This window comes from Lacerta agilis, chromosome 3 (genome assembly GCF_009819535.1).
Source record: "Lacerta agilis isolate rLacAgi1 chromosome 3, rLacAgi1.pri, whole genome shotgun sequence".
NCBI classification, from domain to species: domain Eukaryota; kingdom Metazoa; phylum Chordata; class Lepidosauria; order Squamata; family Lacertidae; genus Lacerta; species Lacerta agilis.
Window position 1 is genome coordinate 89,157,515 of NC_046314.1, and position 50,846 is coordinate 89,208,360.

The 50,846-nt window shown below is 41.6% G+C and overlaps 2 protein-coding genes across 3 annotated transcripts in view; both read right to left on the reverse strand.

The window, feature by feature from the left end:
- Window positions 1-269: 269 nt before the first annotated feature.
- On the reverse strand, window positions 270-27,328 carry DEGS1 (delta 4-desaturase, sphingolipid 1). Of its 2 annotated transcripts, XM_033144691.1 has the most exons (4): window positions 27,171-27,328; window positions 6,092-6,137; window positions 1,805-2,547; window positions 270-511 (listed from the first exon to the last, which is right to left on the reverse strand). In XM_033144691.1, exons 1-4 carry the CDS (start codon window positions 27,204-27,206, stop codon window positions 365-367), a joined length of 972 nt encoding a protein of 323 aa, XP_033000582.1. In that variant the 5' UTR covers window positions 27,207-27,328; the 3' UTR covers window positions 270-364. The 2 variants fall into 2 exon arrangements, with proteins under 2 accessions (XP_033000582.1, XP_033000581.1); XM_033144690.1 differs by lacking the exons at window positions 270-511; window positions 1,805-2,547; window positions 6,092-6,137 and adding exons at window positions 9,749-10,906; window positions 12,527-13,269 and having other exon boundaries at window positions 27,125-27,321.
- Window positions 27,329-42,659: 15,331 nt separating this feature from the next.
- FBXO28 (F-box protein 28) overlaps window positions 42,660-50,846 on the reverse strand; it is a 23,285-nt gene continuing 15,098 nt past the window's right edge. The window contains exons 3-5 of the mRNA XM_033144692.1: window positions 48,226-48,364; window positions 47,648-47,843; window positions 42,660-44,908 (exon numbers count right to left, since the gene is read on the reverse strand). Coding sequence (XP_033000583.1) covers window positions 44,514-44,908; window positions 47,648-47,843; window positions 48,226-48,364 — 730 coding nt within the window. The 3' untranslated portion in view covers window positions 42,660-44,513. The remainder of the gene's footprint in view (window positions 44,909-47,647; window positions 47,844-48,225; window positions 48,365-50,846) is intronic.

A 50,846-nucleotide genomic window follows, 5' to 3' on the forward strand; every position in this document is an offset into this window, starting at 1 on the left:
TTTCCAAAGAAGCATCAATTTAATGGCAGGGCATAGCTCTTATGTACAGATGCAGAAAAGAGGGAATGCATATCTGTTTTCTGGAAAATGAGCCTGCTGCAGGAGATCATATCCATGTCTATTTTGAAATTACACAAACACTAGCCTTATTCACTGGATATATACTTTACAGCAATAGCTACTAAAACACATTATGAAACAGTTATATGGCAAAAGAACATGAGAACGTTCCAGAGATCCTGTTCTAGATTGTCCTCATATAGTTCAAACCAGGTGAAGATACAAAGCAAATCCATCTTGATCAAACAAAACCTTCCACGAGCTACCAGGCTGTTCTTGGTGTTTACGGAAGTGGGTTTCTTTTTCACTCCAGTATCACTTCACCTTTTAAATGCCTTTTCACTCGCGAATAGGGGCTGATAGTGTCATCCATCACAAAGTCATAAAGCACTTTTGCCCAGGAGTTATACTGTGGCAGATGATCGTAGTATTCAGAGGCCATTTTCTTCAGCTATAATAAAGAAAGAAATTAAAGTTTGTCAGCAGAAATTAATTAATTAATTAATTAATTATACCCTGGCTGGGTTTCCACAGACATTCTAGGCGGCTTCCAACAAAATTTTAAAATACAATAGTCCTTCAGATATTAAAAGCGTCCCTAAACATTAAATAGCCAGTGTTGTGGCGAGAAATTTCATCTCAGTTAGAATTAGGAACTAATTGTATGCATGTCTAGGCACAGAACTACACCATCTGCTCCCTTATATCCTGGCCTGATCACTGAAATCTTCAATGCTTCCCCGTAGCTCAGATGCACAGCCCCTAACTATTATTAGCCATGCATTTAGTGTGGTGGGCCTAAACCTGGGAATTCCACCCCAATTGAGTTTAGACAGGCACTCTTGTTCCAGCAGGAATTTTAGGATAGTGTTTGCTTCTATGGTACAGGTAGGTAGCCGTGTTGGTCTGCCATAGTTGAAACAAAATCAAAATAAATAAAATAAAAATACTGGAAGGAATTTTTTTATTTTGCTTTTATGGTAGTTAGTATTTTTTTGTTCCATTTTTTTGGCCGTATTTATAAAGATTTTTGGAGCTTCACTGAATCTTGTTTAGTTACCTACTTTTATCTTCCCCCATATCTGAAAGCAGCCCTGTTTAGGGAAGCTTTTAATGTGTGATATTTTAATGTATCTGATTTTTGTTGGAAGGTGCCCAGAGTGGCTGGGGAAATCCAGCCAGATGGGCAGGGTACAAATAATAAATATTATTATTTATTAATTATTTAGCTTTTGTCACATGCAGCCCGAAAGCTTCCTCTACAAGATGGCCTGTTTAGACTTTGCTCAAGAGTTGGTTTTTTCAAGAGTGGTTTTTAAACATTTTTGAAATCGGTTTTATTTTTCTTGCTTTCTCAATCCAAGTTTTCTTTTAACATGACACATGGGGCCCTACAACTTTAAACAGCTGGAAGCTGAGCATACCTTTTTTTAATTCTTAGCATAGTAAGGGAGGGCAACAAATGCAAACCACCTTGGTATTAGTAAAAGAATTCAATTATTCAGGCTGGTTTAGTAAAAAGCTATTTTACTGTAAAAAGTAAATCTAGAAATCAAAACTGAACGCTCTGAGAGGTTCTTGAAAATGTTTGTTTATATTGTCCTTTTTTTACTGGAAGAAACATGCATTGTATTTGAAGTGGATAAGGAAGTTCCTGTACTGAGTTTTTGGCTTTACAAAGCCCATTAAAATCCCATCTGAAACAAACAAACAAAAAAGTAAATGGACACTATAATGTACTCACCAGTGGAAGGTTTTTTCCAGGAACATTAGGGAAGTCATGGTGTTCATTATGGTAGCCAACGTTGAATGTAAGCTTATTAAGCGGACCATAGTAGGAATATGTTTCATGTCCCTTTAAAAACATGTAATGTTCAGCTATGAAGTGACCTGAAATAGGGTGTAAGCCTAGCCCAAGCACAGCTCCTGTTATCAGGTAGACAAGTGCTTTTACTCCAAAGACATAGTATACCATAACATCAAAGAGAAATTGAATTGACAAATTCATGATTTCAAGTCGAGAGATTGGTTTGGGATTAATAAAAAGAGGCCGGATAACAAAGAGGAGGTGCTGAAAAATAACCCAAAGGAACTTTCGAAAACGAGTACAGAAAAACCATCCTTCAATGGGAAGAGGAATGTCCACATCAACTCCTTCACCGCCAAGGTAACGATGGTGATCCATGTGATATCTCTTGAAGGACACAGAGTATGGGATGCCAAATACGAGATTGGCAAACATTCCAAACCATCGATTCCACAGAGGTTTACAATTGCCAAAGGCACTGTTGTGGGCAATCTCATGAATAGCCAGAGTCATGGAATGATCAAGACAACTGCCAAACACATATGACCAAAATATAACCCATTTCCACTCCAAATCTTTAACTAGATAAAGAGCAACTAGCTGTGCAAGCACCATCAGTGTAACTATCCAGATCAAGTTGTAGTCTGGTTTCATCAAGGTTTTTATTTCTGGGTGTTTAGCTGTTAGGAGAAAAAGAGAGAGAAAGTTTCAAATAACTGCTGTCAATAGACAAATGCTCTTTGAAGATTATGCCACAATCTATATTTGGATTCTACTTTCTATACATGCCCATATACGTGTTAAAGGTTTACATGCATGCATACATACATACATACATACAGGATGCTTTAGAGCAACACTGCAGTCAAGTGTAAAATCCACATGAATTAAGTACAGGCACACCACCACCACCGCCATAATGGTTCAGGCCCAGTTTGGGATGGAATCATCCTTAGTTCCCCTGACAGAGAGACATATTTGGGAGATAGACTGTGACCCTGTTGATCTCTCACTGACTATTGATACAATCAACCATGTTGTTCTCTTGGATCATCTTCATGAGCTGGGGCACAATTTCACATTGGCTCCACTCATTGCAGAGCAGGATTCAGAGAACGGCATTAGGAAATTATATGTGTGTCCACCACAAGCCATTGTGTCACAGGACAGCTTTTGTCCCCAGTACTATTTAAGATCTACATTAAGCTATTAGGAGTGGTCATTAAGAGTATGTTGATGACATGCAGTTCTATTTCTCAGTTACATCCAAATCAGAAGAGGTTTTGATATTTCTGGATGGTGGTGGGCTGAGTGATAAACCAACTGAAATTGAATTTGTGGGTAAGTTGCTTCCAGGTATAGGATCTTGAGAAATTAGCAGTTCTGGAGAGAGTTACACATCCTCTGAAAGAAGAGGTAGATAGTTTGGGATGCTCTTAGATTCATCTGTCAGTGGAGACTCAGGTAGCCTCTATGACATGAAGCAGTTACGCTAATTATGCCCTTTCCTGGAAAAGGACAGTTTGATTACCACTCATAACTGGATTACTGTAACATGCTCTGTGCGAGGCTCTTTTTGAGACAGGTCTAGAAGGCAGTAAATAGTCAGTTAAATTACATGCTGACATCTACTTCACTAAGGAGCTATATGCAAGAACAGGTATTTTTAAAATATAGTTTTGGGACTGTAACCAAGGAACATGGAGGAACTGAACATGGAAGAAAGGGTTAATTTCCTTCATGAGCATAAATCACCCCATAAGCCAAGAGGTACATGGTCAGACAAGCCAGTTGCTATGGCTATGGCCTAATATAAATGATTAAGGCATGTCAGCTTATTAGTCAGTCAGTGAATCTGTCTGTGAGTCAGAGTCTGTGTTGCATCTTGAATAGCTGGAGCAGCAGAAATACTTCTTACTTGTATCTGCAAAGCGTGCGAACTGTATGTATATATCAACATCCAGAACTGTATTACTGAGGTCTTATTGTTTGTAGTAGTGAACTACTGGTATTTGGGCCTTATGTTGCCAGTGGTGACTGGAACTGTGTGTGGGCAATTCCCACTAACATGACTTTGTGCTAAAAATTATTTACTTCTGTCCATTGAGATTTTAATAATTCTGATCAAGAGTAGTAGCACTGAAATCCATGCTATCTATTCCCATGATTTCAGTAAGCTTCAATTCCAGCAAGTTGCCTTTGACTAAGAACATGAACAAATATGGCATCAGATATGCCGACTTCCCACAGACTTAACTTTTACATGAAAGTCAGCATGGTCGACTAAGCAGACACAGAAAACCATGCCAATCCCAAGGTGATCTGCTTTAATATAGTTTGAGGTCATTCAATTCTTAACTTTTCTCTGGGCCAGATTCAATTAAACAGTTCCAGCAGTGTGATCCAGTAACTAGTCATACTAATGCTATAAGACTCTCCCTCTCCTACCCCTTTGCCTCCCCCAAATTGGCTCTGGAGGTCACAAGAACCACAGGAGGAAAAAAGGGGAGATAGCACATTTTGCTTGCCTGATGGAACTAACAGAGCAATCTCAGTGCTACTTTGAATTCCGCCCATGGGGTGGATCTAAATTTCATGAAGAATAGACCCATTGAAATTAATGGGCCTTATTCATGTTCGTTAATAGGTCCACTCTTAGTAAAAAGTAGGTGACTACCACCCTGTGTCTAGCAAGAAGTAGAAGGCAACCTAGAGATTCTCTATTCAGCTCTAGAAAAATAAAGTCAAGATGCTGTAGAAGACTCAAATTCACATGCTGTATAGAATAAACTGAGTTTGTATACTCAGTTGCTTATTACCGGTAGGTTTGTACATCAGGATTCTGAATTTATTTTGAGGATAAAATGGAAAGAGACATGTAATTGAGAACGGCATTTGTCAGCATAAAACTTGATCATTATCCCCTACTGATGCTTCTCAGCAGCCACAAGGACTAGAAGCATGCTATATGCTATATGGTAATTTATGGACCTAATAACTGTAGGTATCTACAGCCTACCTGTAACTAGAAGCATGCTGTTTAACTAAAAGCCCAGGGCCACTCCACTCTTTTAGCACCTCATCTGCTCACTAAGAGTATCTTAGCATGTGAAAGAAAGAAGCCTCTAGGATCAACTTGAAAGCTGAGCTTCCAAACACAGCTACAGGGTCTCCCACACTTCCACTCCACCAAGAAACTGGTGGTGGCTGGGCAACTTCAACCACTCAGCCAATTCCTGTCGCTCATAAGATAAAATGACACCTTGCATTGCAGGGGCTTGGACTAGATGATCCTTGGCAACCCCTTCCAACTCTCCAATCTACACCTGTGGCAGATTGTTGGCAAACCATTTTGAAGTGTGCCCAACACACTGGCCTACACCCGTCCCTCGCTTCAGAAAGAGATCCTACTAGAAAGCCAGTTGCTGACCAAGGAACTAAGAGCCAAAGGAACCAACTCCTAAGGACTGAGGCAGTGCCGGATTTACCGATAAGCTAAACAAGTTTAGGGCCCCACTCTCTTGGGGGCCTGCCAAAAATGCAAAGGGAAAAAAGGATGTAGATTTCCAAAATATAAGATAAAAAACAAATAAAATAAAACCTAAATACAGCAACAGTGTTTTGTGTTGTGTAGGCTCCTATTTGTTATGTGCAAATGGCTTTAGATACCTACAGTTATTAGGTCCATAAATTACCATATAGCATATATTCAACACAAAAAACAGTGACAATTTGTTGTTGACAAAAAGGACAGCTGGACATATAAAGGACCCCATTACCTTCAGTAGCTTAGGGCCACATCAAACCTAAATCCAGCCCTGGGCTGAGGTGAGGTCCCTTTGCCCCCCCCCCCATAAAATATTTGAGAGTCCATCCCCCCAAGTTGATGGACACTGCAATTCAAATAGTGTGCCCTATGTGGGCAGGGCTCTCCCCCTCCCCCCCCAAAAAATATTTTATTCAAGTTTGCACTCTTACTAAGAGCCCCACTGTATGACACAGTAAAAGCAAACGTCGCCCCATCCACCCTCAGCAGGGAGGGGATGTTACTTCAGCCATTTTGTCCAGGGTACACTGGCAGCGCTAATGTGTGCACATTCCTGGTCAGGGAGAGAAGGGGACTCGAGAGCGCCTTCGCCAACCGAGGCATCGAGTGGGGCGAGACCCCCAAAGGCCAGCGGGGAGAGCGCAAGGAGCAGTGAGGGCCTGAAGGCGCGCGCTTACTCAGGATCTCCTTGCGCCGGTCCGCGTGCGGCTGGTCCGTATAAACCCACTCGAAATCCTCTCGAGCCACAGCGTTCCCCATGGCTCTTTTCTCGCCGGCGGCGGCGTCGACCTTCCAAGCCAGCGCCGTTTCCAACACACTCGCTCCCGCCGCTGCTCGCCAGGTATGAGAGGATGGTTTCCCGCCCACCGCCCCCACGTCCCAAAAACCATTGGCTACAGGGAACGGTGACGTCACAGAAGCCTATTAGCAGCCCTGCCTGGAGGCAATGGGAGTTTTAAGATGTGCCCCCGCTTCTTGCCCTCGTCGCCTTGCCTTTCATTTTTCTGCCTCCCAGGCAAAAAGTTGGGGTGGCTTCATTTCAAGAGTTGACATTTTTGAGGTGAATAATATTAGGTGTCTTTTCTTATGCTTTTTATTAAATTTTACAGTTTTATATTCAAAACAAATCATCATTACCACACAAAGCATATATGAATCCCAGTCCCCCCCTCCCCCGACTTCCCTCACACTATTAGGTGTCTTTTCAATTATTAGGTGTTAAATTGCGTTAGCCGGTATTCACAATTATTATGCATTATCAAGAATTGTCATTAACACGATACTGTACAAATTGTAATTACCGTAGTTATATTATTTTTTTAACGGCAACGTAGAGTTGAAGCGGCATGGAGAGGGTTCGGTTCAGTCAGAAAAGTGGGAGCACATGATGAGAGGCGTGGCTGAGTTTCAGAGGACAGTGACCCTTGCTTTTATTTCTTCCCTGCCTCAGTTTTCATACTTCCATAACAAGCCTTCACCACACTTAAGAACTGCTCCTCACATTTCCATTTGCATGGCTGCCTCATTTTTGCTGCTTCAGCACTACTCAACTAATGTTGCATGCACAAAAAAGTAAACATTTCGTACAAGAGAGACACAAAACTTTTGATTCCTGAATATGCTAAAGGTATCCAATATTAGAAGTGCTGGGGAAGGCAGCAGTATTTTTTATTTTAATTTTAATCACAGGTTTTTATGACACGAAAGCTCATACCAAGAACAAACTTAGTTGGTCTCTAAGGTGCTACTGGAAGGATTTTTTTTAATTTTTTTTTACTATGGCAGACCAACACGGCTACCTACCTGTAACATGTTTTTATGAGTATTTCTTTTATACACAAGCTTGGGACCTTCTCTTGTCATATGGCTTTGAAGATGAGCTCTGAAGGAAGTGTGTCCTTGGGACCGACTTATCTTGCAACTGCAGCATTGTGTTATCAGAAACCTTGAATCGGTGCAATTCATCTAGCCCAATTCTGCACATGCTTACTTGCACGTAAGTTCCACTGAAAGCAATGGGGCTTCCAAGTAAGCGTGCACAAAATCAGAGCCCCTGGTCAGTGAACTTTGTGAGGATTTTTGAAGAATATATTCCTATATTGCAACAAAGGAGATTGATATTGAGTACCAGAATGCACTTGCTATCCTTTTTCCTGTGCCAGAGGTGCTGGGGCAGCATGAAGGCGGGAAGGACACAGAAAGGGCAAAGTGCATTGAGGGTATGAGCAGAGGTGGATTCAGTAGGCACAGAGCCTGGGGGCGGGGTTAGCCATAGTATTTCCTTTACTGTCCTAATACAGGTAGGTCCATGTTGGTCTGTCAGTCAAAACAAAATATAAAATTAAAAAATTAAAAAAATCCTTCCAGTAGCACCTTAGAGACCAACTAAGTTTGTTCTTGTCCTAATACCTCTCTCACCATTCAACTTGACTATCCCTATTCTTCTCGACCTCCCCTGCCACTCACACACACACGCACACACATTCCTCTATTTGCTTTTTCCAAGTTCTGCTAATTCTTCATGGCCTTTCTAAATTCTATTGAAATTTAAGCCCATTAGCTGTTCCATACATCTTTCATTTTCACTAACTGCAGATGTAAGCATAAAGCTCCGGATTGAGAGTAAAAGCCCATGACTAGGTTTCCATATGCATTAAGCATTTACTTTTCTATCTTGACATAACTTGTACTACTCATACCCTGCTGGTAAAACTTGGCTCTGTCGCCTGTGTAAAATGCATTCAGCAAAAAAGAGGTGGTAATAGGTAACAGGTGTGACCTGCATCAAAATTCTGCAGTGTATACTCATAGCTAGTTCATCAACCATGCCTTCTTTCAGGATATGAAAAAGAAGTATTAGGGAAACTTCTGGCTTGTGGGCATTATCACACCTAAAGGGCCTCCCCATTTGACTTCTCCCCATTTGCAGGGGGGGGAAACAGTAAGGAAGCAGCTAGAGGGACTGACTCATTATTTCAATTTTCTCTATACTAACGCATAGAGCATGGGATTAATCTGAAGAACATTAACCTGTATTCTTAATGCAGGGTGGCAAATATGAAGTAGCAGGCATTGCTGAAACTTGGTGGGGCGAGACTCATGGGGAGGACCCAAGCAAACTGTTCACGTCCAACAACTTTATATAGTAAACCACTCGTGGATGGGTAATATATAAATTTAATTAATTAATAACTACTACTACTACTACTACTGAGTGGTCAGGTTGACTTTTAATACCTAGAACAGATAATTAAGCAGTTGGTCTGTGGGCACTTAGAAAAGGATTCTGTGGTTACTAAGAGTCAGCATGTGTTTCTCCAAAACAAGTCACGTGTGCAGAATGTATCCAGGCACTCTGTTGAAATCCAGTTTCTGCTTGAAATATATCACGCGCTCCAACTTCCTCTTTGATCCAGCTGGCTTTCAAGTGCTCCTGCAGATGAGGAATAGCCAGTTGCAATTGCAGCTTGTAGTACCATCTGGAAGGTACAGCATTATGTTTCTCTGGTAGGCTGCAAGAGTAGGTGCTTGATGAAGTTGATAGTTGGGAAAACAGAGTCCCATTAGATCCATGGGTTGACATCTGTTAACTGCTTTAGATTTGCATTGTACATTATGACTGAAACAAGTGCTCCACAATTTACTCCTGGTCAACAGTGTAGTTCTCACATTAACAGAAGTAGTAGTAACCTAATTTAGACTGCACCTCTTTAGACTCCAGATGAGGATTCATATTATTCCAACAAAAGCAAGAGTAGCATTCTGGCCTGGATCTCTCTCTGCCATTCTATTTTTCTATATTTAGGAATCTGGGGAATGCGGGAGCAGCAAGGAGCTCGTTTGCAGTCTGAAGCACAAATGAGCCACAGGTTTACTGACTTGCTTCCTTTTTCTGGGAAATGTGCCAAACTAAGGAGAAATAGTGACAACTAAAGGGAAAATAGCTGTTTCCTCTGCGGGGATAATTTTGAAGAAGCTTGCAGGTTTGCTTAAAAAATTGCACGTTCCTTACCTTGCAGGTTTTACAAGTATGACTAAAACAAAGGGAGGCTAGGTAATCTTGGATGCAAGAGCTGAAGCAAGACTCAAGTGAAGCTACCGCAGGCTCTGTATTTTAATCCACCAGCAATGAATGACCTTGACAATGAAAAGATCCTTACTGCAGTGCACCAAGTTTATTGCTGCATGTGAAGCAATAAGTTGCATAAATGTGCTGCCTATATAATTGACATAGCTTTAAAAACATTGCATAATCACGAGAAAATCCTCTGCTTCCCAGAGACTAGGAAGCATACGGTTTGCTTTCCTCAAGAACATTCCACACATTTGTTAAATAAATTCACTAATATCATCTTTATTCAAGTGCCCAAGAGTTTAAAAAACAAAACAAAAACAACAGCTTTCATATACTCCTTTGTAGGAAGTATCGGTACTTGCATTCTCACAGTCAATGTTTTATACCTTTTATAAACTTGCTACCTGCTGTCAACAATCAACACTCCAGTTCTTCCCCCAGCTAAGAGAGCACAAGAAGATTACCAGGACACACGTAGGCTCTACTATTCTGTTTCTAAACTTCAGGAGATCTAGTCTGTTTGCAAAGAAGCATCAGTTTGAAGGCAGGGCATAGCTCTTATGTACAGATGCAGAAAAGAGGGAATGCAGAGCTATACTCGGGAAAATGGGCCTGCTGCAGGAAATGATAATTTAGCTTAATGAATGTAGGGCATAGGCAGTCAAAAGTTGGTATTCATATCTCTGTCTATTTTGAAGTTACATAAACACTAGCATGATTTAATGGGTATATACTTTATAGCAGCAATTGTAAACCCATCAGTTAGGTTAGCACTTGGATTGGCCAAGACATACCTCAATTTAGGAGGAGTTGCAGCCAGCCATTTTTTTTAAGCATCTACGCTAACTAAAACAATTCTGCAATTTAATTTGGAAATTAATGTTTTGTCAGCAAAACATTGAGGAGCCAAAGTTGTGGCAGGAAGTACAAAATAACCAAGAAGCGCATACACCACTGGTACATTAATGGCCTGAAGAACAATCCAATGTTCGAGTGAGTAGCAACTGAAACACATTACGTAACATTAATACTAGCATTGTGCATACAGCAAGTTATATTTTAAACTTTAATTATACAAAATAAAGCAAATAGCTTGGAATGTTCTATTTCCAGCAATATTTTAATTCAGAGATCTTGTTCTAGATTGTAACCCATATATATTCATAGTCCAGACTAGGTCAAGATACAAAGCAAATACATCCTGATCAAACGAAACCTTTGTACCAGCTTCCATGAGTCTATGTCCTTGGAGGTGGCAGAGGATTTTTTTTCACTCCAATTTCACTTCACCTTTTAAATGCCTTTTCATGCGCGAATAAGGGCTGATAGTATCATCCATCACAAAATCATAAAGCACCTTTACCCAGGAGTTATACTGTGGCAGATGATCATAGTATTCAGGGGCCATTTTCTTCAGCTGCAATTAAAAAAAAATGTTATTTAGAAAAAAAGTTTTGCCAGCTGGACAACCTCATTTTACCATACCAAGCACATGAGTCTACCCACAGAACTACACTGCCTGATCCCTTATATCCTTGCTTGACCTCTGCAATCTTTGGAGGTCCCTTGTAGCTCAGATGCACAGCTTGTAACTACTGGAAGCCGTGCATTCAGCATGATAGGTGCAAAGCTGTGGAACTCCACGCCAACTGAGATTAGACAGGTAGTCTTTCCTGCTGAACTGCCAGCCCACAACTAAGACTTCCTTGTTCCATCACACATTTACTGTAGTATTAGGTTTTACGATACCTTCTATTCTTTCATTGCCCCATTTTCTATGGCTTGTTTTTATGCACACCACTTAGAAACATAAATGATTAATATAAACTAGATTAAAACGTATTACAAATTTTAAATGAACATTCCTCTTCAACTTTAAAAGGTCTAAAGCAGGGATTGGAAGCCTTCCAGGTTTACTACAGTTCCCATCATCCCTAGTCATTGGTCATGCCTGCAGAGGCAGAATGGAAATTGCAACCTCACAAAATACAGGGGGTCAGCAGTTTTCCACTCTTGATCCAATCGCTTGACAGCGCTTTTTATGCCTAAAGCACAACAAAGACAAATCAACTCTCTACTGAAAATGACTAATATACCCAATACAGGAGGGGTTTAAAAAAAAAACTTTGAAATAAACTTGCACAGACAGAATGCAGCTTTAGTGTGCTGGTCATACATGCAATATCCAACATTCATTCACTGCATAACTTCCTAGTCAGGTAGCAGGTACAAAAAGTATCTTTCCTTTGAAGAGGAGCAGGTTAAACAAACACTAAGGCCATTTTGTAGAAGTACAGTGGTACCTCGGGTTAAGAACTTAATTCATTCTGAAGGTCCGTTCTTAACCTGAAACTGTTCTTAACCTGAGGTACCACTTTAGCTAATGGGGCCTCCCACTGCCGCCGCATGATTTCTGTTCTCATCCTGAAGCAAAGTTCTTAACCCGAGGTACTATTTCTAGGTTAGTGGAGTCTGTAACCTGCGGAACCACTGTAACAGGATATGCTTCAAGGTCAGCTATGGGGCTGTGCAAAGGAGTCAACATTAATAGTCTATCCAGCTATATCTGAGTTTTAAGCGTTAGGAGCAATGGCCACATCTCTGCAGCTTAACAACCTCCCTAAATGTCCTAGTATCTGAATATATACCATTGGTCTGAAGTAATATGATATTCTAGTTGACACAAGGTATTGTGTTTAGCCTATTGCCGTGACTCTAAATACTGGTCTGAAAATATACTTTGGATCAAGTGATAAACCACTTTAACCAACATTCACAGCCTTAATATATTTGCCTACTTACATCAGTAAATCACCACATTGTGGTGGAATACCAGCAATCCATTCATTTAAAACGGAGTTGCTTAACAACTAGTTTACCCCACATAGGAGCAAATTTAAAATTTGCAGACGTAGAGTGCACCTACATCAGCAAATCACGACACAGAAGTGGAATAATATCGATCCATTCAATTATAAGGGAGTTGCTTCACTCCAGGAAAGTAGCTAGTTGTAAATGGACACTATAATGTACTCACCAGTGGAAGGTTTTTTCCAGGAACGTTAGGGAAGTCATGGTGTTCATTATGGTAGCCAACGTTGAATGTAAGCTTATTAAGCGGACCATAGTAGGAATATGTTTCATGTCCCTTTAAAAACATGTAATGTTCAGCTATGAAGTGTCCTGAAATAGGGTGTAAGCCTAGCCCAAGCAAAGCTCCTGCTATCAGGTAGACAAGTGCTTTTACTCCAAAGACATAGTATACCATAACATCAAAGAGAAATTGAATGGACAAATTCATGATTTCAAGTCGAGAGATTGGTTTGGGATTAATAAAAAGAGGCCGGATAGCATAGAATAGGGGCTGGAGAATAATCCAAAAGAATTTTCGAAAACGGGTACAGAAAAACCATCCTTCAATGGGAAGAGGAATGTCCGCATCAACTCCTTCACCACCAAGGTAACGATGGTGATCCATGTGATATCTCTTGAAGGATACAGAGTATGGGATGCCAAGTGCGAGATTGGCAAACATTCCAAACCATCGATTCCACAGAGGTTTACAATTGCCAAAGGCACTGTTGTGGGCAATCTCATGAATAGCCAGAGTCATGGAATGATCAAGACAACTGCCAAACACATATGACCAAAATATAACCCATTTCCACTCCAAATCTTTAACTAGATAAACAGCAAGTAGCTGTGCAAGAACCATCAGCATAACTATCCAGATCAAGTTGTAGTCCGGTTTCATCAAAGTTTTTATTTCTGGATGTTGACCTGTTGAGGGAAAAAGAGAAAGTTTCAATAACTGCTGTCAATAGACAAATACTCTTTGAAGATCATGCCACAATCAAGTTTTATATTTGGATTCTATACATATTAAAAGTTTGAATACATATGGGACTTCCAGCGAGCCACAGCCATTGGAAAGAAGTGCAAGATAGACCTCAGATACTTTGTATAAAGCACTGGGGCTGAGACTAATTATATAACTACTATCCTTTATGTTTCGGAGATAAGAGGGAATTTTTTCCCCTGTCCTGGCTTGAGAACTGTTTGTTAGCGACAAGAACTTTAGTTCACAACACTCAACCATTTTAGATTGGCAAGACACTGCTAACCACAGCTCGTTAAAACTATTATTTTTTTGGAGCAGACTGTAAGGAGTTTCAGTGGTTGCTCATGAGAAATCAGGCAAACGCAGAACTTCTAAACACTAATTTCTTTATTGTGCAGATATTTACAGTGGAGCTAAAATAAAGACATCCAGCTCATCCCTCTGCAGAGTCCGGTAATGTCCGTTTCCGGTTTTTTGCCCAACATAAAAGGCGCGGGATCCTGAACCCCCGCCTCCCCCCTCTACGTCCTTCCTCCCTGCTAAAACGGGGCGACGGAAAGGGTCCCTCTCCCCCTCTTCCCGCTTGGCGCAGAGGCTCTCCATCCCTGCCACAGCCCCTGCTCCCACTTCCTGCCTCCATCTCCCCCTCCCCCTCCCCACTGGAAGAGTGATCGCTTCCTCCACTGGGGGAAGATGATAAGCTGCTCAGCGGAGACGGGGGTTCACGATACTGAAAAAGCCCCGGCACCGCTTCCAGCTCCAGCGAGGGCGGTTTCCTGACACAGACTATCATAGTTTAGATTTACGATTGCCCAGAACATTTATTTTATTTAATTTTTTTTGAAGGGGAGGGAGAAGGCTGTAAACTCCCCCTTCTCATCAGCACCAGGAGCTTCTGCTCTCTTCTGCAACTTGCTATTTTTTTTTCTTTATTTCATTTGGGGTTTGGTATGTTTCTCCCCCCTCTCCCCCTGCTCTTCCTCTCTGGATTTTAAGAAGATGGATTTATTTCCTTGTGGGCCTGGCAATTTATTTTTGGGGTATGTGTGATTTTCACCTCCCTCTTTTGTCGGAGGTATAAGGCATTTGTGGATTAAGCCAACAAGTGGCTGAAGTTTACAAAGGGTATCCCTGGGACTACAGTATTTTGCCAATTTGCTTTATATATTTTTTTCATGTGTTGGAAATGCCTGGAATTTCTTTAGTATCTTGACTTGGAGGAGGTTTGGATTTTAATCTGATCTGTGGAATTTGTTGGTCTTCTTACCCTGTGGAATTACAACTATTTTCCCTTAAGTCGAAGAAATCGAAAGTAACTATTGGGAGAACTGATGCCACCGGGTGGTTTATAACTGAATTGCATTTGATAAATTGATCATTGGATATTTTGACCCCTGGTGGTCTGAAATATATTATTCTATCTTAATTTGTTTAAATTGGTGTAAAGCAGCTACAATGGCGGAGGGGAAAGGTGTGGCCACGCCAGGGGAGAGACGTCCATCTAGACAGGGAGAAGGGAAAGAGGGGAAGGAAATTAAAGATGATAACTTGATGGCGGAAATAAAGGAGTTTAAGCAGAATGAACAATACATGGAGAAAAATTATTAGAGATTCTAAAGACATTTGATTTTTTAAAAATTGAAGGAGTAGTAGGAGAATTAACAGGCAAAGTTAAAGACTTGTCAGTAAGATCTAAGACATTGGAAGATTAAATGAAAAGAACTCAGAAGGAATTGAAAGAGACAAAGAGGGAGATGGAACGGGTTAAAGGAGAGGGTATCAGAGCTAAATAAAACAAGATATGTTGGACAATATGGCTTTATTGGAGATGCAGCAGAAATAATTGAATTTGAAATTTAGAAGGATCCCGGAGGAAGCAAATGAAAATATAAGGGCCAAATTGATTAAGGAATTAGCGATTTGGCCAGATTTAAAGGAGGAAGAGGTGGGATATATAATTGTGAATGCATTTAGAATGAAGGTCAAATCAGCAAAAGCAAAGAAATTTCCAGGGAATTGTTTGGTTATGTTTAATTTGATGGATATAAGGAATGCAATCTTGAGAATAAACCAGGGTGGATAAAAATTAATGATTTTTTTTAAAAAAAATAAAAAAATTGGATTTTTTTGATTTAAATCGGATATTTTTTTTAAATAAAATGCTTTTTGGGGGGAAATATATTACCATCCAAAGGTTATTCAATCATGAAATAAATATTAGTTTTTTAATTATGTAGAATAAAGCTGTATATGTTTAATTTTTTGGTAAATAAATTCCATTAATCCATTCACAATGTCATTTATGCTCTTCCAGAGGTTTTTGTAAGATTATTGGGCAGTTTCTCTGCCTACAAGATATTATCACAGATGCTTGGTTTACTTTTGCAGTTCTCAAAACTGAATTTGACTCAGCAGAGATCACATGCCTCTTCTTCACAGCAAAAATGTTATAACATGAACAGAGTTGAGAAAAAGACCTTAATCCCATTGTTCTACAAACCTATGAATACAGAATCAACCCCTTCAGTGTTAAGTTTCAAGAAGTTCTGTGAACAGAATAGAAACAATATTTTTCTCATTGTTTGGAGTGGAATGGATCTAATAAATCTATTTAAATTGTTATTATTAAGGTAATGATTATTTTTCTCCTTCCTAAGTACAACAGAAAAGTTGTCCAAATATGAATGATTAACCTATTAAACTGGGGATAAAAAGAAACTAATATGAAAAGTTGTTATTCTAAAAATCTTCATCTACTTGCATATTAGATTTATCCCAGCAAGAATTTGTCTTTATGTAGAAAACTGATTTAAATCAGTTTGATTTAAATCAAATCCACCCTGGAATAAACTATTTTTAAAAAATTATGTATTGGTGGGAAAGTGATTATAATATTTAAAGAAATTCCTACAAGATTTTGGGGAAAAGGAGATGTCTATAAACAATTGGTTGGACTTTTGAAGAAAAATGGGATCCTACATAGATGGGAATTTCCAGAAGGAATTTCTTTTTATTATAAAGACAAAATATTCAAGTTAAGGACTTCCGGCGGCGACGCCATCGCCGGGTGGTCGAAGGCTGCTTCGGGTCCGAAGCGCCTTGTCCATCCCGGGGGTTAGGAGCCGCGCTACCGCAGCGCGCGGCTCCGGTTGGGGTGCGGGAAGAGCGTCCCGCACCCTGGGCTCCCCGGCTGCGCCCGCGGAGGCTCTGAACCCTTCCCTTGCCCCCCCTGTAAAGGGGGAGTGGGGGTGAAGGGCAAACGGAGCCGGGCTTCGGGGACATGCCCCAACCGGGATGCAAATGCGGCGACAGAGCCCGCGGTGAGCGTCCAAGTTCTACCTGTGAAGAATGGAGCTAAAAGAACCCGGTGGTCGTGAGTAAAGAATTTGATTAGAAATCGTGCTTTTGGAACGATCCGGGGGGAAGGAGAATGGCAGCCTGCCCTCCCTCCCTTCGAGCTCAAGAATCTAACCAGTTTGACCGATTGCTGCTACAGAACTGGTTACAATGTATTTAAAATTGACACAGGAGACTGGCAAACTTTTCTTTTGGGAAGTTAACTAGAGGAAAATATCTCCTTTTAAAGTTGCGGTATTTGCGCTCCAGTTCAGGAAAATGGCGACGAACAAAGAGGGGAGTAGAAATATGATACCCACTTCCTCCTCCTCTGCCAGTATGCTGGGTTTCGTCCTTGAACTGGCACTGAACTCTGGACTAACGGACGAACAGAGACTCACTGCATTGAAGGTGGAACTGCTTTATAGAAAAGTCAAAGTCTTGTGTGGGGGTCTGAAATGGAACCAATTGCCCACAGAGGAGGCTTACAAAACTTTTGATACTTTGGAAGAAAGCCTTGCCAAAGAGTTGAGAGGATGGATGCAAAGATGGAGTGAAATGAATGAGCTACTTCGGAGAAGAAATTCGCTTTTTGGGGGTGGCAGCCCCAAGGCGACGTTAAGATTTCGTATATCCAGTCCCCGAGGTGTGAGCTCGGGGGCCAGGGACAGAGAATTAAGGTATTTACAAGAAGAAAAGGAATGTTACAAAGAACCGAAGAAGCTGAGAGATGATGAGATGGACACCTCTGAACTCGCGGCAAGGAGAGGTTTGGACTGTGCCTGGATCTGTGGACGCTTGGAGAGGGAAGAGATATGGAAGTTCAGTGCTGATGCCATTAGGAGAAGAATAATGGACAGAGGGGGTGTGGGGTGAAGCATTAAGTAAAACTTTATGCAGCCTGATATGGTAAATTGAAATTGGAGGGTGAATACTGTCAACAACTTTTTGTTATATTTCTTATTTGAACATGAAAGGAGATATTTCAAGTTTTTATGTTACTAGCAGCAACCTTAAGGATAGAAGAGATAGATTAGATGTGAATGATTTGAGAAGATTTATGAGGTGGAGTATAAGCAAAGTGAATTTAAGTGGATTAAGTTTATGGATTTAGAAGATTAAATGGTGAGGTATTATTATGATGATGCATTTTTAGCAACTGTTGAAGATATAATTGAATGTAATTATACAATTGTAGTTAATGTTTTTTTTTGTAGGAGAAATGGTTATAAAATAGATTAAGGATACAAACTCGAAGGTGAAAAGGCAGGGGAAGTCAAAAGTCAAGATATGGAATTAGAAATTTTTTTTTTTTCTAGAAAGATGCAATAAGAAAGCTTGACATTGTTTGTATTTGTTTTATTTGTTCTGCATTTGTTTATTGTAGGTGTGGGTGTGGGTATATGTTTGTTATAGAAAAATGCCAATAAATTCTTATAAAAAAAAAAAAAAAAATATTCAAGTTAAGCAATCCCCAGGTACTTGAGAAATTCACTAGAAGATATGACAAGGAATTGGGAAAAGTTGAGAAGGCAAGACCTGGTTTGGACCAGAAGGAAAAGGAGAAGAAAAGAGAGGAGGAGGAGGAGGAGGAGGAGGAGGAGGAGGAGGAAGAAGAAGAAGATAATAATAAAGAACCCCAATCTTGAACTTTATTTTTATTTATAGACTTAATTAGCACTGGAAATGCCATTGAAACTTTTATCTTGGAACATGAACGGACCCAAAAACAAAATTAAAAGGAATACATTTTAACATATTTTGACAAAACGGAATTTGGATATAATTTGTTTACAAAAAACACATTGCGAGGAAACACAAACAGGTACTGATTAATAAAAGATTGGGGAGAGACTTTATAACTTCAGATGTAAATAAAAAACGTGGTTTTGTTTTGTATATAAAGGAGAAATACGATCCAAAACTGATTTTCAAAGACGAGGAAGGAAGAGTGTTGATAGTCCAAATGATGCTGCAAGGCGAAAATTGGTTATTGTGGGAGTTTATGCACCTAACAATAAAAAGGGAGACTTTTACAAGAACTTGACGAGAGACTACTTGACTTTATGGACCAGAAAATAATTTTATAATTTTATTGGGAGATCTCAATGGCGTTGTCATGCCGGAATTAGATAGATCAATAAAAAGGAAAGACATAAAAGAAGGCAAGTTACCGAAAACATTTTTTGATTTTGTGGATAATTCTGGATTAACAGACGTTTGGAGGCTTAAAAATCTTACAACAAAACAGTTTACATTCTTCTCAGAACCAAATCAAAGTTCGGGAAGAATAGTTTATATATGGCCTTCCAAGGAGTTAATTCCAAGAGTATCCAAAATTGAGATTCTCCCAAGGACATTAGCGAATCATAATTCGTTATATATGGTGTTAAAAGGAAAAGAACAATCATCCTTTAGATAGAGAATGAACGTAAGTCTGTTCGATGACCAAAAAAATAGTGGAAAAAGCAAAAGAGACAATAACAGGTTACTTCAAGTGGAACTTAAACAAAGGAACTGGCATTGAGACTGTATGGGATGCAAGTAAAGCAGTAAAGAGAGGCTTTCTGATACAAAAGAAGAGTTTTCAAAAAAAGAGAAAGAGGAAATTCTGACCCACCTCATGGAGAATGACAGATTGTTAACAATAAAGCCTAAAGATGAACTAATAAAACAAAATATTATGATGTTGCAAAGTGAGTTTTCCATGATGGTGAATCAAGAAGTGGAGTGGAAGATAAAATTAATAAAAAAAATTGAATCAGCTAATAAAACTGGCAAATTATTAGCATGGCAATTAAAGACGTCGAAGTCAAAATACAATTAATAAAATAAGAGAAGCAGATATGGTGATTGAGGATCCAAAAGAAATCAGAAAGACCTTTCAGAAATTTTATAAAGACTTGTATAGGAAAGAGAAGGAAGATATAAAGAAAATAGAGAGATATATACAAAGACACAAACAATTGCAAAAATCTAAAGACACTAGCAGGATTGAAATAAATCCTACAATGTGAACAAGGTTAAAGAGCTAAATTGCGAGATTGGACTTGAAAGCAGAAAACCAACTGAAGGGAAGGGGGGAAGTTGCATGCTCGGCAGAGCAGAAAGATTTGTGTGTTTGTTATTGTACCGTCAAATATATTGTTTAAGGAGGAAAATAAAAATATTTTTTAAAAAAAGTTTGAATACAGGATGCTTTAGTACAACTCTGCAGTCTACTGTAAAATGCACATGAATGAAGTACAGGCACAACAACAGCATCACTGCCATAATGGTTCAGGCCGAGTTTGGGGGTGGAATCAGCCTTAGTTGTCCTGACAGAGGTCCGTATTTGAGAGATGGACAGGGGGAGTGCAACCCTGCTGATCTCTCAGTGGCTTTTGATACAATCGACCATGCAGAGCTGTCAAGTATCCCATATTGGCCAGGAATCTCCCGTTTCTAAACGCGTTTCCCGCTGCTCCCCCGGATGACTGAAAAACCCGTATATATCCCAGGTTTTCAGCCCGAGGGGGCGTTTAAATAAAGCAGCAGTAAGTGAGTGAGTGAGTGAGTGAGTGAGAAAGGGGGAGGTGCAGTGCGGCTCGATGGCCGGAGGGTGGTGCTGCAGAGGCCATCTAATGTATGTATTTATTTATTTCCCCTTTGCCGCCTCTCCTCCCCCCCTCATGCCCCACCACCAATCCCCACCTCGCATAGTTTCCTCCAAGCTAGCTCCCATGGCGGGGTAGGGGCCGGCTTCCTCCTGCTGATCCTTCTGCACCTCGCTCACCCCCTTCCCCGCCACCCACCCGCTGCAGCCCTCCTCACCGGTAAATAATCACTGTCTGGTTGCCCTGCTGAGCCCTCCCTCCGCCGTGCCTGCCTGCCAACCTCAGCATCTCCCTCCACCTCGCCTCCCGCCTGCATGGAGAGGGAGAATGGCGGAGAGAGAGAAAGGGCCACATCCCCGACCGGATCCTCCCCTTTCTTGGGGCTGCACCTCGCCCAATTTCAGGTACAGGAGCTCCCCCCGCCCCCATCTCAACCGCCCTTTGCAATGGGAGATGCTTCGCCGCCAGGGGAGGTTGGGGGGCAATAGGCACTGCTCTTCCCTACTCTGCCACACCACCACCCCTTGCCCACCACCTGCGTTTCAGTTCAAGGGCCCCTCAACACCCCCCCGGCCCCAATGGCCCTTCTCCCTCCCCTTCTGTGTGGGGTGGTTGCCCAAAGAGCGAGGCTCTCGTCATTCTCAGTTGTATCCACAAGCTATTTCATCCTAAGGATCTGGGTAAACATCCTTCCTATCCACAGACCACAGCACCTAAGGTGAATTGGGTGTGTGTGTTCAGTAGGTGAGAGAGATAATAGAGAACATGGGAGATCCTCTCCCATCTACCCCACTTAGTGCCCATCCATAAAGAGGCAGCGGACAGAGATTTGAGGGGGGGTATTTCTCCTCAAGACTGTGACATGGCAAGTCGTGGACCAGCAGGTGGGTGCCAATAGCACGTCTCCCTCCCACTGCTCCTTCTTCTGGAACAGGTGGGCTGTACCTGCCTATGGCTAGTGCGTGACTCTTGGAAGAGAGAAAGGGAGCGAAGCTGCCTTTGGAATACCAGCTGCTCAAGCAGATAGGAGGACTTGTTTTTTTCCCTGCTGGGGAACAGCCTGCTGGCTTCCTCTTTCCACTTCCCTGAATATGATTGATAATGAGATCTTCACAGATTCCACCTCTGTAAGCTACAGATTGCACCATCTCCCCCTGGCACTGTCTCCTTCCCACAGCATGACACAACATGCACTCCCCACAGTATACACACAACCACAACTAAAGCTTCTCACGCTGTTCTCGACATTCCATTTGCACAAATTTCCCCCATGCTGTTCCATATAAAGCTTCCCTACTCCTGAAAGATCAATACTTCCATCCCACACAAATCTCCTTAGAAAAAAAATGTTCTCTTAAATATGGACACCTACAAACAGGGGCGTAGCAAGGTAAATTGGTACCCGGGGGGGGGAATTGTTCCCCCCCCCAGGCATCGGAAGGTCAGGTGGTACCCGGTGTGGAAAATTTCTTGTCAACCCCCCCCATTGATTCCCCCCCCCCCCCCCGCAAAAATTGTTTTACATTATTTCATATTTTCTTACAAAGGAATAATAACAAGTAATAATAATAAAAACTTTTATTTATATCCCACCCACCCCCCGGCCGAAGTCGGGCTCAGGGTGGCTAACATCAGATACATAACATTGGTATAAAATCAAACAATAATTAAATTACCTCCTAAAAACATCTCAAAATCAAATTAAAGTCTAATTAGATGGCTTTCCACAGGGTTAGGGTTGGGAACAGTAAAGTATTCTCTGAACTAAAATTTCAGCCTTTATGACATAGGAAAACAGCCAAGTGAATAGCTATTTTGGTGGAGGAGGGTCAAGATATTAACCGATATGCATGAAATTTCATATATAGCTATATAATCCCTTGTATAGTAAGATAAGACCTTCAGAGCAGGTATTTTTAAAAAAAAAAAATCAAAAAAAAAATTTCAAAAAAATTGTTCCTTGGTAATTTGTCACCCCCTCCATTATGGAACCCGGGTCGGCCCGCCCCCTCGCCCCCCCTTGCTACGCCCCTGCCTACAAAACTGCCATTCTCCCACTGTATCAGAAGCATCCAACGCAGAAGGTTTGGTGAAGATTTATAGCTGGCTGATGAGATGGTTTAGGTGTCTGAGACCATTTTGTGTTTGAATTGTGAGGTGAAATACTATGCCTATAAGGTATGAGCAACAACGGAAAAGGCAGTTGGGGAAACCTTGAACCACCTGTCTATGATTACATAGACTGGTTATGATACCTCCTTGGCATCTACAGCCCTGCTCTTGAAGGTGTTCGTTGCAGCTAGGTAATTGGTCAATTCCTCCATATTTGTTAATACAATTGTTTGTATCTGGCTTTGTATTGGTTTTATATTTTAAGGATATGTGGGGCTAGGTTTCATTGCCATTATGAGCTGGTTTCTAATAATTAGATCCATTTCCTGATTGGTATGCATTGCAGAGTGAAATGCTTTCTGACCTGGAAGGGAAGCCAAATTTTGTGATAAATACTTCATGTTGCAAGATTTCATAGTGTCTTTTGACTTGAACTGCTTGCGAGAAAATGTTTGATCAGGGGCTCATAATGGAGGGAAATGAACTGTGATGTAACTGTTTTTTGTGCATAACTTTTGTGTGTCTGTTTTATTGAAATGTTAGAGCTAGAAGTGACCAGAAAAATATAATGTTGTCCTTGGGACAGGATTCTTCTTGTATAAACCATCCCCTCTCTTGCTGTAAATAGCAAGAGGTAAGCAAGCTTCCTTTATATTAAAATCATGCATCTGGCAGTAATGATGCTAGTGGATGAAGTATGTAGCAGCATAGGGATTTCATATTTCTTATTTATTACTGTCGCGGTCACTCTCTCAGACCTGAGCAGCACCCCCGGACGTCTAACGATCTATTGGTAACTGCCCCAACGACATATGGTATATCCGCTGCCACCAGCCAGTATTCACTCTGGCAATGAATAACTCACTTCACATTCGGATTGTGGTAAAAATAAAACATAAGTTTCTTTATTGTAAATGGTTTCAGATGGCGTAATGGTTTCAGATGACGGTAAAACGTTTAATATAACTGTATGGTTATTCAGATAAGTATATTTCAACTCTCTACCTAGTATTCCAATAACTATCCCTAGTGCCTCCTGTTAATTATTCAACCTGCTCTAGCTCTGCTCATTAGCTCTATCTCCCTCTCTCTATCCCCCTCTAACTCTGACTCAACTGCCTAACTTCCAACCTCTAACTGCCTTTTCTATCCTCTTTAACTGCCATCCTCCCACACTCTCCCATTGTTCAATCTCCTCCCTGCCATGTTAACCCTTGGAGAACCTTTAGGGGTGAAACGCCACAATTACTTTGAGGTTTCCAAAGACAAGTATGTAAGGACAGCTTTTTACAAGTGGTCATAAACTTTGTTCTTACGTATAGTCAAATCCCACATATGAATGTGGGGAAAGATGATGGTGTGTAGCCTGGTGTAAATTAATTTGTAGCCTGGGGGATTACCACAGCATGGACTGTCCCCCGGACAGGTGAGGGTGCTGATCCCTTATTTTCAAATCCAAAACTTGACAGCTATGCGACCATGTTGTTCTCTTGGATCATCTTCATGAGCTGGGGCACAATTTCACATTGGCTCCACTCATTGCAGAGCAGGATTCAGAGAATGGCATTAGGAGATTATATGTGTGTCCACCGCAAGCAGTTGTGTCACAGGACAGTATTTTGTCCCCAATACTATTTAGTATCTACATGAAGTTATTGGGAGTGGTCTTTATGAGTATGTTGAAGACATCAGTTGCTGTGGCAAGAGTCAGGTCAACAACTCCCACTAGCATAGGGCTTTTCTCTCCTCTCCTCCCTCCAAACTGTTTGGGGAGGGGGATTCAGGAGAGCCCACAGAACAGCACACAGGGGGAGGAGTAGGGAGATTGTTTCATCATGCAAGCAAAAAAGAGGCTTACACTAACAAGAGCAATCTCCTCAGCACCAATTTAAATTCCACACTCTAGGTGGCACTCAAACTAAGTTTCCTGAATAGTAGACCCATTGAAGTTGATGGACCTAGCTTAGTTGTGTTCATTAATTTTAATAGGTCCACTGTGTGTAAAATGTAGTTGCATACCACCCTCTGTGTCTAACAAAAGTGATACAAGCAACCCAGAGGCTACCCACCCTGCACAAGAAAAAAATACTGATTCTGTAGAAGACTTGAATTCACATAGTACAGGGGTGGCCAACTCCCAAAAGAATACGATCTACTCACAGAGTTAAAAACTGACAGTGATCTACCCTTTTGGGGGGTTCAGGTCAAAGTTGTTGAGTTTTTTCTGGGGGGAGGTAAAATGTTGAGCTTTTTTAAGGGGAGTCACAGTTGTTCAGCTTCTTTGAGGGGAGCCAATGATCTACCAGTGATCTACCGCAGACGTCCAGTGATCTACCAGTAGATCACAATCTACCTGTTGGACATGCCTGACATAGTAGAACTGGGTGGTCCAAAGTGGCTTTTATGGCAGGCCTCAGCAACATTTTACTCCCCCCCCCACTTTCCCAAAACCAGGTAAGCAAGGTGCAGGGCTTTGGGAAGGAGACATAAGGGCTCTTGCAGGGTCCTAGAGCCCTCCTGTCCCACCTCCTTCCCAAAGCCTAGTTAGCACTTTTTAACCTTTGGGGAAGAGGTGGGAGGGCCCCAGGACCCTGCCAGAGCCTTGTGCCTCATTCCCAAAACCCAGTGCCTCCCTTAGCCAGCTTTGCGAAGGCAGTGTGAGGACATCCTCTGCACAGGACAAGGCAGTGGTTCCATGTCAAAGTACAGTGGTACCCCGCTAGACGAATGCCTCGCTAGACGAAAAACTCGCTAGACGAAAGCATTCGTCTAGCGGGAGGCTGCCCCGCTAGACGAAAAAGTCTATGGGGCTGCCTCGCAAGACGAAAAAATTTCGTCTTTTTTTTTTTTCGTTTTGCGGAGCGCGGCTCCCATTGCCGCTCCGCAAGACGAAAACCCCGCTAGACGAAAATTTTCGCGGGACGAATTATTTTCGTCTAGCGGGGCACCACTGTACTCCTTGGTATGAAAAATTGGACTGCCCTGCTACTAAAATAAGCTGTAGTTTATATTTGCATACACAGTTGCATAATAGGTTTGTACACGGGCAGGCAGGTGGCCCATGGCAAGCAATTTCTATCTGCGTTATTGTGTTGGGCACAAGGGCAAGTTCGGCCACGAGTTTCTCAAGTTCGTTCCGCCCTCACAAGAAACTGAGATATGCAAACAACAGCAATTATAAAAATGCCATGATCAGAAAAGAGGCCTAAGCACACAAGTGTGATGGGGTGTGTGTGAACGAATTGCTATGCCCCACAAATAACCCAGAGATGCATTTTAGCATGTGAAAGAAACCTTTATGATCAACCTAAAACCCGAGCTTCCAAATACAGCTAGAGGGTCTCCCACACATTCCCTCCACCAAGAAACTGAGATGGTTGAGCAACTTCACTCACTTGGCTAAATCCAGCTACAGAATGCCAGTGGCAAAAGTAACCTTTTGCAATGTTGGCAGGCCATTTTAAATTGTGCCTGCAAACTAGACTACAGCCATCCATTCCTTCAGAGAGACAGCCTACTGAAAAGCTAGTAGCTGATCAAGGAATTAAATCCACACTCTATTATACAGTAAAAGCAGATTTTGTCCTTTCCACCCCCTTCAGTGTGGGGGTATATTTTAGCCATTTTGTCTAGGGAATATTTGGAGCACATCACTGAGGGCAGCACTAACAGCAAAGTATGAACAAAATATAAAATCAAAAGGTAGCACCTTAGAGACCAACTAATTTTTGTTCTTGGAATGAGCTTTTGTGTCCCTTTCTTTCATCTTCTCTCACAACCCACAGAATGTTTGGACATTCCAAGTTACCCTCACATTTGCCAAGCCAATATCTAGGTCTAGTAGGCCTACCCAGTCCTACACATCGAAAACTCATCTTAGAATGTACCCTGGAAACAGGAAACAGATGAGAGCTCCAAAAGTAAGAATCAAAGATGGGGAGCTGGGGAGTGTTCTCTGCCGGTAAGAAATTTGAAAACCACAATCATCAGCATTTACAGTATTCCTATTTATATACCTCCTTTTATCTAAAGATCCCATCAGACTTCATGTTGGCAAAAACCATGCGAGCATCATTTCAAACCCAGTTTGGCTACCACAAAGCACCAGCTGGCATGGCAAAGTCCTCAGTTAACCAGTCTGCGGGAAGCCCCAACCAAGGTCGCTTTGAACCACCGCCCCGCATATTATGGGGAGACAGATTTCGAAATTGAAGAAAGAAAAAGCGGCGTGCCAGAGGCAGGGAAAGGAAAGCGGGAACGTGCTGCAGCGGGTGGCCGGGCAAGGCCTTCGGATGTGACGCACTGCGTATCTCCAGATGTTGGGAGCTCTCTCCCCCCCTCCAGCCCTGCGAACTACTCTCCCCATCACCCAAGACTCAAAGGAGGGAGCGCCGTCGGCGGGGTGGGGGCAAGAGACGTCGATGCGGGGGGCCAAGGGCGGAGGCCAGGAGCGAGACCGGGAGGTGTCTGCCCGCCACGCCCGGCCTCCTCGAGAGGCTGAGCCATAGCTGTCAACTTTTCCCTTTTCTTGCGAGGAATCCTATTCGGAATAAGGGAATTTCCCTTAAAAAAAAAGGGAAAAATTGACAGCTATGTCGAGAGCCAAGACACGGAGTGGGGAGGAGGAGGACTCGAGCGCCTTCGCCAAAAAAAGGCATCGCAGCAAAACGGAAGAGAGAGAGGAAGACGAGACCAAAAGGGGACCGGGGAGCGGCAGGCGGCGGCGGCGGCGGCAAAAGTGCGCACTTACTTAGGATCTCCTTGCGCCGGTCCGCGTGCGGCTGGTCCGTATAAACCCACTCGAAATCCTCCCGAGCCACGGTGTTCCCCATGGCTCTTCTGCGGACCCAGCCCCGTCGCCTCTCCTCGGCCTGCTACGTCAGACCCGTCCAGGGACCTCCACCCAGAGCCGCTTCCAGCAATCCGCTGCTCGGCCGGGGCTGCTGCTGCTTCTCATCTAGAAGAAGAGGAGGAGGAGCTCCCACCCCTCTCGCCGCTACCACGTCCTTAGCACAAGCTCATTGGCTCCAGTTGGGCGGCGACGTCACGGAAGCAGATTAGCAGCCGCGCCTGGAGGAGGAGGAGGAGGAGGCGGGGCTCGGGGGGGGGAGTTAGAATTCAGATTTTCGAATGTGGGCTTTGCCCTCCCTCTTTGTGCGCGTTTCTCTCTCCCCGCTAAAACGCTGTGGCGCCGGCTTCGTTCAAGGGAAGCACCTTTATGTTATTGACGCTAGCCTTCATTATAATAACGACGCGACACCGTGAATTGCCACTAACATTTATTGTAATTTATGATACTTGCGTTACGGTAATAGTACGTTATTAACTTGGTGGGGTGAAGTAGGGCTGACGCGGAGGAGGGAGGCTGTCGTTTCTGTCAGGAAAGTCGGCTAGTTCCCTGAAGGTTGGGAGCGAGAGACAAGAGGGCCCGGCTGAGTTTCAGAAGGCAGCCCAGCCACGTCTGCTTTGTCCTCTTTCCTGCTTGCCTCGGTTTCCAAACTTTCACCACCAGAAAACTCCACACTTTTGAGAACTGCTCCTCAACTTTTATCTCGGCCGCTGCAATGGCGCCCCTAAGGGTTTCGCACAGCTAAGCTTGTGTGACCTTCTCTTTGCTCTGGCTTCGAAAATGAGCCGCGAAGGGGAACTGCCCCCGGGATGGACTTCTTGTCTCGCAGCTGCAGTATCAGAAGCCGATGCTGGGGTCATTTAATCTCTATCCCAATTCTGGGCATGCCTACCTTACAAGTAAGTGTGCACCATTTTTTCAGTATTTAGGGGTCCAAATCGCCAAGAAACTTAACGAACTTGTTTTTTATCTTGTATTTTTGTCTCGTGAAATACCCATGGGATCTGCAGATGAAGGGCAGTATGTGTGTGTGTGTATATATATATGTATATATACATACACACACACACACACACACACACACACACATATACACACACACGGTAAATAAACAAAAAGTTTGATTTTTGATTATGTAGCCCGATGTGAAAGACAGAACCTGGGTATCATGGATAGGCTGATTGACGGCCATCAAAATGAGAGCAATACCAAAACTTCTGTTTTTATTTCAGGTATTAGCTGTATGGATACTAGAAGGGCAGTTACAGATGTGGCAGGCTCAAATCCATGCATGTATTTTTGGCACTAAAATTCTGCAAGTTTAGAAGACATTGTTGTACAGGCTTCCTGGAGAAGGGAGGATGTGAGGTACCTCATTTAGAACAGTGTTTTGCAGCTAATAAAATTAAGTACATGATCCCCTTTTATTGAGTCCGATACCAGAAACAGTGGGTGAATCCGATACTAGAAACAATGGGTCCGAGCATGGGCTTAGCCAAGGTGGGACAGGGAGGGGCCTCAATCAGTAAAAATACATAGCTGAGGTTGGTTCTGCCCACCTAACAAAAATCCTGGCCACGCCCGTGGGTCTGAGTCTGAGCTTTTAGAACATGTGCCCAATTAAGGTTCATCCCTTTTGGAAACAGACTCCACTCTTTAGAGTGGATTCATAACCCTTTTACTAAGACTATTTCATGGCTAGAAGTCCAGGGTGGGTGTATTAAGGCCAGATCAATCTCCCCTACTGCCCCTAGCATGCCATGCTTTGTTCTTAGGAAGAATTCCTGTACAGGATGTTAAAGCCTGACACTCAAAAGGCATTTATTGCTTACAGGACTTTTCTGTCAAACAGAATAATGACTATGGAAGATTTGAGAAACAAGTTAGAACCTATAATATGCACTTGGATACTGCAGGCTCAACTTTAATATTTTCTTTTATCTCTGACGCTCTTAGAGGCTGCTGCACATCAACTTACAGTATTTGAAAAGGAGATAGTGAGTTACTCAGGAAGATGGTTGGTTTCTAAGATTTATAGGTGGCTCTTTGAATCTGATAAGAAGTAAAATGATTTGCTACATATACTGTGGGGGAAAGGGCTAGTTAGACAAATAGAAATAAATGACTGGAATGCTTTGTGGTTAAAGCCATTGTATAAAACAACATCTGCTACTACTAGGGAGCTGTAGGTGAAAATACTACATAATTTGTACTTGACACCAAGGAAGGTAAAGGTAAAGGGACCCCTGACAGTTTCAGTCTAGTCACAAACGACTCAGGTGTTGCGGCGCTCATCTTGCTTTACAGACCGAGGGGGCCGCCGTTTGTCCGCTTCCGCAGACAGTTTTTCCGAGTCATGTGGCCAGCATGACTAAGCCGCTTCTGGTGAAGCCAGAACAGCGCACGGAAACGCCATTTACCTTCCCACTGGAGCGGTACCTATTTATCTACTTGCACTGTGTGCTTTCGAACTGCAAGGTTGGCAAGAGCTGGGACGAACAACGGGAGCTCACCCTTGTCATGGGGCCTTGAACCGCCGACCTTCCAATCAGCAAGTTTAAACCACAGCCCTACCCGCGTCCCATTAGATAAACCCTAATGTATATCCAATATGTTGGAGAGGTTGTGGTATGGTTGGTACATACTTCCATATGTGATGGATTGTTCCCAGCTACAAGTGTTTTGGGAGTTGGTATGCCAAGAGATTTGTGCGGTTACTGGTCAATGGATACATCCATCTCCAGCATTCATGATGTTCAATATGTTTGTAAATAGAAATTTAGATTGTAATCATAAAGAACTGTTGAGTCATTTACTCTCGACAAGAGTACAACTGCACAAGCAGTTGTAGCTCAGAACTGGAAGACACATTGCAATGTAAATAGTGACCAGTGGTACAGCCTGTTATATTATGTTAACTTACCTTTCACATCTGTTTTGTTTTGCTTTATTTTTAATTTGTATTTTCAAAAGCTTTGTCCCACTTGTAAATATCTAAAAGAAGAATAAAGGCATATATCACATGAACACTCCCATCCTACACGTATTTCCTTGGAAGTTCTATTAAGTCTGTTGAAATTTTAAATTCTCTTCTGTAATCCAGTTTTATCTATCCCTGACAGACAGAAGTAAGCCCACTGAAAATTGCTTAGAGAAATAGGTGATAATTAAGAAAAAGCAGTGTGACCATTCAAAACATGTAATTCTTTCAAGTAATACAGGGTTCCAACAATCGAGTGGGGCAGAGGAATGGAAGGAGCTACTTGTCTGGGGATGCATTTGCCCTCCTTCACACACACACACACACACGATTTTTAAACTTGAATGTGCTTGCATCTGGTTACAAAAGTAGGGCTGGCCAAAACAACTGAGGCCGCCAATCAGCTCTATCACATCATCTGAAAGTTTCACTTCAGCAGTCTTTGTGTCATTGCAATGGGCCCTGGATAGCCTCATGGGTTGCATGGGTTTTTTGCTTCTTTAGTGCCCCTAAAAACATTGCTACTCCAATCCACTGTTTGGTTTGTTTGTACAGTCAAAAACAGTCCCTCTAGGCACAGAGCAATTAACTTGGACTATCTGTTCAAAATGTTAAATGCGGCATGTAAATGTGCTGTACGTTTGATGGAATTCTGAGACAACATTCATTGTGCTGTAATGTTCTAGAATGAGGAAGAAACAGTACCATTTATAAAGGGCTGGTTGTGTGCATCTCTCGAAGTCGCTTCACACAGAAAGAGATGGCATCCATAAAGAAAACCAAAAGCACATTGAACGTGCCATGTCACATGTAATAAGCACATGTGTCCACTTATTTACCAGTGCACACAATTAATTGAACACTGGTGTGTTCTTCACGCCTGATGAAGTATATGGAGATTTCCTAGAAGAATGTGGTATCTGCATAGAACAGACTTGCACATCCAAGAGGAAACACAGGCCCTGTATATTAGGGGCTCAAAAACCTATTTTGTGCTGCATGCCTCTGATAGCAAAACTTGAGACATTGGCTTGGGCACACCACAAGCTGAGCAGGTCTGGAATCATTGCAAGTGATGTGCTGTTCATTTCCGCTGAAATAAATATGCTGCACAATCCATCTCTGCTAATGTAAAGCTGTACACAGGAATTGCACCAAACATATAAGAGCTTAACCATTTATAGAAGTCCCCCCTCCTCTCTTCTCCCCCCAACCTTATACTGTATACAGTAGTAAAATCTCACATCGAATATAACTTATCTGTAGAAAGAACTTTATGATCTGAAAATGGAGACAATGTAAGTACTTTTTCACCCAATAAAATCTTTTAGAAAACCCAATTTAAAAAAGGGGGGGGGAGTCCTGCCTACTTCAGTTTGGCTCAAGTAAATCCATGTTTTTCTAGTTTGTACCAGAATACTATTAAAAAAATTAAGAGCCATTACTTAAAATAAGGGGCACTTGATAAGTAACTGCTGCATGATGTACTTCCCCCACATCTTATTTCACTTCATCTGATCAAAGTATTGTCTGGAAGAAATCTTACCAGTCCTAAGTAAACAAACTGAGCAAATGACAGTGACAGCTATGCAGGTAGAAAGCAAAGAGGCATCATGACTATCCCATGTAGAAGCTTTGAGAAGTTGCTGAACAAAGCCTTCAGGGACACGATAGCCCTGTCTCGCTCACAGGTTGATTGCTTCTTGGATATCACAAAAAATGTGGGCCTCAGGGAAGGAGGAAATGATCCATTAAAAGAGACCTATTCCATGGGACACACACGGATATCCTCTTGTATTGAGGATACTGCTGTAGGGAGTGGAGGAGGGGCTCCTAGTACCGTGTGAGTCAGTTGATCATTGGAGACATAGATATGTGAAATGTGTGCAGACCACATGGCGACTTGCCTGCCTGGTGCAAAAACAGGTGATACCACATGCCAGCCTCATTTGATTATGACATGAAGCCAAACTATGGCTTAGCACAAATGAGCAAACATGGACTTCCAGAAGGAAGCTCACAGCTACTTTGCTCCTCTTTGTGTCCTGCTCCTACACTGCTGTAAGCAAAGCCGTGGTTTTGTCCAAACCCAGGATCATGGTTTATCTTCCCCAGGTAAAACATGAGCAACAGTCATGAACAAACCTTGGCTACAACTCATGGCTTGTCTGGAACAAAATAAACCATGAGCCCTGGGTTCAGATGTAATACTAAGCAAATTATGGCTAAGCTCACAGCAGCCATTTAACACTAACACTTGTAAACAATAAAAAATAAAAACACAATAACAGAATATGTAACCTAGAACATGCTGAAGTTACATTGCAAATGATGAAGGATAGCCATGTATTTCAGATACACAGTCCATTGGAAGGCAAACACAGCTTAGGCAAATACATAAAAACGTGCAACCTTGAAAAAAATATTACCCAGAAACTAAAAAGATTTGCAAAAAAACAAAACAAAACCCTCCAACCCTATTTTTGTTGGGGTTTATTCTTAAAATTCCTTTTCCTGTATTCTTTCTCTGCATTTGTTATTCTGTTAATAAGTGAAAATATGATTACTGTTAACATATTTGTTAATTCAGAGAAGTTACAGTTTCAGAACTATACTTTCTTTGAAGAAAATTAATTCTAACAGAGCAGATAGGAAAGTTCATATTATTTTTTCTAATGAAGTTAGGAGGTAGACAAGTAAAATATGTCTTTCTTCTCTGCTGCAGAATATCTATTTTCTGCACCTTATACTGTTTCCCATTTAACAATCTGCAAAAGAATCAGTCAGCACTACAAAACCATTCTTTCCAATTTCCTGTTATTTGAGTTTTCAGGAAATCACTGTACTAATGTATTTGTTATTCTAGCAGAACTGATTACTCTGGATATGATATAGCAATATTTTTAGGGACCAAGTATCACTGTGATGAATAGAATACACTTTCCTCCAAATATTTAGGAATATTTTGCAGTGAATGGATGCTTCACCCTATTAAATGTACACCTATGGAATAGTATCTTTAATAATTGTGTTGATTATTTGCTATGTGACAGCTCTGGAGAATTCCTTTGTGAAAATATTTAACAGCTTGTATACCACCGTCCAGTTCTCTCAGGGTCAGTTTCCCCCAGCAGTGTATGTTTCAGTGGTGCACAGTTCCATCCACCTGGTCATTGAAAACAGGGATAAGGAAGGGATGGAAATGTGGTTTAGTACTGGAATTTATCTTAGAGATTAATGCACAGGCTGAATAGATATGTCCCATTTTAAATATAGTTTGGTTTTGCAATGGTTTTAAAAGTGTATATGTAGCTACATTCAATTTTGAAATGGTTTTCTTCTTTTCCTACTGCATTAATTACGGTACATTCCACAAGTGGCATGTCCCGGACACTGCTCTTAGGATCAATTGTAAGAAAATAGGAAGGTGCCTTATACAGTCAGACCACTCATCCTCTCAACTCAGTATTGTCTTCAGCCTTTCAGACATGAGTTTCTCTCAGCCCTACCTAGAGATGGTGTGAATTGAACTTGAGGCTTCCTGCATGCAGAACATATGCTCCACCACTGAGTTATGAACCTTCCTATATTGTTTTTAAAAAAAAGGTTTAAAAGCCCATTGATGTTTAGGATCAATGTGAGGTTCACTGGGTTTTCTGCTAGAGGCTGAGCCTGGATACTCATCTGTAAGGCCCTCAGCTACTCTACTGACCCCAAACTTCCCTCAAAATACTTGTTGCCGCCACCTACCAGTATTGACATATAGAGAGCAGTTGGTCTCTCTCTGTAGCCCTACTCAAATGTATCTACACAGGTCAGATGGGGTGAGATATATTTACCCTGGAATCCACCCAAACTGCAACACGGACTGTTTAAAACTAACAGGTATTTACTTAAGAAATGTTACATCCAGATTAAGTAGGTTAAAGGTAAAGGTAAAAGACCCCTGGATGGTCACTGTATTTTTCCGCTCCATAAGACGCACCTAGTTTTTAGAGGAGGAAAGGGGGAAAGCCCTGTTTTTTTTTAGGATCAGCTGAAAGTGGTGCAGCTTCTTTTTCAAAGAGGAAAAGCCCCATTTTTTCTCACAGTTCTGCAGCTTCTAGTCCTACAGCCATTTCTACAGTTTCCAGATAGATAATCTAATCAGCCAGTCACCTGTCGCTGGGGAAACAAACAGCCTCCCTCTACATTCAACAATGGAGGCCTGGGCAAGGGGGCGGGGCTGGAAAGGGAGGAAAAAAGTGTGTCTTATGGACCGAAAAATATGGTAACTCCAGTCAAAGGCGACTATGGGGTTGCGGTGGTCATCTCACTTTCAGCCTGAAGGAGTCGGTGTTTGTCCACAGACAGCTTTTCGGGTCCTGTGGCCAGCATGACTAAACCGCTCCTGGCACAACGGAACACCATGACGGAACCCAGAGCGCATGGAAACGCCATTTACCTTCCTGCCGCAGTGGTATCTGTTTATCTACTTGCACTGGCGGGCTTTTGAACTGCTAGGTTGGCATGAGCTGGGACAAAGCAATGGGAGCTCACCCCGCCGCAGGGATTCAAACTGCCAACCTTCTGACTGGCAAGCCCAAGAGGCTCAGTGGTTTAGACCACAGCGCCACCCACATATAATAATAATAATAATAATAATAATAATAATAATAATAATAATTTTATTATTTATACCCTGCCCATCTGGCTGGGTTTCCCCAGCCACTCTGGGCGGCTTCCAACAAAAGATTAAAATACAATAGTCCTTCAGATATTAAAACACCTGAACACCTACATATTCATTATGAACTCTGTGAAATACTGCTTCCATCACAATCTCACTCCTACTCCTTCCCTACAGGGTTCTTAGCTTCCTGAGCTAACCAGACCGATTATCCTAATTCTTCTTCATGCACTTTAACTATGTATCACTCTTGTTGTTTTTCCCTTCAGCATTTCTCTGGTTCCCACATCACCCTCCATTCAAGTTTCTAATTTCTCTGCCTGTTTCTCATTTTAACTCCACCCAACATTCCCTCCCACTTCCCTGCTGTACATCTCTATTCCATTCACTCTTCTGTTGCAATCAGGTACTAAGATTTTGCTAAGATCCGTTCCTAAATCTTGTCTTCTTTTTCTTACTGTCACACAATATTAAAAAAAAACAACCTTATAAACTGCCCTGGAATCAATTCTATGGATGAGGCCGGAGCATGGCTAGGTACTTAAAAATACTCAAGCACATATTTGCTAATGTGTGCATATTCTAATTTAGATGCCTCTGGGAAACTAATATAGTGGCCTATAAACAAATTAAGATTCCCCCCCCCATTCGTTTTCAAAGGGGCAGAGGGAGTAGAAAACCCAGGGCTCAGCCACATGTACCACTCCTTCACAATGCCCCTGGGAACAGGACTGGTGCAAAATATTGTGCCAGCTTCACTGGATAGCTTTAGCATACTCAGGAATCAAGTGTTTTGTGTCTCTTTTGTAAGAAATGTATACTTTTTTGTGCATTCTGCAATCTCCAGTTTTTGGAGTTTCCACCGACCCCCCCCCAAAAAAAATTCCATTCTTTCTGCCACCTGCTTACTCCACCCTCCCCTACTGTGTTCTGTGTTTTTAGCGGTTCTTATTTTTACCTGTAATCTGCCTGTCAGGGGGGAAAGTGGAGTATCAACAACAACAACAACAACAACAAGTATGGGGAAATAATGGTCTCAGATTTTCCCATAAAAGGGCCAACGATGCTTGAGAATGGTATTTGTTCTAAATAAAACAGATCAAGTCTAAACTTAAATCTCTTAACTTTGCAGTGTTTATTACCTGCTGCCAATTTTTAACTACTATTCAAATAGTTGGAACAAGTCTGATTATATCAGTGGATTATCTTTTTTCAAATGCATCACATGGTGTGGGGGTGTGGGAGAGAGCTTTGGCCTCACGAGTTGCCTCACGAGTAAAGGAAGGCTGAACCTTTCTATCCCCTGAAGGGGATGTGAGGAAACAGAAAAACACAAAACAACAATCACTAGACATTTCTTGCACCAGAAATGGTAATCTGAGAAAGACTTAATGGTCAAATAGGAACAATCACTTTCTTTACTGCTTTCTTTATAAGCATAGGGAGGTAATGAGAAATAATACATACTGTGGAATTATGGTATGTTGCTGGCATACATGTTAGATCATTATATTTTTTGTTGGTATCCGTCTGTCTCAGGGGACAATGGAGGGCACCTCCAGAGGTGAAGTCAAACCACTGCATTAGCAGCACCAAAGTGATCTCAGAGCAATACATTGGGTGCCAGCTTGGCTGCAGGAGTTGCCAAAAGAAGGTGTACAAGGTGCCACTCAACCATTTTAGGGACTCCATTCCGGATCTGCTAAGGATTTACTCCTTAACCTTTTCTTCTTCCTAAAATATCCCGCAAGGCAGCAAAGGTTTAGGATTAGGATCAGTTTTGCTTCCCATGTTGACGAAGCCCATCTGCCCTTCACTCCCCTCTACAACAGGTGCAGAAACTGCCTTCTTGACAGCTGGACCCGCTATTGGTCTTGTCTGCTCAATCCTCCGGAGCCTGTCTTCGCATGCAGGGGAAGTCCCTAACTCACCTAACCCAGGTGAGAGTTGAGTGCAGGGTGGGGACCAAAGGTGGACAAACTACCCCAGAAGGCGCGTGACATGTCTCCCACCAGAGATACTACCCCTCCCCTAGCACACCATACACTCCATTATAATAGAAATGAGATTTAATAATCTAGGAATGGCTAAAGGAAACGTACTGACTTGCTGGCAAATAATAACTTGCCACACAAGGAAGTGAGGCAACCTCTGGAACAACATCTACTGGGTAAAAAAACTGAGCTGGGTAAAAATTCCACCCAAAATCAAACCTGGCTGTAACTTAAAACCTATCTCATTGTATGTTGCCCCAAGTACTGGTATATCTATTCCTATTCCTATTAACACACAAAATTAAAGCAAAATAGTTAGCATATTTATTGGTATCCCTTCCTATTCACAGCCAATTCAAAAAGCACCTATCTGTGCTAGTTAAATGACATGACTTCCAATGGAATAGCATCTGATGTAGTGAGCTCTAGTCCACAAAAGCTTTAAAGCCTCACTGTAGCTGTTTGTTGAGTTAAACTGTGCATTTTTAATAGTTACCACCTCGTCAGGTAACCAACACTGCTGATCTCAAGAGGTTTCTACATGTCCTAAATTATAGGAAAAACAAACTTGCCGAAAGAGGCCTGAATGTTTACACTAAGTAGATGGGCAATATTCCATCTTTCACCAGAGTTGTGTATATGGTCACCTAGATGAAAAGTCCTTTATCTAAAACTTCCAGAGGCTACGGACAGATAAAAAGAACAAACAGTCTTGTAGCACCTTGAAGGCTAAGGCTGCAATAGTATGCACGCTAACTAGTGAGAAGCTCCCAATGAGCTCAGTGGAACTTATTTCTGAGTAAATTTGCATGTGTCATACCAGATTTGTTGTGACAAAGAAATTAATGATTATAGCAGAAATAGATGAATGTGGTGGGACTGAGGACATAATGATATCAAGTTTAAGGGTTGATTTTCCATGACCCTGAAATTCTCAATAAGACAGTTTGCTGTTACAAAGTGGAATCTTCTTTTCTGGGTATCATAACAGTGGAAGAACTGTACAGTATTCCTTTTCACATGAAACATTACAGTATTGGCATCTTTTTTCTTGATGCATCTACTAATATGTCTTATTTATCCTGTCCTTTTGCATTTATGAACAGGATGTTTAGAGAGTGGTAGAAAAGTAGAGATTCCCTACCTTTTCCATGTACGCTTAAAACCAGTGTCTTTGGTGAATGGGGGAACACTATTGGCGGGGGTGTGGGGGAGAACCTAAAAGACATCAGACTGTAATAACTTTCATGGGTCTTTTGATTCAGGCCAGAGTGCTCTAAATACACTGCCACAGCCTCTCAAGAATACTGTAATGTGTCACCTGACTCAAAACATCTTAGTCAATTAACTGGAAGTTTACCACATCAATCAAGCATGTTTACTCGGAGATCAAGCTCTCAAAGTTTAGTGGGGCTTACTCTCTATGATGCATGTTTAACATTCCAGCCTTCATCACTAAAATCTTTCACATTTCAATGCAAGTAGAACAATAGTTCTCAAGATGAAAGCATGCTTTGTTTTTCCATTATTTGTGCATCTGTCAGAGCAGATACCACCTTAGCAGAAGCATTCCCACTGTATGAAAGAGAAGCAGAAATGTTTATCCTTAGATGATGCCTGCCTACCATATATAAGCTAAAAATAAGTTTATAGTATCTTTTTTTTTACTGAAATTACTGAAAATCAGAAGTTTATTGAGGAAGCTCATATATTGTTCTACACCTATCAAAATAGTTAGGAGAGCTGGGTTGTCACATTCAAACAGATGTTTGGGATTGGATTTGGCAGTAAGACCACCACAAACAGTACAAACTTGAAATAAATTGGGTCCGTCCCCCCCCCCCGGCATCTAGTTTACAAGATTCTGTATATCTATGATGTAAAATGGTGTGGGGTGGATTTAAAAAGCACAAAAATGTATAAAACACATCCCTTCAGCTTTGTTCACAAGCCAGTGGTTCGTTTTATGCCATGTTATCATTTTTTCTGCCTCCCTTTCTCTTTCTATTGGTCTTTCATATGAACTAACGTGTTAGTTTTCTTCAGGCTGTGTATACACCATACATTTAATGCTCAAAGAATCCTGGGAATTCACAAAGCTCTAATTCCCAGCACAATTAACAAACTACAGCTCCTAGGATTCTTGGGGAGTGGGGAATATTTTTTAAATATATGGTTTGTATTCAGTCTCTCTCAGCCAGACTGATGTTGTCCTTTACAAGCAACCTATCTTTCCAATATCTTTCCACAGTGTGGGTGGCGCTGTGGGTTAAACCACAGAGCCTAGGGCTTGCTGATCAGGTCAGTGGTTTGAATCCCTGCGACGGCGTGAGCTCCCGTTGCTTGGTCACAGCTCCTGCCCACCTAGCAGTATGAAAGCACGTCAAAGTGCAAGTAGATAAACAGGTACCGCTCCGGCAGGAAGGTAAACGGCGTTTCCATGTGCTGCTCTGGTTCTCATGCTGGCCACATGACCCGGAAGCTGTACGATGGCTCCCTCAGGCAGTAACGCGAGATGAGCGCCGCAACCCTAGAGTCGGACATGACTGGACCCAATGGTCAGGGGTCCCTTTACCTATCTTTACAATGCAGCATTTCCTGCTGTGCGCCATACAGAATTACTACAAGCAGATGACAGCTAATTCTAGGATTTAACTTTATGAATATTTTTGGCATCCATCAGTTTCATGAAAATACGCAAATGTGAACTTCACATGCACATGTAATACTGCATATCTGTAGATATGGTTTCATTGCTTTTTAGAAATTATGTTATTCCTTTTAGAAATTGGGTTTAGTGTTTTCTCCAGTTTTCTTCTTGTATACCACTTTGATGACCTCTGGCTGTAACTTATGACATGTTTCTGAGATGGCCATCCATACTGAACATATGCATTGCATAGATCTCTAGCATAGGGGTGGGGTACACTTTTTCTGTAATCTGCCAGGGGCTGAATACCAGCAGTGGTCAGGACATTCAGGACATCTCTTTCTCTCTGAACACACAAACATGCACTCTTACCTCTTCCTCCCTGTTCTTCAGATTGCCAGGGGAGGGACAGGCCACTCGTAACCAAGTCCTTTTCTTCCATCTCCTTCCATTGTCATGTTTCCTCCCCCTACTGCCCTCCTCTTCTTTTGGGCTCCCAACAACTACCTGATGAATCAAGGTTCAGCACCTAAGATCTGGTTGTGCCTAGAATAACACTGCAAAAGCAATAGTGTCCTGATACCAAGATGAGGAACCAACTGAAATACAGGAAAGTATATTTACTAAGAACAATGAACTGTTGTGGTATGGCAGAAGACTTTATTTGTTGTTTTATAGGTAGCTTTGTATGTAGTTCTCTGTTTTAATTTAAGAATCTGTTTGTAAAATATTAGTCTAACAATGAATGATTTACTGTTATCCTAGTCATACACACAGACACACAACCTTCCCCCCTCCTTTTCTTCTCTTTCATACTTCTTTCTTTTCTTCTTCTATATTATAATTTTACTTTTCCGTATTAATTTTTGATTCTTTTTTATTTACCTAATGTTTGACGACTGTAAGTTTTGTTCTAATTGTTTGTGTATGCAACATAATTCAATTAAAAAAAACAAAAATAAGAATGTGACCAAGCGTTGTTGACATCTGCTTTAGCATTACTAAGGACCTGCTCTTGGTAGAAAAGCTTTGTAAAAGAATAGGGATTTCATTTGTCTGGGTTTGAAACTGAAGGCAGCCATGTTCCTCAGGAAAAGGGAGAGTAACGTGATATGGGAAAAACATTTTGATTACTTGCTGCCTGTGATTTAAATTGCAATAACCAAAGTCTGCGCTCTTAAGTGTTTACAATGATGCTAGAGAGCTCACTCCATATGCCACTGAACTGTACTGCTCTCTCTAGTGTTGCCAGCATTTGCCATAGAAGTATGTCAGGAAATAGTGGTCAGTTTAAAACAGCCCCCTCAGACTATTGCAGCAGGCTTGCTGAACAAAGTATATAATTCTGGTGGTCTAATTTTCATTACCTTGTCTTGTTGCAATCTCATTGAAAGGCTCCGATTCTTACCTAGATTCTAAACTGCTAAGGGCTTTGAAAGGTATTATCAAGAATCAGGTTCTCTCATATTTTCCTCCTCCCTGTGAACATCACGAGGTCCAGCTGGGCGCATCACTCCTTCGAATAACAAACCTAGCAGGGAGCCATGAGGGGCACAGCCTCCTCCATCATGGCACCAGGCTTCTGGCATATTATCTCCAGGGAAGTCTATCTGGTCTCACTGCTGTGTGTCTTTTGCCACCTGGCTAAAACACAAATAGTAAGCTTCCTGAAAAAGCTAGCAGTAATGGGTTGTATTCAAAGTAGCACTAAGTGAATAATCTGTTAGTGCAAGGGTTTCTGCTTTCACATTGGAATGTTCTCCCCACCCACGTGCCCCCTAAACGTTCTAGGGGGTGTTCCCTCAACCCTCTAGAGCAGATTTGGGGAGGGTGCATGGTGCAAGTGGGAGTGAGGAGTTCTTGCACTAATGAGTTAAAACAAGTACAGTCGTACCTTGGTTGACAAACGCCTTAGCAGTCAAAAGTTCTAGCTCCCGAACGCCGCAAACCAAGAAGTGAGTGTTCCCGTTTGCGAATGTTATTTTGCAAGCTGAACATCTGGCAGGGCTTCCGCAGCCAATTGGAAGCTGCATCTTGGAAGTCAAACGCTTTGGAAGTCAAACAGACTTTGGAACAGATTCCATTCAGCTTCCAAGGTACGATAGTACTGTATTTTTCCACCTATAAGGCACCCCCATGTATAAGACGACCCCTATTTTTTTGAACCCAAAATTAAGAAAGCGGGCCAGAGCCACAGTCCAAACCTGAGCCCACGCCACCCGCCTGTGCATTCACTATCCCAATTTTTTTACTAAAAATATATATAGCAAAAAACATAGTCTTATACATGGAAAATTACAGTACCTACACGACTCTTCAACTTATGCAGAGAGAATTGCACTCTACAAATTTGAATGCTTTTTCCAGATTCCATTTCCAGAATAATTTCAATCATTGACTGAAGAGATAGGCGTTATTGCAAAACAACTGTAAACTTTGTGAGGTATTAACTTCAGTTGGCAAAGCAGTTTTCTAGACTATTGAGGACAGCAGAATTTAATAGAGAAACTTTTGTTTTTCTACGCCTGTATAAACAAACCTGACCAGGAAATACAGTTGCTGTGCAGAATACTTCTGTGGTTACCCAAGAGTAATATGTTTCTGGAGGAATATGGGACGTTTTTGATATGGTGGTCTTTCAGTAACATCTGTAAAGAGGACCAATGTGGGTCAAGCAAATGACAGAAGTTCCTTCCCATGCCATAATCATGGGAATGAACCACTTTAACAATTGTGATTCTTTCTTGAAGACGTTTGTGTAGGATTCAGCCACAAGAAAGTGGCACACACACCCCTGGTAGCTCATGAATAGGGTGATACTCTGAAAATACCTGGTTGAGGGCCTAGCATGTAGATAGGCAGATTGCAGTGTTTATGTCATAATGTCAGTATACTGTGCTATATACTTACATGGTTCTACACAGACAGGTGCGGAGAATCCCATTTATCCTGTTTTTAGGCATTGCGAACCAAGGATATTGGATTGGATATTGAAAGAAATTAAATGCACTGCACAGTAATTGCTGAGAAGACTACCATTTGTGTTCCCACTCTGGAATGCATTCGCAATAGTTATTTCTAATGATCAATCACGCTGATGTTGTACAACAGAGCTCTTCAAAAATGAGAAACTTTCAAGTGAATGTTTTAAAATTCATATATTATCCTTGAGACAGTTGAATATATGCCCACTGCCAAGACACAAGAGTCTGCTCCCATTTAAAGGGGGGACGGGGACACAAACAGTAAAAAGGCCTTAAGATAGCAAAAACAATATAATTAAAAAATCCAAACTCTTGACATCAATTTGCAATATATTGTTTTATGGGGGGAAATCTACTCCAAATTATGAATTAACGGACTTTGATTAACATTTAAGAAAAAGCCCAGAACATTCTTTAGGATAGCTTTGTGTTTTATCTTTAACTTGACAAATGAAAATGAATAAGCAGCTTCCATTTTAAACCAAGGTACTTCAGTGAAATGTCTAAGTTACGAGTGGCCTTTTGAACTACCACTCAAATTCCATTTTCTATTCTCGTTTCAAATTCAGTCTTGTGAAAATATCCCCAATCGGTAACAGCAGATTAAGAGAAAAATGTAACAGCCGAGCAACAGCTACATTGTTTGGTAACAGCAAATTAAAAACCATGGACAGCAATACTTGTTGGATGCTTAAAAAAAAAATACAACCGGGAAGAAATTCACTGTACATTACAACTTTGAGGCTGTTAAAGTGACAAATCCAGACCGTACAGTGCAAGACATGCGTTTCCAGTTACAAATTCAAAATGGAAGGAGTGCAAAAGAAATTAAAGCTTTTTTTGTCTGAAATCAATTTACTCTTTATGATAAGAAACACAGTATTAGACAGTTATTTCAATGTAACAGTAAGGTCTTTCTCTCAACATAAACTTTTTAGAATTTGAACCATGCCTTAGGAAGCCTGTGTAATATTAAGAACAAATCACTTTTATCCAATGTTTAATAGTCTTTCAACCGCTGAATCAGTATCAGTAGTGTATAATCAGAAACTCACAGGCTAAAGGAATCAACCTTTGAAGTCCTCCTTTAGATAAAAGAGTACCTGCTATCTATAGGCAAGCAGAAGCAGCGAAATAGTCTGGCTTATATACTCTTGACCAAAGTAAAATAAAATGACCTCGCAAGGAAAGAAACAGCTGTGCTGAAAGCAAATGCAAAGTCATGGCTAAGGAACCAAGAAATTGCTGTACAAAAGGTGACAGAGGCCAACGATTTAATTGCAACTCCAGGCAAATGCTTTACCAAGCTGACTAAGCAATGCATGCGTCTCTCCATGCAAAGATAAAAATATGGCTCCAAATGCTTAGGAGGAGGGTATGCATTTGTGGAATCTAAACTGAAGTCCCTTGCCTGTTAAGTTTTACAAAAATATATATAGCCAATACTGTAAGCTTCAGAAGTCATATTTACTTGTTATGCTGACTCCCACATTTATAAGCTACTTTTCAGACGTTCTAAACCTGGTAACTTGCAACAAAAAAGTCAACCTCCCTCCCCCCCCCCAAAAAAAAACCCCCACAAGATTTTCAAGAAGTGGTTCTTTCAAGTGAAAAGAACATCTGCTGTTTATCCACTTTTAATCCTCTAGCCAATTAAGCCTGGGTTTATTTAGTATACTCATTTACAGGAACAGATGCATAAATATGTTTCACTTTAATAGTCATCTGCACAGAAAAGGAAAATTAACTTTTCAGAACGTGATAGAGCAGGTCTGGTTAGTACAAATCTATGGCAAGTTATAATGATTCTGTGCCGTAGGCCCACTCAGACAGAAGCAGGGCAGGTTTGGGAAGAAACATCTCAGCAATGAGAGAAAGTTGTTCAAGTCTATGGTGTTCTGAAGAACCAGCAGCCTAAATGACACCATGCTCTGAATAGCGGTATCCAGACCAGACAACCTGCTTAGGCTACTAAAGCAGTACATCCTCCTGGAGGTGTCATTTATTCCAAAGTTATTTATTATTTCGAAGGCGTTTAGACTTCCTAAGTGCACCTATTGATTCAACAGCCTTCTTCCTTTTCCTAGGAGTCTCCTCGCTTGGTGCTGACCCTGAGGAATTTCCCACTGCGCTTTCCATAACCTCTCGCAGTTTACGTTCGAGCTCAGCCAATCGGGCATTCTGCTCACCTATGATCTGGGTTTGCTCAAGCAGTTTCTGATCTTGATCCTGCAGTTGCTTCTGTTGCTCTTGCACTTTGGTGCGAAGCTCCGATATTTCGCGCCTTAGCACAGTCACACCTGCACCGTTGGTTTTAACTTGCTGCTGGAGTTTGGTGACCTCCTGCCTCGATGGGTTTTGTTTGGAGAAGAGCTGCATTGTTGTTAAGGCTGCAGAAGGACCTGGAACTGCAGGAAGAGAAATTTACATTTCCCCCCGTCTCGTTTCAGATTTTGACTTGCACTCAGTCTTATGCCTTCAAAACAGAGCATCAAGGTTTGCAAAGTCAATGTGAACAAGCAAATCTATAACTATTCCCCAGCATATAAACAAAATTCAATGCATGTGCAAGACTTGAGCATATTCACAGATTTTTACATTCCTGCTTAACAGGTAAAGAGGAAAGTGCTATTTAGAAACACTCCTACTCTGGGTTGCAGCCAGCAGAACAGGTTGCCCTTCAGGTGAGCACACCCCCTAAATATTGTTTCAACGTCACATTACCAACTGTATATTCTGCCCTTAAGTATTATTCCAGGTATGTTGGAGGCCTTTTACATTTTAGCCCAACTATTGTAGGAGCTCCTCACGGTAAAAAAACAAGCCGTGTTAACAGATGTTGGTTGCATGGGTCTCTCTTATGAAATCAGCATTCATAGGAAACAATCACTTCAGTAATCAGGACCCACATAATCGGCCCCCAACAATATGGTTATGCCATTAAATGTTACCCAAACCTTGCAGTAATTGTTTCCAGTAAAGTACCTGAATAACATTTTTAAGAACTTTAATGAACTACATGCACCTTACAATACTACCACTGCTACATTTCCCTGTCCCTACTGGCTATCTAATCTCATGCTTCCAGACCTCCCTATATCCAAAATAAGCAAAGTACTGTAAAATTTAGTGCTGGAAAGTGAGATACGGTTGCTGCCCTCTAAAGGTTGACTCTAAGTATAAAGAATGAATTATTTGGGCAAAAAGTAAACACTGCTTTGTTTTAGGATTCAAGTTAGGTTTTAATGGCCAAAGTTGTATACAAAATAGAAGACTGTAGGAAGCATATCGTATATAGAGCAGAAGGAAGGATATAGAGGAAACAAAGCCAAGTTGATTTATATTCAATATCTATTTTGATAGCTAAAAATCTCTTAGCATTTTACGTGAAAAATATTTGTGATTTGGTTATTAAAAAGGGACGTTGAACAGGTACAGAGTGTGTGAGGCTATCCTAAGACTTTAAAGAATTTTAACAGCTCTAGTTTGGTAAGAATCATGTTGGTTTAAAAAAAAAGTTTGTTATTAATTTACATTAGCTTTTCTATTTTAATTATTGATTTATTGTTAGAAGAGTTCTGTTATCAGTTATTCTGTTTGTATTATGTTCTGTTGCTACTATATACTGAGAAGGCTTTTGTATTGTATATTCAGTGCTTTTTTACAGAAAAAAGGTGCTGGTACTCACCATGAAGTTGTTACAGTAAGTGCCACACTTTTAATGGGAGGGGGGAGGTGCAACAGTACTGCATACTCTTGAGCACCCCTCCAAAAAAGCACCGTGTATATTAATTTTACATTATTCAGTAACTAGATTCTATTGTCAACCCCAAATCCCAACCTAAAGAGGATAAGAGCCAAATGCCTCTGTTGCAAAGCTGGAATTCCAGATAATAAACTAGCAAAAAACAGAGCTTGACAAGACATTAAACTGCACTAGAGTTTTTGCTTTAAGGGAGAAAATTAGCACACAAGAAATAATTACCACCTACTGCCTAATCGTATGGTCACACCAAGACAGGATTCTGTGGCTTCTAGAAAGTGATTACATTTCTGACTGTAGGAGTATCAACCTATCATTAAGGGAGAGCAGGAAAGCTGTGTTCCACCCACAAAATAAAAGTGTAAGTTTCCATCATAATTTAGGGCATGGTGCTGATTTTCCTAATGCAATGTTAAGGAAAAATTAGGCAATCATCATCATCATCATCACCCCTCCCAACCCATCTGGCTGGGTTGCCCCAGCCACTCTGGGCAGCTTCCAACGCATATAAACACACTTACTGGGATAGAATGGGGATGAGGCATGATGGCAGTGAGGATACAGTGGTGCAGGCTCACTGGCAGAACCAATCTGGTGCTTCCAGCCGTGCATACAACAATATGAAGTTACTTTCAGTAGTACAAAAGACATTAATATAAGCAAGATAACCAAAGAATGAAGGTTCTTCCTTTTAGAAGCCATTGGATTGGGTCCAAAGGACCCCTCTGTTCACAGAAGGGCCTTCAATCCTGTGGAGAGTCTTGGGAACAGAATTGGGCGCAGTGGGGGGGGCAGACCTATACTCCCTTGCAGCTGCTGCAAACCACTTCCCACCCTATTCCAAAGGAAGCAGAGCAGATTTGTGAGGAATACAGAGTTGGGGTGGGGGAAATTATCATCCTTCCCCCTTCTATGCACAGGAGCTGGAAGCACACTTTCCACTAGCAGAATGCTTCTCACGTGTTCTCTGGATCCTTCAAATAGTTTCTATTTTAAAATGTTATGTTCTGTTTTAATATACAGTGGTGCCCCGCTAGACGAATGCCTCACTAGATGAAAAACTCGCTAGACGAAAGGCATTCACTAGCGAAAGGCTGTCCCGCAAGACGAATTTGTCAATGGGCTTGCCTCGCAAGACGGAAAAAAAAATTTTTTTTTACGTCAAACCGCTATTTTCCCGTTGGTGCTTCGCAATACGAAAAATTCGCTATACGACAGCACTCGCAGAACGAATTATTTTTGTCTTGCGAGGCACCACTGTAGTAATGTAACACCCTTTTTTAATTATAAAATTCAGAGGAGACAAAAGTCACAAGAAAGTAGAAGTACTATAGCTTCCCACTGTCTGCATAATGTACCAAGACTCAGAGCATACATGAGGTACCTGGAGCTGCCGCTATAAGCCGTCCCGATACATCTGATCCAGGCAATTTTCTTTTTAGAATTGGAACAATCTTCTCATCAAAATATTCCATTGCCATTGATGAAATGTCCCTTAACTCCTGAAGGACTTCGTGGGCTCTCTGAGGAGCTTTGGTAGAGTTTACATACCTTAACACACGATAAATTTCATCAATTACCTAAAACAAATGAGAACAAGTTGAGACATGGTGACTGGCAAAAGCTAAGAGTAGCATAATGTCTGTTTTCCACAGTGACTTTTAAAACTATTTTAAAAGTAATTGAAAGGTACTTGAAATTACGTTGAGAACAACTTATGAGTCATTTAGAGTTTTATTTATATATAAATGGTTTCAGCTAGTACACTTACATACCACATGATCAAAGCCCTAATAAGTTGTTAAGGCGATCTGTTATAACAAAGGAACAGCATTTAGATAAGAAACATCTGAGATAAGCCTACAGAAGGTTCTGAACTTCCATCAGTGGCTCCTTAAAACAAAATTTAGCCCTAAGGATTTATTCCATCACACTTTAATGCAGCCATCTTTTGGACTTTACCTTCCCAGGTATAAAGCAGCAGAGGTTGGAATCCACATACTTCATGAAGGTCATATTTAGCAGGGACAGCCTTGTTTCTACAGCAGCAAGAATGTCTGCATGACGAGCTAGCGAGTGATTTCTCCGTTCCGATTCCCGTCTACAAAGACACATCCAAGTCAGTCAGTAATAAACACTGCAGAGATCTGCAGGACAGGTGGAGCAATATAGTCTGGAAGTTTTGATCCTTACGGTTACAAGATTCTGTCACCAGAAATGATGTGTGCTTTAAGAAGCCATTCCATTTTTTTTTTCTATTCTAGTTCAAAATAATAATGTTTAATACTCAATCTGCTTTTATATAGATCCAACAATTATCGTATTATTTTCCAAGTAGTTTTCAGACATGGGTGAAACTAAAGAGCCTCGAGTTTCCTTGAAAAGTAGGTGGAGTACTTTAAAAATAATTACATGGGGGAAATGCATTGCTAGAACATCGCTCATAGCCCTCCTTTGCTCACCACCATAGCCACACATGCATTATTCCAAGAAGAATTCCAACAGCAGTTTGATATTTCACACTATAGCGTAAGAACTGGATACAGGTGACATTGCTTATGTTATCAGTTCAGTACCTAATGCGAAGATACTAGAAGCTGTTGCTAATTTAATTGAACAGTAATATCCCCCTCTTTTTTCCCACACGCTCCCTGCTGCAAAGCCTATTTCCAACTGGCCTAGGGGGTGGGCCCAGACTCCCAGGAACTTCTTTTAGCTGTTCAGGGTGAGTCTGGGCCCCACCCCCGTTGCCATGTGGAAATGGACCTTGCGGCAGGGAGCAGTCTTCCTTCCAGCACTCACAGCAGCAGCAGCAATGTCCCTCTGGCCTCCCATGTCAGACCTATGTTAGCCCAGGGATGGGTTAGGATTTGATTGTTACTTCCCCCTCCGAGCCAAATTTGACAGTTGGGCAGTCCATGGCCTGACATTATGAGGCCCATTTTTGCCCGCATGGCTTGAAATCAAAAGGCACAGGTAAGGGCACAGCCCACAAAGCGTTGGCTGATCAGCTGATCTTGGGAAGCCCCGTGCACAATGCTTTGCGGGTGCTGCCAATCAGCTGATCAGTGAGTGCCTGCAAAGACATGTTCAGCAGCCATGTTTTACAGTAATATGTGATGTCGAGTGTAGGGCAGGTGGATGTGGCTTGGCTAAAACAGCCTTGCAGGTCAAAGGGCACACCTAATTAGGCCCACAGACTGGAGGTTCCCCACAGCAGTTCTAACTTTCTGATCCCAAATGGGACCCTCAAGGCAGCTTACAAATGTACTAAACAAAAGCTAGACACTGTATATGAAGATAATGTATTAGAATAAAGCACAGAGATAAGACAGTAAAGAACTCAAAGTTGTTTTACCAACCTGAGAGCCCTGCAAAACAAGAGATTTTAACCAGCTTTTTGAATGCTATGGGAGTTGAGCTGGAGTTTTCCTGGGGAGAGAGAGTACCATATAGAAGGTGTTACCATTCAGGAAACGCTGAACTTGGGAGGTGATTTCCTTGACCTTAAATGGCTGTGGCTTCCATAGAAGGGCCTCAAGTCGTACATTTGAGAAGCTAGCACTTCAACATTTCTCTGTAAGTGCCTCCGTTTTAAATCAGTTCTAACTCTGGCAGTGCTGAGAAGCCAAAAAAACCGGCATACAGAATGATAACCTGCATTAAGTACCGTACATAAACCAGGATATAAAGCGATGTGGAAGGCACAGTCTTCTATACAAGGGCTTTTCAATCCTCCACCCCACCCCAAACCAACAGCACCCTCCTGCACCTCCTAAATGTCAGGGGATTTTAAAGCAGCATCTTATGAGTGAGGGTCTGCCAGTGTGAACACACACACACACACACACCCCTGTGCACATGCTTCCCTACGTCCTACCCTAAAGAATTTGGTACCAACACTGGTGAAGTAAAAAAATACACAATGTATATTGCGTACACACACACAGAGAGAAAAGGCATGTATAACTGTAAACCATATGTAGCCCTGCTCTCTATTATTTTTAAAAATTACACACACACCCTTCAGTGGCCAGTTGGTACATGCAAACAAAACTCACTGTCCTATTCCAGTTTGTGCCATGCAATTTATAATCCCACTGACATACAGCAGGGGTAACCAACATGATGCCTACAAGATGTTTTGACTACAACTCTCAAGCAGTCTTCGCCAGTACAGCCAGGGGTCAGGTAATTATAATTCAAAACATCTGGAGGGTCCCAGGATTACAGTATTACTATAGGATATCACTGACAGCGCCTGTCTTCTCCAAAAGCAAAACAGGCAGTGACACTCAAGCAAAATGAGAGCCTAGGACCAAGCAGAGGGGAAAAGTCAACCCAAACAGAAAATCTTTCATGGTACAGATTGTTCTGCTGCAGTGCTAAGGTGCACAAAGAGGACTGGTAGCTCATTCTTTATGCAGAACCTTTACTACCGTCACAAATCCATCAGGGACAAGGACGATATATTCTTTAAATATATTTGTTTCACAACCGGTTTCAAAGCAGCTTTCCTTATATAATCTTCTTGCAAATACAGATTATTAAGGAGTATTACTTCTGACCTTGTGGTAAGCACA

Coding starts and splice junctions, on each gene's coding strand:
- DEGS1 (XM_033144691.1), bottom strand. CDS start 27,206: ATGGGGAACACCGTGGCTCGGGAGGATTTCGAGTGG. Junction 6,138..27,170: donor CTCGGGAGGATTTCGAGTGG/GTTTATACGGAC, acceptor GATTTCGAGTGG/GTTTATACGGACCAGCCGCA. Junction 512..1,804: donor CTGGAAAAAACCTTCCACTG/GTGAGTACATTA, acceptor TCTTTATTATAG/CTGAAGAAAATGGCCTCTGA.